This window comes from Aplidium turbinatum, chromosome 5 (assembly GCF_918807975.1).
Source record: "Aplidium turbinatum chromosome 5, kaAplTurb1.1, whole genome shotgun sequence".
NCBI lineage: Eukaryota > Metazoa > Chordata > Ascidiacea > Aplousobranchia > Polyclinidae > Aplidium > Aplidium turbinatum.
Window position 1 is genome coordinate 32,966,929 of NC_137476.1, and position 72,089 is coordinate 33,039,017.

At 35.6% G+C, this 72,089-nt stretch overlaps 3 protein-coding genes and 2 long non-coding RNA genes across 5 annotated transcripts; 2 read left to right on the forward strand and 3 right to left on the reverse strand.

The window, feature by feature from the left end:
* Positions 1–431: 431 nt before the first annotated feature.
* Positions 432–52,405, reverse strand: LOC145771158 (ficolin-1-like). The gene is made up of 5 exons (XM_082582896.1): positions 52,382–52,405; positions 50,757–50,853; positions 49,824–49,920; positions 2,057–2,124; positions 432–983 (listed from the first exon to the last, which is right to left on the reverse strand). Exons 1-5 carry the CDS (start codon positions 52,403–52,405, stop codon positions 736–738), a joined length of 534 nt encoding a protein of 177 aa, XP_082439022.1. The 3' UTR covers positions 432–735.
* On the reverse strand, positions 2,460–4,719 carry LOC145770712 (uncharacterized). Its single transcript, XR_014289161.1, has 3 exons — positions 4,590–4,719; positions 3,291–3,387; positions 2,460–2,546 (listed from the first exon to the last, which is right to left on the reverse strand). It is a non-coding gene; the product is annotated as an uncharacterized LOC145770712 (long non-coding RNA).
* LOC145770129 (microfibril-associated glycoprotein 4-like) lies at positions 12,194–25,031 on the forward strand. Its single transcript, XM_082581715.1, has 7 exons — positions 12,194–12,347; positions 16,812–16,913; positions 17,325–17,446; positions 17,762–17,858; positions 18,609–18,705; positions 19,167–19,234; positions 24,784–25,031. The coding sequence occupies exons 1-7, from the start codon at positions 12,194–12,196 to the stop codon at positions 25,029–25,031; spliced, it is 888 nt and encodes a 295-aa protein (XP_082437841.1).
* Positions 30,712–35,652, forward strand: LOC145770130 (microfibril-associated glycoprotein 4-like). Its single transcript, XM_082581716.1, has 7 exons — positions 30,712–30,892; positions 31,110–31,220; positions 31,546–31,685; positions 33,432–33,528; positions 33,615–33,711; positions 34,961–35,028; positions 35,405–35,652. The coding sequence occupies exons 1-7, from the start codon at positions 30,712–30,714 to the stop codon at positions 35,650–35,652; spliced, it is 942 nt and encodes a 313-aa protein (XP_082437842.1).
* LOC145770032 (uncharacterized) lies at positions 38,518–39,980 on the reverse strand. The gene is made up of 3 exons (XR_014289124.1): positions 39,841–39,980; positions 38,937–39,071; positions 38,518–38,671 (listed from the first exon to the last, which is right to left on the reverse strand). It is a non-coding gene; the product is annotated as an uncharacterized LOC145770032 (long non-coding RNA).
* Positions 52,406–72,089: the final 19,684 nt, after the last annotated feature.

Below are 72,089 nucleotides of genomic sequence, written 5' to 3' on the forward strand. Positions count from 1 at the left end.
ATTTAAATCAATGGGTCACAAAAATTTTAAAAGGCTTTGAATACAGGTCACGTTTAAATTAACACTTAAACTGTTTATTGATTTGACAGCAAATAGTATAAAACAGGGGTGTGTCAACTTGCCGCATTGTCCAGCTAGATACTTATAACCGGATGGACCGTGGGCCACACTTTGTCAGAAATTATTGTGACGTCATAAGTTCATCGCGACAAATGTTTATGCAACCACCTCAAGCGTTCCAGCCATTCAGTCCACGGAGGTAAGCCAACTCATCTACCTCCCTGGACTGGCAGTCAGCAGAAAAAAATAGCTGCATTGAATTCACACTCATCAACTCTATAAAAATACAAACATTATTGTTTTTGAAGCGAAAATCAAAAGTGTCGCGGCTTAAACGGCCGAATGACCCACACTTTGTTTGAAAGTAGATCTTTTAGTGGATCAAGGTTTCCACAACTTTGATGGAGAAAATATACCGTTGCATGATGGTAATGCGATGTTACATGACAGTAATGTAAAGTCGATTGTTAATTAATGTTACAATGATAATATACATATCAATGACCATGCGATGCGGAGTCATTGATGATTTTAACGCCGTTTACATTGCACCAAAAATGCTTTTTGGGCCACATGGATCACAAAGTTCAGAATTAGAAAAACACTTAAAGAAAACTTTAAACTCTTTTTTTTGGCAGATTTGTGGAGATTAACAAATTTGTTCTTTGAATTGAATCAAATTCGCTGGATCTTCATTTCTGCCTTTTTCATCGAATAGCTGTCTCCCTTCCAATGATACCAATTGATTCCTTTATAACCACTCGTACGCCCTCCATTGATGTATTCTCCGTTCAAGTTTGAATTAGAACAAGCACCATACCACCACGCTCCACGACGTTCAACGGCACAATTGCTCCCCGACGCATCATTATCATTGTCTTTTGTGGTGAATGGCCGATTATTGTTGTGGGCCAATGAATTCCCTTCAATAATTATCATAAAAGTGATTTACGTCACAATGCTATTTTCTTACGCAAACAACTTGCCTTGTCAGTAAATATTCAATTCATGTTCAAAAGCCCTCCACTGCTATAACCTATTTGAAAATATTTGAATTATTATTGAGAGAGATTAAATTTCGTTTTCAACATCATTTTGTATTATGATTGTGATTCTGATTCATTCTGATTATGCATTGTATGCAATTTTAATAGTACCCGGTCTGTAACCAAAGTTTAATAGTACCCGGTCTGTAACTAAAGTAACCAGCACAATTTTAATAGTACCCGGTCTGTAACCAAAGCGTTTGTTCCGTAAACATTCCATTGTAAAAATGAACAAACGACTTTTAAGGTTTCAAACTTTTAGAATTAGATTAAGCTTGAAAGTTGGATGGGTGTATTGTTTTATATATTTTGCTTAATTATTCACGCAATCGTTTTGTGTCTGCTTAATAATCTTGATAATAATCCACTGATTAGCGTAATAAAATTGACGGATGTTCAGGACAAAGCTCCTTTCCAAGATATTCATTTTTTACATGTAGCCAAGCGTTCGTTTGATAGTGTGTATGTTTGCATCATAGCCGATGCGGCTTTTGATGAACTAGATGCTCAGTTCGTAATTATTGTAGATACGTAAGCTACCATTTCATTTGATAGTAAGTAAGCGAAATAGATCTTAGTCAAAATCAATTTGAAATCGAAAAACACTTTTTTAAGGTGGCGCCAAGATCAAAATTTTACAAATTTATTTTATGCAAGTAGCTAGGTTTATACCCTTTCCAACGTAGAAGTAAAATTTCCAAATAATTAATGAAAATATCTATACCCTCTGGCCTCTATGTGATGTTGATGTTCGCCCTTCGTTTCCAAGGATGGATTGGATAATGTGATTTTATTCGATTATTCGAAGACGAATGAATGAATTGCCAAATTGCCAAAAAAACGGTCCTTGTCGTTACAGTATTTATGTTTAGTTTAGATGCAATCCAACTTTTTTCAAATGAAAACTTTTTTTTGTTCAAAACGATTAGTTCAACAAGTCCCTAACCCACCTTCTGTTCCACTATAACTTCCAATATTCAATCGATAATTGGATGTGGCGTCTCCCACAGTCATGGTGCTGAAAAATATTTAACGTCTGATAAACCGTTAATATTTGGGGTATACAATGAAAAAAGAAATGATAGGCCTATGTATCACAAGATACGTTGCAATTGCATTGAAATGGTATAGAAACAATACGTAAACCAACAGCCGGTTCAAAAACTCATTAACTAACTTGTAGGCGCCTAAACGAAGTTTAGTTGAATTGTTCGATGCATAAAATTTGTTAGCGGTTGTAGTTTTGGTTGTAATTATTTGCATTAAGATTGCATTAAGATTTCATTTGAAACAGCCAGGCTATACATTGAACAAACAATATGTAATGAAAATTAAATACTCGCCTGTACTCAGCATAGACAGTGTTTCCTTCCCAGTCTTCAAGATTAATGCGAAGTTTATATGAACCAGAACTGGTAATGGCATGGAGATTATCTAAACCTGAAAATACCAAAAACTCAAAATACATGACAAATCAAAGTATAAATCATAAAATATAACTGCAGATAGTGCTATACCACTTCGACGTCAAGGTCTCATCCATGCAGTGTTGCCGGGTATAAAGTTCTGTCAATTTGGAAAAATCTGAAAGTCGTTGAGTTCATAGGAAAACAAACTTGGGTTAAAAAAGTCTAAATTTCTGTAGAAGGAAAAGGTAGACAACACTTGTTTTAAAAAATCGCGACAAAATCGGAGTGATAAAAACTAAATACCTTTATTTTTAGAGATCATTTTGCCATTTGTGAAAAACACATCACTCAGTGAAGATTGATACATTTTGCTTGCGACAAAAATTGTAAAACATGTTTATTAAAATTTATTTTACACTTTTACAATTCACAAAAACAGTGGATAAGATATTGAATAATAAGAACATCTACAGGGAGTTACGAGGCTTTTTTAACTGCCGATTTTGTTTTAAACTATTGCAATTTTTCTATGTTGTCCAGGTAAGCCACATACCAAGCTACAGTAGCCGCACCAATAGGGTTCTGTCAAGATTTTGCACTACTTTGGCACTCGTGTTGCTTTTTGAGAAAACAAGTTTGCAGCCAAACATTACAAGGGTATTGATGCTTGACGAATGTGCTTGTCAACGCTGGTTTCGAAAGGTTGTGCTGTGCAAATACTTTATTCTCTTGCCAAATGATTGCTGCTTCAAGCCACCACAAAGTTTTGGCCTACCCAACCAGAATTCGCCACTTTTGTTTCCAAATCCTGTTTGATATTCCGACCAGTCCAAATAAAAATCAACTTCTCCAGAGTTTCTTCTTTGAAACACCTGAAATAGTGGAGATGGGAGCACTTGTCAATTGATCAGGTGTTTTATTTAATTGCTCAAACAACAAGCATGTTTTCAGCAAGACAAAACTAGATTTGAAAATACTGGGAACCTTTCGCTTTCGGGTATGCCTAAATAGAGTAAACCGCTTAACAGAGTAAATTGATTTGGTGGAATTTCAAAAAACGGGATATAGAGGCAGTGCTTATTAATAAACAATTGATGATTCCATAAGTATTAGACATGTTATGTACACGTTTTGCCAAGATGCAACAATGTATTTTGACCTGACTATCTAGGCTTAATATAGATGCAGCATTAAAGTATTGTCGGAATAAAAAGAATTTTATATGCTTTGTTGAATTATGTTTATAATAAGTCATGTAAAAATGGAATTTTTGATATTAGTTTGAAATATTAAACAACAAAATAGCCAAGGCATAAAACTCATTTTTTTCAAATTTTAAAAATTTGATTTCAATACATACTGTAAAAAATGATTCTTGATTGTAACGTTAATTAACTGAAGCACTCAAACACAACCAAGATATAAATCGAACGTTTTTGTTGCAGTACTATGCTTTTTTAGAAACGAAATATTTCATCTACTCATGAAGAAACAACAGTTAGAAATTTCTTTTGTTTGGCAAATGATATTTTGACTAGAACTGTACACCTCAACATTAGACACAAAGAGAGCAAATTGAAGCTAAACAACTCCAACAAAAACGGCTCATAAACATGGTCTGAAAAAAACAGCATAAAATTGATTCAATTCAATTAGAAAATACATGAAAAGAAAGACTACAGTAATTCCAAACACATTATTTTTTCTTTAAAAGGAAATTATTACGTTCGAGATGATGAGATTCAAGTACCATCATTTAAAATTCAGAATTGCTTCTTTACAATATTGTTTATACACGTCATACCAAAACAAAGAAATTTCAATCACTGTATTATATTGGACATGAGTCTTAGATCAGTGCATTAATAGAAAACAAGACCTTTAGCATAAGCTGGTTTGGGAATAGTTTATCAAACTTATGCGGCCTATCTAACATAGCATGTAGCATCGCATGTGATCCAAATACAACGTTTGCTCCGTACCATGCAACAACTACTGAGCATACAATAAGCGTCTACAAGGTAAAGCAAAGAATCAAAAATTGACTGACATAAAACATGAAAGTTTAACTTACCAACCAACTGCCATCACCAGATTCTAAATCGCAGTATACGTCAAGAATTTTTCCTTTTATGAAAATTGGATAAATTCCACTAGTGCTTTGTCCTTGTTTGGCAACATCATTGCAGTCACTTCTTTGAAGAGTTTTATTTCTGATAAAATTAAAACACACTCAACAAGAAACAAAAAATTTAAGAAATCACTTGGGTAATTCTTTAATGGTTGGTAATATTTTAACTCCGAATTTATTTTAAACAGAAAGTCAACAAATGTTTTCTTTATCACAAAGTAAATAAATAATTTACGATGTTTTTTCTGCTCATGATGCCAGAGCAAAGTGTTGATTGGGCGGAAGGTAGTTTTAAGATATGCTCAGTTGCTCACTGGTTCTAATTTTGTTGCGAATTTTGTAATTTGAAGCAAAACAAGAAGAAAGAAAGTGATAGATTTTTTTAAAAGCTTATTCGGTCTTTTTTGTACCCATGGTACAAACTATTCGATGACGTATTTATTGAACGTTTGCTTCAAATCTTGCGATTCATAAGAAGGGAAGAGAACAATTTAACAAACTCACCAAGGAGGCAAAACCTTGAAAAGTGATCTTGCCTGAATAGTAAATCATGTAGGCTGTACGTCTGTAGTTCGCATGGCCACAAAGGCCAAAAAACAAACAGCAACAAATAAAACAAAAACAAAGAGAAGCACACATGTGGTAATGAATGACAGCCTAATGAAAAGTGTTGTAGATTGAATTTGCTAGTTCCTGTATTGATTTGGATGAGCAGTCATCACAATAATAATAGGATGAAGAAAGAAAACTGGACATAAAAGAAACCCATCCTCAGGCAAAAGCCTGTTTCCATGTGGCCCAGGAGAGCAAGGCGTTGAGCTCTTTCTATGGTCAGATTGCACATCACAGAGTAGTCTACGACGATTGAGGTTCGAGATCCAGTTTAAAGTATTGTTTCTTGTCCTGGTGGGTGATGGAATGGATGAGCCAGTAGATAAGTTGATGATTTCCTGATGGTGTTGATGAAGCTCTCATCCCCTTTTACTATTAGCTGAGACTTCGCAACATTTGATAAACGCAAAAAGAGCTTTTCTCATCAAGGCCTCAAATGTAGTCATACCACAAGATATTTGAAGCACACTGATGTTGATGTGACGAGGCAGTCCATATAAAATGCGAAACGTATTGTTATACGCCACTCGAAGACGATGAATATTAGAACACAAAATTCACTCTATAGTTGGATTCTATACATGTGCATACAATGCGACCAAAATAAGACATTTTTGACCAGTTGAGAATACATTGAAAATCTAGCTCTTAATTTATTTGCAGAGTATTAAAAGAAAAGAACTTGTCTAGTGACATCGCAAGCATCTTGCAAGTCACTGCTTAGATGCATAGTTGAACAGTACACACCTAAAGTAGCCTACTTACCTCGGTCAACAAAATTAAGTTTGTAAGTATGTTTTATAAAGAACACATCAAGGAATTACCTTTGCCAAAAATAACAGCTATTTGTTATCATATTTTATTCTTGCTTGTTGAAAGAAGTTTAACATTTTGGATTCACCACTCAGTATTAACCCTACCTCAGTTTTAAAATATATTTACGGAACAAGTATGGGTCGAGCAATGCTACTTTGAGGAAATGTATTAAAAAAATGTGCTTCCTCAGTTATTCAAATGTGGAACTAGCTTAGTCAGAATTTTTCAAATAGTTTAATGTTTAATACATGCTGAATATTTCAAATCCAATTATAGAAATTTAAACCAGTTGCGTGATGCGCTATCTTTAGAATACGTTTTAAACCCAATAATTGTGATCTTATCAATATTACATGCTGCTTTTAAATCCCAACGATGAAAGTATACTTCAAAGAAAAAGCTTTCTCTAAACGTTTTGGGCAATACTAACATTGCAATGGATAAAGAATACGAACCAAAAACATTATAGCATTGAATTTCTGATTAACGCAATGGTAATTTTTACCTGCATAATTTTCTAGTTTCTGTTCCACTGCAGACAATTTGTTCAGCAGCCTTTCCAACTCAGCGCTGGTGTCATCAGCTTGTCCTTTTGCACCCTTCATACCTTGATCACCTGTATTGGTAAAAAATGCAATCGGCTTTTTTATTTTTTTAGTGAGACTATATATTTTTAAACGTAATATCATCACATCAACATTAGCAAAAACGTTATATGGTGCTGTAAGTAAAATCGGCGAATATTTAACATTATACCTACAACGGTCACTGACTTACTTTAAAAAGCATTAGACCTACTAACAACTTGTGTAGATCATCACCAAACACCAACCTTAATTTTGTTGAATGTTTGCTTGTTTATTACCAAACAGGAAAGATTCTGTAAAAGTTTAAGTTTATGTCCAGTTGTGACCAAATAACTAGTTAAAATCATCCAGATAATGGATATTTGGTTTTGGCAACAAAACTTTAATGTGACCTACCATTTCATGTGATTCTATAGAATCAGGGGTGATCAAACTGTTCTATAGTTACTTATCCTTTCGTTGAAACTACACATGTGTCGTCTCCCTTAAAAAATTCAGCATAAACTGCATGCAACTGAATACATCAACGAAAAAAGTAATCAGTGACTGTTTAAATTGTCTCTACACTTTAAATGTGATGGATTAAGTTGGCGTTACTTTGCAAGTAAACCAGTTTTGAATCAAATGTGACAAACATGTGACAAGTGACATGACAAACACTTGTGTCTTTTTTTAAAAGAGGTACACATGTTTGTCATGCTTAATTAGAAATCTGACACAAAAATATACGACTCCTCGGTTTATAACTGGCCTACCCCAGACAAGCTAAAATCCCTGAACTCCGACTTCACAGCCCTCATTCTTAGTTTCGAAATTTCATTAGTTATATTTTTCCACATATTTACTTAACCGTATCGTTTTTATCGAATTGAATTGCATTGACGTATATGCAGTCTCTTGCGTGCCAGAAGTTTTTTGAGGCAATGCTACTTCGTAAAAACGTCGAACAGTGCAGGCTTACCACTCACAGATATTCAAACAAGCTGATTGAATGGCTACAGAAAACTGCACACATCAAATAACAAACAATCAAACCTTTGACTCCCTGCAAACCTGTCACACCCCTCTTGCCAGGGGGGCCAGGCAAACCCCTTTCACTGACGTCATCAATATTAGGAGTAGCACCACAAGAACAACAAGTGATTTCACGTGAGGTGTTCGCAATCGACCATGACATGGCAAAAATGCTGAGGATGACTAAGATTATCGTTTTGTCTATGTTTGCTTTGAAATCCAACTAATAAAAACAATAAAGTTCAAATCCTGGTTTTGCTCCTGCCGTAGAATTATAACTGGTAAAAATATTGCAATTATTGTCTTGTTCAGTTAAGACTATTTATTGCTCATATGAAAAAAGAATACAAAAAACTCTAATTGAGTTTTGGCAAATTGTCTTCAAATTTATCCTGACAAGCTTCAAACAACCTTTTAAGGTCCAACTTTTTTTCCGGTATTGGTTCGGCGAGGTCCAAATTTTTTTAATAAATTTTAGTATGCTAATTCGGGTGGAATGAAAAAAAATTATTTTTAATTAAAAAAAATTATTTTTTTCATTTAAAAAAACCCAGATGTCTTAAAAGTGGCGTTTAGGCCTAAAAATATCTTTCAAAATGATTTTGGTCATCTGCCACCTGTACTGAAATGAAGTGAAATATGCATCTAGGCTATAGCTCAGCCAGCCATGGATATTGACTACCTTGACCGTATATCTATAGATGCACATTTCACTTGTGTCATAATGACAAGTACGCGATTGCCATCACTATCTGTTCTAGCAATAGTTAGCAACCACCATTAATTGACTTACACTAGACTAATTTACTTCTCCTGCACATGACCTACAACGGATCTTGCCATTAAACTTTTCACAGTGTTTATAAAGTAATTTTGTGATACTACGTATGACATCATTAAAAAACTGTAGTTTTTAAAAAAATACCCGTAAATATCTTCATGAAAAATCTGACGTTGTTGTACAAAAATTATTTACTGCCCGAAAGTAGACCATTTCTATGGTTGGAGAAAAAGCTACATAGGCAAGGTGTATTATAAACATGTTAGGCTACCGTCAGGGACTTTGATCTTGAGTAGATCTTCACATGTAGCCTATTCGCACAAAAATAATTTTGGTACAAAAGGTTTTGTAAAGGATTGATGTCCTGTAAACCCGACGTCTGAATAAGTGACATCAATTTTTACGCAAATCAAAATACGATTTAAAATCAAATCAATGAAAATAAAAAGCAAAATCACCGGCAAACTGTGTTTTTGACTTATATGTCGTCGTTCCTAAGCTTCCATCCATTTTAGGATTAAACCTTTTGACCTTAGTGATCGTAATCTTTTCTCTTTTTTTTTTAATTTTAAAGGCATAGCAAATAAAATTCAACTTTCTAAAATTATTTTTGCTTTAGTATTTTTGTGCCATGTTTTAGCACTTAGCCAGCACACAAAAAAAAAACTGCACTACTCAGTCAAACTACATCATCTCTAGATGGAGTGAACAAAAGCTGCATTAGTCAACACAATTTTATGTATATCTCGTCTGCAACCACATCTACACTTTGCGGAAAAATCATAACAACTGCCAATTTTTCACCAAGAAAATATATTGTCATACAGAAGGCGTGTCATACATGGAACCAATCTCTGAATGGAATAGAGATGATAGAAATCAGAAGTTCAAGACTAACTTCTTACTAACAACTAACTTTTCATAATTATTTACTTTGATAATAACATAGGCTACTGCATATCAATCATAGACTATGAATTCTAGATTGTTATATCACAAAAAGCATTAGCTATTCATAACAATGAAGGGATTTCTAAGTTCGTTGCATTATAAGGTGTCGATGCCACCCGTCGTTTGCAGCAAACAGTTCAAATTACTGCACTTTTGCACACCAAACAAACAATGGTCCCAGAGCGGTGTGAAGTTTATTAAACAAATGAAATTCACAAAAGGAAGCGGCTTTTACCGCAATTGGTTTTCGATTAATTTAAATTTAATTTCCAAAGGAAAGGGTGTCAAATTGACACCCTTCGTTGTAGTAGTGTTAAGAAAAACAATGCAAGCAAGCTGAAACTACGCCTCCAATAAAAGGTGTCATATTAACTAACGAAAGATTTGCTAAGGTTACAGCTTGATCATAAGAAGTTTCGTTTTAAACGCAAAACAATATTGTGATAAGCTGAGACGCGTAACTTATCTCCAAAGTTTGGCAATTCATTTGTTGGAAGGTTTGTTCTAACACGTTTTCGTGGTTGACTGGTGGACTTTTCAACAGATTCTCTGCTTTTCTTTTCATTTTTTTGTTTAATCCAAACTCAGAATAAGCTATTATAGCGCTTTTGTATTGGGAAGTTTTTTTTGTCGTATCCTGCATTACACCCGATGGTTGAAAGTTTAGATTGAGTGAATGGAAAGGCAAGGAAGCCAATCTTCGTGTCTACCTTCAGGCATGCCTTTAAGTGTCCTGCCAGAGACACAGCCACATGCTTTTGAGCGGTGTCGATATTTGGAAGTGAAGTAATTTATCACTAATAAAACGTTTTGATTGTCCTTGATTTCATAAAAGAACCACAATGATATCTCATGCAATATTTTACGCGTGGGAGGCTTTCCTGTTCCATGCAAAGTCACATCTTTGTGTTTTCATTTGGAAGTGATGTAACTGAACAAAACAGATCAAAGTTTGAATTGTTTCCTTCTACAAGACATCAATTTAAATCATCACATCCTCGTCGTAATTACCTTACAGGAATACAACGTTTTTACAACGTGATTTAACATATCCTCTGCAGAATCCGCTTACAAACATTTTAAATTGATGCTAGGAGTGCAGATATCTCAAAATTCAAGTCTGATGTATTTTAAAATAACGATCAAAATTAAACAAAAAACAATTAAAAGCAAAACAACCAGTTAAGTAACTCTGACTTGTCTGTTTTGTCACGTTCCTAAACTACCAATCAATTTTAACGGTTTTTAGACAAATTTTTAGAACTATTGGTTTTGTAATTTCTGAAAATGTTGATTCACTGATGGAGTCTTTGTCCTCCGAATGAAAAAGTTTCTTTGGGAGCTTAATCCACACTGTTTGGATACTTGTAGAGGCTTTGCACCACTGACGCAAACTTGATCATTGAGTTTATCTGAGGAAAGTTTTCGATTGTTACAGTGTTGTTGCCAAGCGTTATTCCATCTAACTTACTAATTTGATAAATAAACATGTATTTTACTTCATGCCTGGTACTCGATTTTCTTTTATCTATTGCAAATTAGTCCAAGCATAGCATGATATGCGTATATTTGATATAAGCGACATAGCAGTGTGTACTGGAAAAATGCACCTGTGCCTCAATGTGCGTCATCCTGAGATGTGTTTGTTTTTGCAACAAAAGCCGACTGAATGAAATTGTTCAGCGGGCATTTAAGAAAAAAATGGTAGGCTCTTCTGTTTTAAAAAATAAGCTAAACTATTAAGAGGCCTTGCAACTGGTAATCACTTGCAACACTTACAATCATTTGCAATGCTTTGTGATAGTTTAACCCATGGCCACGGTTTAGTTTATTCCACACAAAAATCGTGTGCCTTGTTTTTAACAAAGCACGTTTTGCAACAACAAGGAACACAAGAAACTACTACATCATCAGTACATCATCAGTACATCATCAGTGCATCGTCAGTACATCATCAGTACATCATCAGTGCATCGTCAGTGCACTTCCACATAACATGCAGGTAGAGTTTTGTTTTTACTATTGTTTCGTTGAAGTTTAGGAATTAAAAAAGTTAACAACTACTACTTATCATAAACGAAAGATAATATATTCTGATGACTGCTGCATTCGCTACTAGATAGTAAAACGCCTGTTGTATTGCTGTAACATATTTCGCAGGCAAGAAGTCATAGTAACTCTTAATGTAAGTGTGGCCATTTTCAATCTAAAATGCACAAACAGTTATTGTATAAGTTTAGTACAATGAGGCATAACTGGTGTGGGAAATTTTCCTGTTTGATGCATACTCATAGCTCTGAAATATGAGGTTTCAAGAAGCAAACAGGAAGCTTTACATTAATTATTTTATAAATTACATACAAACCCACACGACTTATAGTGAAAAGACGGTAATATAACGTATATGTATAATAGTGCTCACAGTAACTCCTTCAGTAACTATAAGGTCACAAACCCAGATCTGTTTGTTCATAAATTTTGCTTAATTTCCAGCAAAGATGTTAGTGTATTCTTGATTAGAAAAGCAATGTTTTATAATGCTTCTAAGTATGCAAGTAATAGCCTATGTTGCTTTGAGAAAACTGTTTTGAATATATTCAGGATTATTTCATTTTATCTTGGAAATATCAAAACTGATATCAGCGAGTTTATATTGAGTAAAGTGTTTGCAATATTTACATATTTTCATTTCACATCAGATATAGCCTAGCAACTTAAAAAGTTGAGTATTTTTGTTATTGCAACAATCTAAAAAAAAGATGAGCAAAATAGTAATTTTATTCGTGATGAGCGTCTTTGCCATTTTGTGGTCGATTGTTGTCACTTCTCGCGAAGTGACGTGTTCTTGTGGGGTTGGTCCAGATGGTGATGACGTCAGTGAAAGGGGTTTACCTGGACCCCCTGGCAAGAGGGGTGCAACGGGTTTGCAAGGAACTAAAGGTTTGTATTCTGGGTTTTTTTCAAGCACATTTGTTTTTTCAGATGAATTTATTCTGGGTTGCAAACGCATGTGCTCAACAATAAATATCATGAATGTGTTTTCATTTGTACATATTTTTGTACTCATTTTAACCAGTAACGGAATAAAGCTTCTTTCATATTTATTAGCGACAACGTTCCCATTACGTTGTAAGTTTTCGTGCTGTTGATCAGTTATTATTAGGGCAACCAAATTTTTGACCTAAAAACTTAAAATTTTGACTTTATAATTTACAAATTTTGACCTAATTTTGACCAATAACTTTCTGCGTTTGCAACCCAAATGCGAAATACAAAGCATGTTAGAAATCAAACCGTAAGATAAGGATATCTTCTTTTTCTAATAAAATAAAAGAAAAATGTGGAAGACTCAATGACACCACAGCTAACGAACATGTAGGCCTAATGAAAATCACTCGAAAAACTGCAAAAGATAAATATGGAGTGTCTTTAAATATCCCGAAATTACTGAGAGGGTTCTGCAGTATCATACTTCAACATCAAGTAATGTTTCACATTATCGCCTTTGAAATTCCTGTCTCTAGCCAAATTTTTTTCTAAAATGGAGAAACTTCTCAGTACTGATACAGAAGTTGCTTGGGAGTTCCTCAGCAGGCTATATAAATGTGGTGAAATATCATCTCGTCCCATTTTCCAATTTGGCAGGGCGAAACAAGACTATTACCACAGAAATTGCAACAAATAGATTATTACGTCAGAATAGCAACATAAATTGCAACAAAAAATCAGTATCTGTGTAGCTTTAATAAAATATCAATAGAGAAAAGAAAAACTACGTTAAAAGAAAATTTTGACCTAACCAAAAAATTTGACTTTTTTTTTACTTAATAACTTTAAAACCTCTCTTCATGTCAACCTGAAATTTAGTTTCTGGACGTTTTATAAACTTTGAACAAGGCAGAGAAATTTTGACTTTATTGACTTTTGGTTGCCCTAGTTATTATGAAGTCAAAAATTCCTTCACAATGCAAAGGACATAATATGATCTGATGCGTTTAAAGACTCAACTTTTATTAAATGGATATTAAGGCGACGTGAAAATCAAAAAATTTTTAAAAATCAAAAATCGAATTATCACACAGGGTGACTATTGCTATGTAGAGTATTTCTGTAAAATTTCACGCAAAAATATTCAGTAACCTTAAACATGTAGTCGATTTTGTCTTTGGCATTTGTTGCCAGCACAGAGTTGCCAGGTACAAATTTTTTGAAGAAAAAACTTTGTTTATCTTTTTTAAATTGTAAAAATTTCCAACTTTAACAACCACAACAACAATTACATATGATGCGACTGCTAGTTGCCCTTTTAGGTAAAGGCTGGCGGTGTACGGCAAGATATTAAACAATCACCTGGCAACCCTATTTTTGCTTGGTTAGCAAAAACTGATGATATTAAAGCCTTTTTCACTTCTATGGCAAGAGTAGGAATGCACTGTGCATAAGATGACACTTTGGTTTTGTTGTAGTAATATGTATTACATAATCACACAACGCACTGCATTAATATTCGATTGTTTTCGCCGATTTACATTTGTTTTATGACAGATATAGTAACCGCAACTCTCCAATGGTAGCTTACACATCAACCAACCAACTTTATATGTGCTTGTAAAACGTGCACAAACGAATGAAGAATAAAGACAATGAACAAGAAACAATGGTGAATATCAAAACATTATACTGCAGCCAATGAAAGAAAGTAAGATTTCGTGTCTGCTTTCGGCAAGACCCTACGCGAAGCAATTCTCGGCCGAATGAAACCATACCGTCGTTGATGGCCAGCAACACTTCCACAGTTGTTAGTGACTTCCCAAATGATACGCTGCCTAGCCTGAGTATGGGCAGAAAAATGAGGGCATTCAAACTTTGTGTTTATCAAACCCTTTATTTCATCTATGGTCAAGTGTGAAGTAAGGATAGACTCAGTAAGCGTGGCATGGTCCCAATCAAAGAGAACAGTGAGTTGGCATCCAAATTTGATTTTGGTTGGGTAAAAGTGCGGACAGAAACATCACAAGAGTTACTGCCTTTGCGAATATTTTCTAACATGTTCACAGAAGAAGATCGCAGAGCAGGATCATCACTGAATACCAAGGCATTGTTACATTCAGATGTACCAGGTGCAGCTGGTTCGAAAGGAGGGTCAATTTCTTCATCAATTGCTGCAGAAAACTGCTGTTTTTTTCCAGTACTCTTCCTCTATCACTTGTGACTTCTTTGCTGTCAGCGAAATCATCTCCTCGCTGTTGTTTGAGGCTCTTGAAAAACAAGTTTTTTGTGTGAATGATAAATGTAAAGAACACAAAATAATCCATGTAAATCGGTTCAGTTCGTTTTTATTTCTGACTATCACAACGAAAAACAATATATGCCAAACATAACTAATAATACTCTTTCGGACAAATGGCAGTAAAAATCAGTGATAGTCAAGAAAAATCTTCTCGCCATAGCACGACTAGCTTTAGTGAAAGCACAAGCTGCCTGCCTTTACAGACATAGAAATCAGAACATCTGAATCACTTTCCCACGAGAAAATGCTTTAGGAAAGCAAAAAATCCTTAAACCACCTACTATCTAGAGTTGGTTGCACTGCATCTGCAATGGTGAAGTGGGGTTGTAGAATTGGCAGTAACCCATTCTCCTTCTCATATGGCTCCATTCAACAAATGTTGTTAGAAGAGCCATGTCAATGACAACAACTGACCAACCTCAGTACACAACATGGGACATGTCTATGCATGACCCATTGACCCTGTTATCAAAGAATATACTTATAAAAGCCTCACATTTCATAGAAAATTACTAGACATAAAAGTTTGAAAAGATACCGTATGTAAGAGCTTACCATTTGTTAACTCTCTTTTGAAGCGTTTTCGTTGTCCTTTTGTCAAGAAGCCCAATTTGGTATAATGGTGTTTCTACTCCACGATAACGTTGGGAGAGGAGAAACCTCAATTGTTTTAGGAATGCGATCTTCATTTGAAAAGAGAATAGTTAACTTTTTTTCCAGCTTCCTGAAAAATTAATTCCTTATGAGAGCTATGTCTTTGCAAACGTGGAATTAATTATTTCAACACATTAAGGTTTTGAAAAGTGTCTGCTAGTTGGTTATTGTAGCCTACGTGTACTGTTCATTCATGCAAGCTATATGTTAGTATTTTTAACAACTACCCTTCATCCATACGAAGATATACGAGTTGGTCTATGTTTTATGTCACTACCAAGCTTAATTAAAACCGGTCAGAGAAAAAGTTGCAGTAGTAAAGTACTTGAGTATCACCTTTAACAAAGTACAGAATGCAAGAACATATCGTAGTGTTGGTAAATCAGCAGTGGGAAGCTCCTTGGAGGGTCCAATGACAGAAGAGCTTTCCATGCTTCTTACTCTCTTTTTAGAACTTTTAGGCATGATTTAACAGTTAACAATGCTACCCACAACAAGGTCAGCCTAATGAACTAAAGATAATATGTGAAGAGATTAATGTATTTTTTGAAAAATAAACATAGCCCACTTACAGTACACAGAACTAAGAATTTAAGTGCTGAAAACTTAGTTGTCTGAGCCTTCCGTAATACTATGAACTTTATTAGTGTCATTCTCAAAGCTACATATAAAAAATGCAGAACCACAAACAGCAACTTCACCTGAATAAGCAGTTCTTATTCCAGAAGACCTGATAATTACAGACACTGCCTCTTAGATAAAGTAAACAATATCACACCAAATCAGAAGAATCGGTTTATTTAAATACAGAGCTTTCGCCACACAAGTGTGGCTTCATCAGTATAAACTGCAACAATAATAAAGAATGATATACTATTAAGATGGTTATAAAATTTAATGAAAGTGTTAAAAAAGTAGATAATATAGTAAAATCAACAACTGCCTCTTAGGCCTACTTTACACAATTTGGAAAACCTAGCCTAAACTAACTTTGAACCTAAGCCTGAATGATTTTTTAACAACCAAGCATAAAATCATAGCAAACATTTCGGCTGAACACAACTTCTTATCTGAATTTTGCAGCTTTATCTTCAATAATAATCAGCAATTCAGCATCTCAAGCTATAAATCTCTCAGCAGCAGACAGCAATCGCTTGCGCGCGCGTGTGTGCGGCACACAACGCGTTTTCCCTAACTAGCCATTCAGAGTGCGCTATCTGGATCACGTGGATTGATGCGTTGTGATAGCATTTTTTGTGGAATCACCTTGCAAGAATTAGAAAATACTAACCTTAAAACGCTTACATGTTTACGGATACTGGATTTTATTGCATAAAACTTCACAAAAATACTCTACACAACAGTAGTCACCCTGTGTGATAATTCGATTTTGTCCATTCAAATTTCACATCGCCTTAATGGATATGAACAATCTATCTGTAAGCTTTCATTTTTTGCAGGTGATCGAGGTTTAAAAGGTGAAAAAGGACAAGCTGATGACACCACAGCTGCCTTAGAGAGGCTTCAGAATAAACTACAAGCACTGGAAAATAAATTGGAAAGTACGCTTTGTTTTAAAATTTTCAAAAAGTTTATATTTTTTCCCATTTAAATAAATAGCATCTTATATTTCACATATGAATCTTTAGGGAAATTTTTTTTTCCATCGATTCCTTACGAATTTTTTTTAAGAATTATTCTCAAAAATTTTTCTCAAAAAATTGGATTCATTTTCATGCTAAATATTGAAAGTTAAAATAATACTAAATTTATGATGCCACTTGCTTTGAATATTAATTTTTTGTAAGCTACAATTTACAAAATAAAACTCTTGTAATCCCTCAAGTATTTCTTCAAAATGTACGCACGTATAGCATTGGGGCTATTTTTGCTGTTTTAAATAATCGCACAACCGTATTTTGCAGCAACTGATTTGTTTTCTGGGTTTAATTATTTAAAAAAAATAATTTCAGAAAAAGAATGTGATGATGTTGCTAAGCAAGGCCATACAACCAATGGAGTCTATACGATTTTGACAAAAGGAAAGTTTATTGAACTGTACTGCGATTTGGAATCTGGAGAGGGGAATTGGCTGGTGAGGGAGTTATCAACGTTAGTTAATGTTCAGGCTACTTGTGAAGATGAAGGGAATATAAGTTTGAATAAAACAAATATATCATTTGTCAGCTCACTAATATTATTCGAAAACTAGGCTACTTTTCAAGACTGCAAATTTGAGACAAATTTATCATTAAACCTATAACAGTTATTTGCATATTTTTGCAACGCTTCTTTAAAATTATTCTTCAATTTCAATTTGATCGATATTTGGTAAAAGCATTTTCATGTATGCATAAGCTACCATTCACATCTTGTTAATAAAGTACAAAAATTAATCTACTTATCTTAGGTGTTTCAAAGACAAAATTCTGGAAAAGTAAACTTTTACTTGGATTGGTTGACATATCAAGCAGGATTTGGAAACAAGTTTGGAGAGTTTTGGCTTGGTAAGGAAAAAATGAGGTTGAGATGTTAAAACTTTTGTCTTTACTTTTGTAATTATTCAAGATATAAACCTGAACTTCACCAATTGAAATTGCACTCAAAAAATATTGTATCACATCTTAGTGAAGCAAAATGTGTCAACGAACAATTCTCAACCAAGTGCACACAAATTCTGGACTAAAACTTCTAATGTAGAAAACGACAAACTGTACAGTACTTGAATCACTAATCGACTTGTCGTCGTCGTCGTGTGAGCCTCTGGGGTCGAGGGTATATCCTTTTACCACTACCGATTCACGATGTTCCTGGACTACACTGGAAGGCTACTAGAGAGCAGCCAGTCTTTGGTTTCATCTTCCATGACACGCAAACCTTCCACTCCGTTAGGTGACTTGAAGATGGAACAGTCATTGATGATGTGGTCTGCGGTCTGTTCCTCGGCAACACACTCACTAATTGACATACATCCTACACGGAGAAGTTCAGATTGATTAATTACTTCCAATTATTTAGTCATTTTCCAATTATTCAATGATCATGATAATGCCAACGTGAAAGAAAATGAATTAACATTACAATTCTCAAAGCTTGCATACCCACTCAAGCATTTAAATTAGGTCCCGGATAATGAAGTGTGTAAATACATGATGATACACAGAGTTTCTAAAAACTGTTTACTTTAAACCTAAATTCCAGCATCAAGATAAATAAATTTACAGCGCATTTTTTTTCTTGCTTTTTTCTTTCATTAGGCTTGGATAATCTTCATGCTATCACCAGCTCTGGTTCATATAAACTTCATATTGATCTTGAAGACTGGGAAGGAAACACTGCTTATGCTGAGTATAGGTGAATATTTGATTTTTTTAATTGTCTGATATGGCCAACCTCTGTTGCATTTGGTCCACATGTGACAACCATCACTAGTTTATGGTTTCGACTGTTTTAACTCATTTTACTTGTCAAAAACCTAGTTTTAAATATTACAATGTTGGCGGCTATTCTATATAACTTTAAATGGAATATTTGCTTCAAAAAATGCCTCAGTTCGGTATTCCATCGAATAACTACATTTGATGAAATGCTAGTATCCTTTGAAAAGTAAAAACCCAAAATGTAGTTATGTGACACACATCACTTGAACTCGTTTACACTTGTTGATGTTTTTCGTAGGCCATTACATCTGGTATGATAATGTTGAAGAACTTGAAACATATAATTTGCGATTCCAAACAAAACTAAATTTTACTATTGCATAATTAAATTTATGATAGTAGAATTATACTGTGAAACTTTTCTTACTTTTTCAGCAATATAACTGTAGGGGACGCAAGCACAAACTATCGGTTGAATATTGGAAGTTATAGTGGAACTGCAGGTGAGTTGCTCTTCATTTGAGTGTAAGTGTACATCTTTTGCTTGATGAAGAATGAAACATTCATCAACCGAAAACAATACAATTGTTGTTCTCAGACCTAATGAAAGCATAGCACAAAGGTTTGAAACGTGGTTTGAAACTATTTATCGTTATGATCACTGGTGGTTACTCTATGATTTTAATGATGCTGTTGTAGCTACATGAATAAATTATATTGGAAGTCTCATTTTTGAAACTTCGGAAAAGTTAAAAAAGAAAAATTGATAAATGAATCAATACAAAAGGAAAGCTGTTAAAAATGCCAAAATTAAAGGAGTAACGATCCTACACAAAGTTACATTTTATTGATTTTCCTTGTGCTTAATTGTATTTAAATTCACGATGTTTTCAAAATTGCATATGTACAGTATATGATCAAGTAAATTGTGAATCTCTACTATACCTAATTCTAAGGCGGAGTGATAACCATTTTGTGCAGTGATAAACCAGAATTGTGCAGTGTTAAATAAGTGTTTTTAGGCCGAATAATAAACAGCGCATACAAAACCCAAAGCAGATTACTTTTATGTTGTCAGTCACCTTCTTGTTTTCTAAAAAACAATCAATGTAATATAAATGTTGTTTGAAGTTGTCTGATCTATGATGTAATAATGTCCGTCTGGGCTTTTATCAGGTCAAGCCAAGTTTATCTTGTCAGGCCAAATCGAAGTCATACAACAGATTAGATTTGTAAATTCTTATAAAAATAGAGAAATAAAACAAAGTAACTTCAGCGGGTTTAACATGATGTATTACATACACAAATATAACACAATTAAAACATGTACATGTGTCCTCATCAGGAATTACATATCTGCAATATACCTAAAATGAAAATTGTAAGGTAAATTTGACTTTGCACTATAACTGTAACTGTATAGGCTACTAACGACACTCCAGACTGAAAAGCAGAAAATGAACGAGTGACACAGGAATGATTACAAGTAAATTATATGGTGGAAAACAGATCACATGAGGTGTAAACTACAGGCATTTGACAAACAATTAGAAAACACACAAGAGGAAAGATGAGCCACAGGCGAATAACTGCTGGTTCAGAGACGGATTATTACGTTTGATTCTTAAAGGGATACTAAAGAAAAACCTGACTTGGCGATTTTCCAAGTTCTTTGTGTTTAACTTGCTACCATAAAACGATTTTCAATAATATTTTGCCCCATTGCGGTCTGATCAGCATTCTGCACCTACTTTTGTCAGAGCTTTCAAAACCAGAATGGGCCGAGCAGCGAAGCCTGCTACTGAACAGTCTACGTAACAAATGACGAGCAATCAGTTGATCACGCAACAGTTGTTACTGTCGGCGATTTAACTGTAGGCTATGTATGTATGTACATCAAAACATCAGATTTCAACGTCAAAACATCAGACAGTTTGCTCAAAACCTCAGATCTGATGTTAAAACATCAGATGTTGTAACGTGGCTTTTGTTATTGCTGTCTTTTGTGACGTATTCTTGAGCTGTGTTTGCACTTTTTGGTCATTTTGAAAAAAAAAATGAAAATAACTGAAACATTGGACTTTGGGCTTTGCCAGCGCCATTGAAAACAAATTTTTTTCGGTAATTCTTTTTGAAATGTATTCTTGAATGTTAAGTTTACGCATTTTAATGCTTAATTCCCGTTTGAAAATTTCATTTAGTATGCCTTTAAGGCTTCCATGATTTTATTCTGAAATTCAGATCTGCCTCGAGAGATGATTTTAAATTGGTCGATCGAGACATTGTCAGTGCACGTTTCACAAGAGGCGATGTGCTCTTTAATTGCACTTTTGGTTGTTAAGTTTGGGTTTAAGTGCTCCCCGGCCCTTGTCAACAAATGTCTGGTTGACATACCAATGTATGTCTGGTTTGCATCACGCAAACAATTAAATTTATACACAACATTCGAAGAAAGAGCAAAGGGAGTAGGCGATTTCAGTTGAAAATGTTGGTGCACTTTAAATGTTTTATATACAGAATGAATGTCACATGAACATTTTTTTTTTTATAAGTTTAGCTAGTTTTTTTGCGAAACTTGTTAAATCTTTTCCTAGAAAGGGTATACTAATAAAATAACTAAAATGTACTTCTTCAGGCGTGTCTTTTGGTTCATCAGCCATGAAGGTGTTTAAAACTTTATTGAAAACGTGGGAAGGATATCTACATGTTTTTCAATTTCTTGATTTCTTTCTGAAACAACTGATTATCAGAACACACCAAACGAGCACGAGACAACAAACACAAAATTAAACCAGATTTCCATTTCTTAGGGCATAGAGCGTTATAATTTAAAAGCAAGCCAGTGTTGGTAGGTTTTCGCCAAACCCAGGTGTCAAACGAATTGTGTTTAATTTCAATTTCAACATCTAGAAAAGCGATGGTATCATTAGATTTTTCAACTGTAAATTCGATATTTTCATGCCGCGAGTTTAAGAGGTTTAAAAATTTTGAGCACGATTCATCATCATCAAAAATGGCAAAAACATCATCGACATAACGTAAATACAGTTTGGAATAAAAATCACGATAGAATTCAAATATTTTGGTTTCGATGTGTGCCAAGAAGAAGTTTGCCAGTGTTGGGTCCAATGGGGAACCCATGGTGACACCATCTATCTGTTGAAACAAACTATTGTTGTACAAGAACATGCCTTCTGTGGCTATATGTAATAATTTTAAGAAGTATTTTTTCTCAATGGGCGGTCGGTTAGGTTGGTTTTCATTAAAAATATTGGTTATAAAATTGGTTATCTTTTCATTGGTTATCTTATAAAAATGAATAAGTAAGTTCTGGTGCTACTTCTAAGCTTCAACTAATCGCTGCTTAGCGACTTTACTAAACTTCCAATTGTTGCTGACTGAACCCAAAATGAACCAGGAGAGACACAATGTTGCTTTTGCAAAGTCACAATTCCATTGTTTAACAATGGGTACAGTAAAAGAGAGATTACTTTTTGATCTTTGTACCGTATTGACCGCAAATTAGATTTTGAAGAAAGTCACAAATTTTAATTTTTTACCAACCGATTTTGCGCCCCTATCAATGTGGCGCCCATGGCTCGAGCCATGCCTGCCATACCGTAGGTACGCCACAGCAGTTTGGTATCATTGTCTATATCAGTGGTTCTCAACCGCCGGTCCGCGGACCGGTGCCGGTCCGTATAATTATTTTGCCGGTCCGCAGAAAGATCTTACTTTCTGCAAAGCTTATTTTAATGTGAAGTCATTAGCATATTGTAAAATTGTGATTGCACTGTGAAATATGCACAGCTGTAAAACTAACATATCTCCACGTAAAATTGTTTGATAATAAAGGTGAACTTTTTGATGACCTAATTCTGTGCCGTTGATATTTTTTTTGTGACAAATTGCGCGTAGTTTTCAAAAAGTTTTGAAACACAGAAATACATAACCAAATGGGGCATTTTGTTCTTGTTTTTGAAAAATTTTAAAGTCGTTGGAGACAAAAATTTGGAATTAGATAAATTTGAAGTTCCGGGACAGTCAGGCCTGCAATGAAAATTTGCCAAAACCGGAGTTTGAGAAAGCAAAAATCTTGTTTTTCAAAGACTATGCGGAAAATTGCGCTTCGGAATACTGTAAAATGAAGACAAGCCGATTTGCTGTGGAAAATGCTGGTAAAATCGAGTGGTGAAAAAAGTAAAAACAGGTGCTGAGCATTGTGAGTCAACACTTGAAAGAGTTGGCTAACAATTTTGACGATCATTTTGCGTAACATGAAGATCCTCGACATGAAAACTTTTGGATAAACAATCCATGAATGATGATGAATGATGTCAACACATGCGACCTTAATCTTCATGAAAAAGAAAGTCTGATTGAATTACAATATGTTGTGCTTTTACTTTGCAGTCAAGATTTGAAAAACATCATTGTAACACTTTTGGATATCTCTTGCAAACGAATTCGTGCCATCGAATTGATGGTAATTGTTTCAACTACGACAATTCTTTTTCATCTCTAGCTTTAATTACAAAGCAAAGAAATCGCCTGGATGCCGAAACAGAGCTACGTGTTTTAGAAACTTCTTTGATATCTCGTCTTCCTCACATAGGCTACTGGCAGCGTAACAGTAGGAAATTTTCCACTGACATTAATTTTGTATGCAAATGGATTGATATTTTTCTGTTTGAGTTGATTTGATTGCCGTTTTATTCCAATTTGTGTCCTGAATACAAATCATATGCTAAAACCTTGTATTATGGTGCGCAACAACAACTTTGGATAACTAAACGTTACAAATATTCATTCTATTCACTACGATCTTTGGTTGCCGGTCCGCGAAAAATTTTTTTTAATTTGGCCGGTCCCCCACTGTTAGGTTAAGAACCACTGCTCCATATTTTTACAAAAGGGGAAAATGATTAAAGTTTTTTGAATTGAAAGCTCTGGTAAAGTTTCCTTTAACGAGCTAACTGAAAAAATATGAATTGTATTTCTAACAGGTGTTAGAGTAACGTTTTCAAAAAAAAATTAAAATTAAATGATTAATTAGGTGTGGCAGACTTGATGAACAGTTCGGTCCTTCTGCCACTCCTATCATCATCAGCACACAACCTAGCTCACTTTGTAATCTTGTATTGTTTTTCGTTTTGTTTTTTTTCGCATATGCTGGTGATGCAAAAATAAAAGAACTTCTTCTTTTAATTTGCCTTTAAGTGGAGATCAAACGGGTCAGTTTTGTTAGTCCTTTATCAAACAAAGTTATATTTACAAATAAAAAATTAAACAAATTTGTTAAAATAGTCTTGAATCATGAAATGTAAACGTACAAGACAAATCCGTTTTCCATAGTGACAGCATTCATTATTGTACGTACCAGGGTATGTTGTACTACGCCTAAATTTAAAGATCCTACTTTTAACTTTAGTAAGCTGATTCTTGCTTGTTTTGAATAATTTAATCTATTTAACTTGTTGAGAAAAATGGTTAGTATTTTACAGCTATTTAGTCTTTGACTGATCTGTCTTGGTCTAACCAAACCAGCAAGAACTCAAAAAAATTAGTACCCAATACAAACAATTCAAAAAAAAGCAGCATAATAAATACTTTGGAAATAATGTATAAAAAAATTCTACATAAATTATGTTAGAGAATGTTTAAACTCATTAACAAATATTACAACAATTTATCACTTACTGTGTTGAAGCTAAATTCATTCTGATTTCAAAAGATTTTAATTCCTACAAGTAAAGGTAATTAGATGAAGGGCCAAATTAATAATCAACAATTTCTGTGTGGGCGAGCAATTCTGCTGTGGAGTGTGGAGCATCATGAAGCGTTGTGGTTCGAGTCTTGCTTTCATTCAAACTTAAATGGAAAATACGTCGATGGAGCGCTTACGAATACTTGGAAAAGATTTTATTGGTATCATTGGAAAGAAGGCGACTATTTGATCAAATAAAAATTACTTATTATTTAATGATTAATAAATAAAAATTAAAAATAATTTTCTTTTGATTTCAAACTATTGTTATTCTTACCGTTGAAGGTAATTCATTGGCCTACCACAATAATCAGCCATTCAGCACAAAAGACAACGATAATGACAGCCATGGGAGCAATTGTGCTGTGATATTTCCTGGTGCGTGGTGGTTTCGTTCTTGCTTATATTCAGACTTGAATGGAAAATACATCGATGGAGGGCGTACGAGTGGTCATAAAGGAATCAATTGGCGCCATTGGAAGGGAGACAGCTATTCAATGAAAAAATCAGAAATGAAGATTCAATTAATTTGATGCTTCAATAAAAAAACTTCATTTTCAGTAAATTCACAAACAAAGCATGTGAAATAAATTTGCTTTTATTGTTGATCTAGTTAGAAATAGGCCCATATTGCTGTCAACATTTGTAGTCTACCTTTTCTGTATATATTTGACAACAAAGCTTCCATGTTTATACAATACAGACTTTCGAGGGTTTTGATGCTTTGGCTTTTTAATCACAGAAAACTGTATTTATAAAATGTTTACTCTATTAAAATAGCAGAAAGTATCACACTAAATTGATAAATTAATTGCACCTTTTTGCAGCTTACTTCTATTTTACATGCAATTTTTTTCTGCAACTTTTATCAAGTATTGCGCAAAATGTAAAGGTGTGATTTAAAAAACATGCTATAAAACTGTTTCTAGAATGGTTCTATTCTCTTTGATTCGTATAACAAAGAGCTATGTGATGAATGAATGGAACGAAGTTGTAGCATGCTACGCAAACTGTTGGCAAACGATTGCCATTTCTCCCCAGACAATGTGTGGAAATATTTAGCAGTATAAGTAAATAGATCGTTTGAGTAAATCACTGTCGTTTAAATTTGACAGCTCTGCAGCAGCTGACAGCGAAATGCTGTGATGTAGGTTTCAAATCTCAAGAATATAAAAATGTATGCAAAAAGCAGACATCCTGCAAGTCTTAAGTTGTTGGGTTATACAACAGAACATTTCGAGTATCTCATACCCTAATAATTTTAAAATACTTGTGCATAAATGCAAATTGTTAGTGCGACTTTTGTTAAAATTAAGTGCAAATTTCTCACAATTTAAATGCAATAAAAACTTGCCCTAGCAATTATGCAACTTTGATATTAGATACTCTTTCTTGGAGTGCCTCCTTTGCATGCTCTGTGATCAAAGGCCCTTGCTCCAACAATCATCGCAAAATTAAACCATTTTAAACTGTTCAAACTGACATTGTAAAACTGTCAAACCAGTAATCACTTTCGCATGTAAACATATTCAGAATAAGCATATTAAATAATATCTCCCAAGACACGTGCTTGCATAAATTGTCAGAAATACATTATGATCGTGATATGTTCAGTATTTTAGTTCAAATCATATACATTGCAATTTAGCTTTGTTGTTAGACATACAGTACATAAAATCAGGAAAATTTAGACAGAGAACTGGTGAGCGAAAAAAAATATGCTTATAAGATTTAAATTGTTTTTTGTGCAATCTCTGCAAAAGTAACCAATATGTAGCCAAGAAAAGTAATAAAATATTCAATTCGCATATATTCGGTCTTTTATAGTTCCTTCAGAGCTTTCTAGCAAGAAGAAGTCACGCAAGATAACTTGGTATGCAAGTTTTATCATGATAAAGCTTTTGTAGAGAGTTCGCTTTGTTTAACCATAGACAGACAAAACAAAGTAACTTCAACGGGTTTAACACTGAGCTAACGTCCGCCCGTTAGCTCAGTGGTTAATCGCCCGGCTCAAGAACACGCTGCGCGGGTTCGACTCTCAGGGTATGCGCTTGAGCAACGCATTTCACGATTGCTCTCCATTCCACGTCGCCTAATGAATGGAATAATTCCTGGGCAACAACACTTCAATAATCGCAAAACTTCACTCTGCCAAAAGTTCGAGGATAAAGATTCAAAACCAAACCAACCAAAATATTTATTACACAAAGAAATATAACATAAACACTTCGGACTGAAATGCACAAACTCAACAAGTCATACAAGAATGATTACGAGTAAATATAACGGCGGGAAACAGATCACAGGAGGTGTAAAATACAAGCATGAGACAACAAGGAAAGACGAGCCACAGGCAAATAAGTGCCTGTTGAAAGACAGATTATTACGCTTGATTCTTCGGACTTCCATGATCTTAGTCGGAAACCCATTTATGCCTAGCGTCCTATATGTAGGACACCTACTCAAATTAAAATTTTTCTTTGCAGGTTCAGTTTTTAGATTTAGACGAAGTCAAAATACATTTATGAGTATTTTTGCAGCATAAATCACCACTTTTTTCAAAAATTGCTTTTTTGGTTGAGGCTTGACATCATTTTCAATTTTCCCAATTTTGCTAAGTCTGAAATTTTGAAGGTGCATGTCGAATTATGATAATAAATCCGCATGGGCAAATAAGTTTCCAAAAATATTTGTCATTGTCTTTATTCGTTATGTACCAACATACTTTACAGCAAATGTTTAAATTTAATTGGCAATAAAGTTTGGGAGAAAATTGGTTCAAAAGATGGGTGTCCTATATACAGGTCGCTAGGCACACGTGTTAGAAAAAGCGGCAATCAATTCCCACGCATCAAGCGGTATCAAACAGCGATTCCCTACGACTTCTACGCTGTATAACAAAGTAGTTGTGTTTATTTATAGAACAATAACATTGTAATTTACTGAAATTTTTTGATAAATTTTTAGTTTTCTCTTGGCGTTTTTACAAGCGCATCGTGACGTAAGCGAAGTAAGTAAGGGTCTGGTAAGTACGAAGTAGTTTAACGTTGGAGGAAACCTTGTCAACAATTTTGCTGATGTCCTCGCCAGCTGCGGCAGAAAGTTTTTCCACTTGTGCTACAACTTTTTCAGTAATGTGAAATTGGCTACGACGCTGGAGGATAAAATTAGTAAAAGCAACAGCTAAAATTTGTGAAAACAGCACCGAAAAATGTCCGCTGATCGCTAAAGATGCTCTGAAAAAACAAGGAAGAGACAAGTGCGATTTTAGAACCGATACCGACAACGGCGTGCTGTTTTGCAAATGGAATGACAACAGTGTGGTAAATTTATGCTCGAATACGGTTAGAGTTTACTCAACTTCTAAAGCCTCTCGATATTCATCCTCTGAAAAGAAGCGTTTGCAAATTGAACAACCTTGATTGATCAAGCTCTATAACGAACATATGGGGAGGGAACGTTGATAGAATGGACAAGAACATTTCGAACTATCGCATCGCAATGAGAGGTAAAAAATGTTATTCGTGCTTGATTTCATACATGCTCGATATTTCTGTCAACAATGCATGGCAACTGCAAGAAACTTGCAATAGAGGCAATTCAATGGATTTGCTTTCTTTTCAAACATAGGCTATATTGCCAGAATATATTTGTCACAACATCGAAAGCCACCTCAACAAGGAAAGCGGGGCAGATCACAAAAGGTTTTATCCGATGTACGTTACCATGCCTAGCAGTGGTGCCAAAGTTAGTTGAGAATTGGGAGGATAAATCAACATTTTATCAAATTTTAGACGATTTTGAACATTGGGGGATGCATATTTTTATACACAATTTTAGGTACCCAGACATTTTGCCGAATGGACATTTTACCGAATGGACAAAATGCCGATTGGACAAAATACGAAATTATACAAATGTATTTTTTATAACTTATGTATTATCATAACCTAATAACACATAAATATCATTCACAAACAGATTTCACTACTTAGTCCTTTCGGCAAAATGTCCGCGCACGCAATTTTAGTGGTACCAGTATTAACTTAAGTTTATTAAACAATCACCGGACCTCGGCAAATTAGCTGCTAACAGCATATTATACAATTAAGAAATCATGGAGATAAAAGTGCTACCAGTGCTCTTGTGAATGACTGCTGCAAGATGAAGAAACGAGCAAAGAAAAATTGATACCTCCAGCGGGATTCGAACCTAAGACTTTTCAATAAATACTTAGTTTTTCCAAACAAAAAAGTTATACTTTTCTTCTTGTCCTCTCCTTTACTTGAATCACTACCGTACACTTGGTGCACTATAGGACAAGGTCACTAGTCAGGAGACTGAAAACAATCGAAGATACAAAAGAACATCAGCAAATTTATGACAAAAATAATAACTTTGCAACACATCATAAGAACTTGTTGCAACCGACCATATTGCGTCTTACGGTAGTGCGAATTGAAAACTCATTAGAGTCATTAGCACTGTCACTTAGCCTATGCTTATGTTATTAAGAATATTTTGGCAAATGTTGCAAAAAATGCTAGCATTCAACCTTTCCTGTCCGAAAGTATTTCTCAGCCAGGTTTTCAATCTACGAAGATTGGAAAACGACCTCTCACAAGCAGAAGAGCTTACCGGGCAAACTAAGAGGATCTTAATCAGCTGGAGTATTTGAGAATAGAGAGCCTTTTCCAATTCGGATAATGCCTTGTAAGCTCTTTTAGCATCGTACAGAGATTTTGTACGAAAAAACTAAACTATTAAAATTATTCCAGCTTACATTGTAAAACTGTCAAGCTAGCAATCACTTTCGCATGCAAACATATTCTGTAGAAGCATATTAAATTACATCTCCCAAGAAACGTGCTTGCATAAATTGGCAGAAATACATTATGATCGTGATATGTTCAGCATTGTTTTTCAAGCCATACACATTGCAGTTTAGCTTTGTTGTTAGATATAACTAAAATCAGGAAAATCTCGACAGAAGATGTTGTGAGCGTGAAAAACATCTGCAGAAAAAGCGGAATTGTTTTTGTGGCATCTCTGCAAAAGAAACCAATGTCTAGATAACAAAATAAAATAATAATAATAAATAAAAAAATAATAATGAAATATTTATGTCACATTGCTCATTGATCTTTTTTTATTTAATTTTCAGATCTTTCCAAAACGAGTTCACAAAAGATGCTTTGGTGTAGATGTAGGATATTAGTTAGGTTTATACAAGAAGTGAAAAGATATAGAGAGAAACAATAGGTTGTGTGAAAAAAATCTAAGCTGCAAAAATAGAAATTTCTATCAGCTATGAAACCTTCCTATTATCATTTCAAAAACGCATACAGCTTCTGAGAAATGTTTTTAAGTAATACAAATATCAATATAGCTTTTTGTAACAAAAGTAATTGTGGGTGTATTTTTAACATGATAAAAAACGGCTCAAGGGAAAACTATTCAGACCAAAACACTAAAGAGATCAAAAACATAATAAATAGATTACAATTACAATCATTGGTACAATCCAGTTCGTGTCAAATATTTCCTTCCTGTTATGCGCAAAGCAAAAAAATTATGACGCAAACGATTGAGCTTCGTTTTTAGTAGCATGATCCTTGTTTACTTCACAAATGTAGATACAAACGATCTGCATTAGCCTGAAACTTATTACTACCAGGGATGTGAAGTCGGAGTCGGAGTCGTGGAGTCGGTGAAATTTTGGCGTGTTTGAAGACGGTGAGATTTTGCGTATCCGGATGCGTTAAAAAAACGGTTTGAAATAATTTTTTTCAAGACATTGTTTCTTGTTTTCTGTTTTGTGCTTCAAACCTTTACCCAAAAATAAAAGTGTTGGTACTTGTTAGTTTTCTGAAAGTAGCCGTTTCAAACTTTGGTTATAAATTTAATGAAATTAATTTTTTAAAAAGTAAAAAAGAATATATATTTATAAAAAACTGTCAATCCTCTGGAATCTGGCAACACTGAAGTCAGAGTCGGCCGGTTATAAACAGAGGAGTTGGAGTCGTATAATTTTTACCCGACTCCATAGCCCTGGTTACAACCACAGTGAACCCGCAGCATTAGGTTAAAACAGGCCGTTTGTATTAACATATGTGAAGTAAACTGTTATTACTATTCTTGTTGATTAGTATGAAAAGCTGTTTTATTGAACTGTACGTCGTTTCTAATATTTCTACTGCATCTCCAAAAAAGATGAAGATAATAAAAGTGTTCTTGGTCGTAGTTGTTTTGGTTATTTGTTGGCAAGTTGTCGAGGCCACGCCTGAAGTTACATGTTCCTGTGGAGTTAAACCAGATGATAGCTCCAATGCGGAAAGGGGATTATCCGGACCCCCAGGCAAGAGGGGTCCAATGGGTTTAAAGGGTTCGAAAGGTATGTTTCATGTTATTTCTTTCGTTTAGGCAAAACACGTCGTTTTATGATTTATAACGACTAAGAATTGCGACCTATAACAAGTTTTTGCTTTTTAAATACGATCAATAAATTACAATTGTTTTGTAAATTCAACGTTGTTTTATGGTAGGTATATTATACCGTAATTTTAAGGATGCGTTATTGATGAGACAATGAAACGATTGTTTTGACATAGGTGATCAAGGTATGAAAGGTGAAAAGGGACAAGCTGATGACACCAGTGTTAAAGTAGAGAGGCTGCAGAAGAAATTGCTTGAACTGGAAAACAGAATGACAATTTTTGAAAGTTTGAATTAATAGTTACTGTATAATAAATTTTGCATTAACACTTTTTAAGCGAATTCTACGATCATAAATTTATACCAACTAAGCGACTTCAGTTTAAAAAATACACAAACTAAACAGTATAGTATACATTCTATTTAGACAATCATTCATCAACAAAGAAGTGCTGCTTGTATTTGAACTAGCTGTTTCAAACAATTTTCAAACGCTTGAAACGCTTTTGTTCTGGTCATGTACTGAAAGAATAACTAACAAAGACTCACTAGCTTTTTCCTTTTTGAAAATTTTTAATTGTTTATTACTTTATTCTATTCATCTTACTCTAGAAAAGAATCCACTTCAGCAAAACGACTGCAATGATGTTGCAAAGCAAGGACATGTTACAAATGGGATCTACACAATCTTCGTTAAGACACAATTCATCGAAGTGTACTGTGATTTAGAGTCGGATGAAAAAAAATGGTTGGTGAGTTAATTCCTGGAAGGGTTGTTTGCACTTTAATGTAGGTAGATTACTGGTATTGCTATAGCAGTATTTTTCAACTGGGAGTAGTGGCAGCTCTAATGGTGCTGGAATCGACTGAGAAGGTGATGAAAAGGTGCTGAGGAGTGACAAAACCGTGGCAGCATAGCCACATTTCCACTATAAGTCCACTTCATAAAAGCAACAGGTGGTCTATTATTGTAGTTGCATATCAACTACAATAATTATTAACATCATTAAAGGTTAGGTGCCTATAGACTGTCCAGGTACAGTCAGAAAACGTTACGAAAGGCTGATATATAGTATAAAAATGGTTAGTGTGCTTTCTGTGTAATGTGTATGAAAATAAATAAATTTTTCATATGAGTTAGTGATAACAAGTGGAGAAAAGCAAATGATTTACAATGTCTCTGGGCTCTCAATCTAGTTTTTGCAAGATGCCCAATGCACATACGTTAAAGCTGGGACATAATATTTAGCGACAAACTTTATAGATGTTCCTAGACCAAGTTCAGTGTATAATAACAATATCAGTGTATTGCTTGAAGAAAACATATCGTCTTGGTTTGTAGATTTTTATATCCACTATGCTCTATTGTTCACATCTTCCTTCAATCCCACAATTTCCATATTCTCTCGGATGCAGTCTCTTCATCTTTTTTCAAGCTTTCTTTTTTCTCATCTTCATTACCAATTAAAGATATCTAATATTTTGAATTAATTGCTTAGTAGCTACACAGCATTACGTTGTCGAAGTTTTGAGTTTGGAGTAGTTTACTTTCAAATTCTCGTTCACTTTTCACAGCCGAATAAACGTCATTATATTTAGTTTTGTTCGTTACGGCTTATCGTGGTGGCGATATTTGCACTGTCTGTTCATTAACACAGAATATTTTTACATATACTCCACGATGTACTGATATAAATTGTCTTAAATTATCTTGTAGCAATACGCAAGAAAGCAGAAAAAAAAAGTTCTGTACACAAAACATAATTGGTATTAGTTTTTAATTCTTGAATATAAAACTCAGCTATTCTAAAAGTTCTTCTCAAGTCGGAGACTAAATGTATTTGTATCTATTAGCAACTGCAGAAGCATTTTATTTCTAAACTGCATTACTGTATTAACTGAAGTGCTGTAAATTTTGTTATGCTGATTGTAAAGATGCACCGAAGAGAGTGAAATACTCGAAATCGCGATATGTAACATGACAATTTGGACTTGGACTTTGTCTTACATTTACTTTAGAATTTCCAGGCATCTTTGGATCCATAATTGGGTTGCTCTCTAGCACAGGCTTGACTGGGCGTGCAGTTATTCTCTAATACGTTACATTGCCTACTCCATTTTTTTCTATTCTGAAAGCTCTAGTGACAATGCTAACCAAAGTACTAATGTCATGACTAAGGAATTAATAATAAAACCAATATCTTAACATCTTTGCTCTGCTGGACTTGGTGAAAATAAAAGTATTGTTGAGCCTGCGTAGTGACCAGCTATCCTCAGAAATTCTAAATTGCAACAAAGCACAAGGACGATGATAAAAACCGCAGAATCATATCTGCTCAGCCAGCTAACATAATTTGAATAAACTTCAAAGTTACTACAATACAACAGATCTAAAACATCATGTAGCCTATAATATTGTATATATGTGAATAACTTCAACATAAATATCGCCATTCAGATATTTTCAATATTTTTACTTTTAATTTCAACGGTTTCAGGTATTTCAAAGAAGAAACTCAGGAGAAGTTGATTTTTATTTGGGTTGGTCTGAATATCAAGCTGGGTTTGGAAACAAAAGTGGTGAATTCTGGCTTGGTAGGTTACACAACAATAATGAAATACAGGCTAGTCTGCAAAATACACAAACGCATATTTCATTTTTTTATATTTATACGCTTTAGGGTTGGATAATCTTCATGCCATCACTAGTTCTGGTTCATATAAACTTCGCATTGATCTTGAAGACTGGGAAGGCAACACTGCTTATGCTGAGTATAGGTGAGTATTTGATTTTTTCTCAATTCTCTGATATAGCAAACCTCTGTTACATTTGGTCCACATGTCACAACCATTACTACTTTATGTTTTCGACTGGGGCTTGTATATAATTGTGCGAGTTTCTAAGCTTGTTGAGGTTTTGCTAATCTGTTAAAGGTGAAGGAGTTCCATCTATCATATAACTTAGTTTATCATACTGCAATGATGTTTACTGATCGTGAAATTTTAGCAGTGGCAGGTCGTGGCTATTTTTATTGGATAAGCTGCAAAAATCTTTCAATGAAACAGTTTCAAAACCTACTACTAAGGATTAGCATCATTGGTCACTGGATTGCGCACTGTTATCATGATGGTATACAAGGCTACGCCGGGACAAAAGACATTGATTTAATTCTCAACTCCTAACCCAAATTTAACCAAGCTATTTTAAGCTGCCGCTAAGGCAATTCATCGAATTCTTGTGTATAATTAAGTCGCATAAGAACCAATATTGCTGCTGCGCTTTTGTACTTCCTAGAAAAATAAAAAATTAAAACAAATACTCGTTTTCGTTTTGTGAAACCGCGCTTAATTAAAATAAACAACTTGGAACAAAAATGTCTTGCTTGTAATAGCATTTAATTTAATATAAAGCCCATGTTTCGGTTCTTGCTTCAATTAAAGCGTTTAATGACTTTTTCATTAAAATCTTTTATTTTAGCTGAATCATCTCATTTTCAATAAATAAACTTAAAATATACTTAAGCCATTTTAATAATCTTTGTTTATTGGCTGTGGAAGCCGAACACTTCATTACAAAGATATTTTGGTAGCCTACTGTTTGACATAAACTTTTTCTCTTATTTACAACAACTTTGCTGTAGGTGCCCACGCATGCAGCCTAAATCTAACTTCAAATTTGCGAGAGAGTGAGAGTGAAGGAAAGATAACAATTCCTGTTGTAAAGTCATGAAAGCTGAAACAAAGCATTTCTCAACAGTTCAAGACAAAGAAAAAACGTCTTGAAGCGGTGTCGCCAAAACATGTTGAAAAGATAATGCAAAACTATAAACAGAATGTTTAGGATTTTGATATATTTTTTTTTTGTTGACCTGAAAATTTAACCCCAATTACCAATAATTTGCAAGGGCAGGCTTCAGCCTTTGCAGCTTATTAGAACGAGCCGCCCCTGAATTCAAGCAAAGCAATATTCTACTCTTCACGTATTCTGTTGGTATGCTTGACCATGAGAGTTTTTACATTTGTTCAGCTTCATAAACGTTGGAGACGCTACCACTAACTACAGGCTGAATATCGGTAATTACAATGGAACAGCAGGTGAGATGTTTGACCCAGTGTTGACTACTGATTTAAAAGGTAGTTGAAACATTTCAATGGCAGAGCACCAGGTTGTGAATCAATCTGTTGTCATGGAAATATTAGTCTTCATGGCTACAGCAGTGAATTGTTTGATTTTTGGCAAAGTGAAAATAGATCAGGTCAATGAGGTGTTGTCGAAGTAAAAAAAGGCTTATTGGTACGAAAACTTACTTCACGTTAGCGTTTCAAGCGTTTTCACTTGTTAAAAACAGGCTACCCACCAATTATTGCAAACAACTGACAATATCCAGAAACTTTTTTATGACAAACAACTTCATTTTTATCAATTCATTTCCAACACCTATGATTAATATTATTAACATTTTCACTTAAGGTGATGCGTTTACTGCTCTCAATAACCAAGCATTTACAACAAAAGATAATGATCATGACGTACATAGAAGAAATTGTGCTACGGATTTTCTTGGAGCATGGTGGTATAGAGATTGTTCTAATTCTAATCTAAATGGTCAATATGTCAATGGCGGGAGAGCAACTGCTTGGAGAGGACTGTTTTGGTATGAATGGAAAGGAAAGAGATATTCAATGAAGACGACAAAAATGAAACTTCAACGGATGTGATGCAACAATTGAAGTTAAAACTTTCTGGGATACAATGCAACAATTTTATCTTGTTCTTGGCAAAACTACAAACTAATCACGCTTTTGTATATTTGACAATCGCCAAGCTTCCCAGTCATCGTGTTATGTATTTTTATAAGAAGAGGTAGCGTAGCTAACCAATAGTGCCGACATCGAAAACAACAAATAGGCTTACAATGATATTAAAATTTTTAGATCTATGGTAGTTGGAGCCCTATAATTAATTCTGTTCCTCGTACCATGCTTGTACCTAGCACAATCAAAAGGAAATAGTATAATAGGCTACTTCTTTATTTCTTTATGTGAAATTTAATTTAGCCTAAACTGGTACATGTTACAAGCTTTCCTATCTGCTTGAGAATACTATTGTTTGAGCAAAACATGGTAGCGATTCCAGTGGTTTTCAATTTTTTTTCCTTATGTTGCACTCGAAAATATATTTGGTCTGGTGACGCATTAAAAATGAACTTTTTGAAACTCATGCATTAACCAGTGTAACTTTGCAACAACTAAGCACATTGAAGAGATGTGATGTGTAAGCTTCCTGAGCTATAATAAAATTGATCAGATCTTATTAGAAGTTCCGAGACTGCTACTCACATATTCGTTTGAGATACAATTCTAATCGATATTTCGTTTCAATCACAGCCAAGACATAAAATCTTACTTTGCATAAATTAGACAACAAAGAAAGTATTTTGAGCGCTGTTTTAACCAGAGAAATTTTAGAGAGTAGCTATTATTGAGTGTAGCTTGTTATCGAATGTTGAATTTTTTTAATTCTACCTCTTTTGAAACAGCTATAAGGTGAATATTCTATAACAAAATACTCAAGAAAAAGCCACATCATTGTTCAAGAAAGCAACAAACTTCTATGATTTGCAAAATGCAACACATTCTATAATCGTGCATGATGTCGCTGATCTGGCGCTTTATTATTAAGGAAAAGAAGGAAATATTATCCCTGCATCTAAATCGTCGAATTATTTCAAAGTGATGTCATTTAACACAACTCTTTTAGTTTTTCTTTAGTATCAGTTAATAATATTGGACGCCCCTTGAAGTTTGAAACCATGCACAAAGGCGTAGCGACGCGCAATATGAGAATCACCGGATTAAACTATTGAAAAGATTTTGTATTTAACTACACAGCCGGTACTGTTGTTGATAACAACTGTCAACTAGGCCTGCTAAACCAACTGTGCATACTGTGCATTGAAGAAGCGCTGAAAATGCTTGACCCTTATCTGTAGCGACACGGGGTTTTATGCTCTTTTTATTAAGACTGTCGTCTATTTGGTTGGTTTTGAATCTTTTTCCTCGGACTGACAAAGCCTTGATAGCTGATGGTAATTTCATACTTGTAGAGGCTCAGCCCCACAATTTTTCTTGTAGTTTAATATCACGTAGGTGAGATTTCCACTCAGATCGGTGAAGTCTACAATTCCTATCAAGTTAGAAGTTCGATTCCCGCTTAAGACACATGGATATCCACCACTCGTCGTCGTCACTGATGATCACAAACAAAGGTGAAACTCGAGTATGGTTTCTTCCATTTTCGTTCGATCGGGGTCTTAGTGACTTAACAAATCCTCACATCCCTTAATTAATCTGATATCACGTCAGTTTCACTTAGCAATTTTTATCTATGAGTCTATGTTTTGGACTTGGGGCTGTTACTCCGTCAGCCTCCGCCCTAATCCGGACCTATACATCAATAACTAGGGTAGATTTTAGCAACTTGAAATTTTTATAGCTTCAAACAGATTCTTAAACAAACTACACTTATTTTGAGTTATGTTCAAGAGTTTTATTATGTGACTTTTTTTGGTATTTTTACCTGCAACTTTTCTAGGAATTGTGCACAAACGAAAAGCAATAAAGAAAAGGTAGGGACTTTATATTACGGGACGCGAAACTCCGCTTATCCGCCAACACTAGAAGGGTCACTGCACAATTTAAGTAGACACGCAGTCACATCGAACAGCACCATCAATTTTGAACATATGAATGTATTGTCACTAAAGAATGGCAACAACGTTCTAATAAAGTAATAAATGTATCAAAACGCTTATATGACATTTATTAATAAACTGACATAGGCCTATGCATATTGTATGCTACAGGCTATATAAAGCTATGTTGCATACATTTCACATACCAGAGCATTATAAACAATATTCACATATCAAACATTGTCATGTACATAACATAAGTAAACAATTACACAATGTATAATAAATATGGTTCTTCTATAACCAAGCAACCTCTTCTCAATATATATTTAATGATTGCTTACAGTTAGTTTTTTGAAGGTAGTTTTTGAATTTTTCGCGATGAACTGGCAACCAAATCTTTTTTAATGTCTTCAAAACGTTAAGTTCATTCTTTGCGACACAATTGAAAGCAGTTTCTACAATCATTTTAAAGCTTGCATGACCAGAATCACACTTTAAAGATACGATGACAAGAAGGTAATTAAACTGAGACACTGCGCATTCCGTGAGAGCGGAAACAAAAATATTACGTTGATTTCCAATAGTGAACAGTCCTCCTTTTAAATTCCTTTTAATTTTCCACTCTAACACTCTAATAACACAGCATAATAATGGTGCACTGCAAGAGAGGTTACAATAAAACATAGTTCTGTTGGCTTGCATAAACCACCACGATCAGCTAAAGCAAGAAGCTTGCAACACTCATTGCTTTCTTCCACTAAAGTGTCATCTTGACCGGCAACAAGAAGTTCCTTGCAAACATTACATTTCCTACGAGGACAAATGCTTCTGTCAATATACCCACCAACATAGTATGCCACATTCATGTCAGATGTGGATAGGTCATCTAATGTCACAATCCTAAAAAAATCAACCAGCCAAGTTACTGACAATGCAACTTTTGTTGCTGTAATTGCTGGGAAATTTAAGGATGACAATTTGGCTCCAGCTAGCAAAGCTTCTTGTTGAAGTAAAGACAGCATCATCTTGTATTTTATTACCTGAAACATTGAGTAAATGTAGTATCTATCTAAGAAGCTTCAACTAATTTCGGCATAAGCATAATCGTTGGGTAATGACAGTACTTTATGAAGATAATGTGTTCTAATATGTATATTTTTTCTTTGTAATCAGTCATACAAATTTTGGAGGTAACATGCCAGAAAGCTTCAGTCTCCACAAATAATTAAGAATAAACAAATATACTTCTTCATGTGTGCCTTTGCAGCAAAATGTTATATAATATTTATGTGAAGTTGCTCTAACCTTTAAACTGATGTTTCACAAACATCACTTTCCACAAATTCTCCACCATTTTGATAAATCGAGCGGTTTCAAGAAAAGATGGGTGATCCTCAGCATAAAATTCCAATCCTCGACTAGTTGATTCATGGAAAATGTCTTAAAATGTGCCATATGTTTAAGAGTTAATACATTGCAACTTTCAAGAACACTGAAGTTAATGTAAATGACAGTCATGCAAAATTGATAAGCAAGCATATTTCTTTATATTGCAAACAAGCATATTAGATTACAATATAAAATAGACAAAACCGGATAATTGCATAGTCCAATTGTCAATTTTTTTATGATACATGCGATTATCCAATTGTGTTATGGTTTAGTATTCAAGAATCTCATGCGATAAAACGGTTTGTGTATTTAACCAAGATATATATTGAACCATAGGCATACGAAGCCGAGCAACGTTATCAAGTTTAGCATATTTAAAGATGATTATATTTACAAAAACACAAAACTACGCAACAATTAAATATCGAACGTTTTCGACATCACAAGATGTCCTCTTCAGGAATAACATACATACAACTTCAGGAATAACATACATAAAGTTGTATGTATGTTATTCCTGAAGAGGACATCTTGTGATGTCGAAAACGTTCGATATTTAATTGTTGCGTAGTTTTGTGTTTTTGTAAATATAATAATCTTTAAATATGCTAAACTTGATAACGTTGCTCGGCTTCGTATGCCTATGGTTTAACAAGACAAACTCTCTACCGAAGCTGTATCAAGATATATATGTGATAAATCAATTTTATCTGCACAAGTCAAAATTTTAGTTTACGATTAACAAAACGAAATAAAACAAAGTAACTTCAGTTACTTAGATTAACAAAAAATACTGTAAACATACTTTTTGACTTACTGAGAGCATGTGTCAGAAAAACATGGCTTGCATGAGTGTTCCAAAATGTGTTCAAAGCAAGAAGTTGGAATATCAAAATCAATCAATCAACTTCCAATTTTTTCATGGTATTGCTCGCACCCATTTTTCCTCAGTTCAACATCATTGGGAAATTTGAACAGAGAAGTTTTATCCTCGCTACTTGATTTATATCCAGTTGTACATCCGGGTACATAGCAAGTGTTAACCATTTTATGAATTAATGGTCAAATGCATTATATAGTTATACATAAATAGTACTAAAAGTATAAGAATGATTAGTACGTTAAAACTACAGAATTACCTATGACATCAATACCTTGCCTAGGTTTTAAGTGTGAAGCATTTTCTGGTATAAAAACTGTTTTATTTGAGACAAGTGACAGATTTTACATAAATAAAACAATTAAAAAGTATATGGGTAATCCACTTAGTTTTCATTCTGCCAATAACAGGATTTCTGCTTTATTTAGAATTTTACACAATTTTAGAATTTGACACTTTTACAATTTTTACACAATAGAATTTAGAATTTTACACAATTTGCCTTAACATTATAGCGTACGTGAACAATGAACATCAAGTCTTGTGCAACATCATAACATTTGATGCATTCCTTCGAAAATATGTTTTTTCTTTTGTTGGAAGATGTGAAGTATCGTCTAACTCTATTGTTGCCTCCTTGATGAGGTCCGACTGCCATCGTAAATCAAATTACCGTCTTCAGTATAAAGTTCTATGTATTCTATTATTTAGTTTTGATGGCTGCCATGTCATCTGATTGTTTTTATCGTTCTGAATACTTTCAGTTCTTCTAACTTGTAACACTACCGTACCATTGTCTGTAAACTTGTAACAGTTGATAGCATATTTAGTGAGATTTTGTGCATTTGCAGTTTGTGTATTATTTGTTGTTTTTCGTTGTTGTTGTTCGATGTTTGCAGTTTGTTTATTATTTCGTTGTTTTGGATATGGACAGCTTTGTCTGATGCAAATAAATATTATTATTATTTGAACAAATGAATAATATTTATTACCTACATTACATGACATCTAATAATATTTATTACCTACATGACATGGCATCTAAGGTTTAACAAATACCAACATACCTTCAATGTCATCATTATTATAAACTAATTGACTACTGTCACTGACTGACTAAAATATAGAGCAGACTATAAGACTAAAGAAAAGTTTGAAAATAGTCTCCACTGCTAAACTGTGAACTGGTTTGAAGTGCAATAGTCACACCAACAAATTGTTGCCACAGTTGATACCTATATGATATATCCCACACCAAATTAACGTGTTAGGCTTTACTAGTGAATGCTACAGTCCATAAGCAAAAGGTGGCCATAGATTCAATGCAGACATTATAACTTGTTTTAGCAAAGTCCAAAGCCAACCAAACTATAAGCCTGCCTTGGGCTAACGTACTTCTCAAAAGCACTTTAACAAATTTGTATAGTTAACAACTTATTTCCTTTAACTTCTCCAAATTGAAGTACCACAGCAACAATCTTTTGGTTACTTCTCACTTGCAGATACGCTGCACGGTGCACGCTAGCTTACTGCTAATCACTAAAAAGAAGTATCCTGAAACTAGCCCTTCTAGTGTTCGGATAAGGAAAAAAACGAATGAGGCTTCGTATCCCGTAATATAAAATCCCTAAGAAAAGGTTTTGTTTTGAATTTTACAAAATCAAGTTGGGATAAGATTACATCAGGATCATCTGTTTGAGCTAAATAAAGACGTAATAGCAGTCGCAGAAATGTCTCAATCAAACATCTTTCCAGACGTTTTTCAAGGCAGAACGTTCAGATACATTATAAGTGTATGTGGATAAACCAAATAAACAAAGTGGCCAACTGTGGTTTGAAATGCTTGTGCATAAATGCAACATTTATCCTCAGTATTAGGATATTGTTCTTTCTTTCTGGTAACAGCTATGCATTAACTGTTACCCAACCTGTCTTCTTCCTAACTTTCGACTCAAGTTCCACATGTGTTGAGTGAAGATTGATGGTATATTGTTAACAAGAGACGGGTTCAATTGTGATGTGGAATAGTCACTTCACACTCTTAATTACGTCCGTCCGTTAGATTCACACATCGTAAAAGGAAGACGAAGCACGTTTGGAAAACACAAGTTAGAAAATTAGAAAAAGAATGACGAGAGATTGTCGCTCAAGCGTGACAGTGCATCGCAATGATGACGTCACGATTGCGCGACAATCCATGTCACAATACGGAGACAGATAACTTGGCCATAATTTCGTGAACATAGCAGCCTCCAAGATGAATATTACAATATCCATCTTCCAGAAGATTATTTTTGCCTAAACGAAATTACTCATCATTGGCCATACCTAACACGCATTAAACATAATAGCAATACCGCATAATATTGTCGTATAAATAACATACATAGTCATGTAGATGAACCTGTAGTCCCATACTGCTGTCTGAAGGTATTTAAAACGGACCATGCTCACACGACATTACAGTACTAACACACCATACACCTAAAGTTATACAAAACAAAGTTGTCATATGAAGATACTAAATTAAATGTGAAAGAATGAATAAGATGCTCAGCTTAGTCACAGGTATCACAAGCAAATTTGCTGTAAGCGATATTGGCGTAACTCAAAGTGACAATATGTACTTGATAAATACATACGGTTCCAGCCAGACTGTATCTATTTAATTTGTAAACAGCCAACATAAGCATCATACATCACACAAGTCATAAACAATTAAACATTAATAAAAAAAGTGAACACATTTTCTATGAGTGACGTCCCTTAACGTCCATCTGGGGGGCCCGAACCAACTGGAGCGAGCACAGCAGTGCGTGCCCGCGCGCCCTCTACCGGAGCAACGCAAGAAATATCACGAAGCACGGTTTCAACGTGCGACTTCTTTGTGTTAGTGTCCCATGTTACCACAGCCACCCTCACCCTTCTCACAAACTCTTTACCCTTTCGATGCTGCGGTAAAATTTCAACCACTCTGCCGACTCGGTAGTCCCCTCGTTTGGGTCGGTCGTTCATATCCCATACGAGGACCAAGTCTCCGGGTTCTAAATTGCGACAGATGTCTCTCCATTTTCTTCGACCCCGCAACTTAGGTAGGTAGAAATCTGTCCAGTGACCCCAAAACTTATCAGCGAGTGACATGCTACGCCGCGAATCTGCCAGCGTGGCCTCTTTTAACTCCTGCCTTAATTCATCCGCAATGCAGTCGCGCGTCAAATTTTTACGTTTTAACCAGTTCACGTTCTCAAGATCATCGCGAACCTGCACTTTCCTGACTGTGACACGACTGTCCGAACAGAGAGGAGACCGCCCTCCACCGGCTAGCCATCCCAACGGTGTATTGATCGCGTGCGGCTCATACAACGTTTTACCAACTCGCTCTTCAAGCACAGTTAACAAGAATGGACAGTCATCGCCTATCAAAATGTCCACAGTCTGACGATTTTCTAATTCAAACACACTAATGTCATCAAAATGTCTGTAGCCACTCAATTCTTGCTTATGGGGCAAGGTTTCAATGTCATCGCTCCATGGCGTCGAACAAACAACATTATCTATATTAAAACTCTCACCAGTCGACAACGATTTTACCACAAATTTGACCAAACCAGCATCAACTTTCGTCTCACCGTTTAATGTTTTCATGGTAAAGGAAATGTTTTCATAGGGCTGTAAACCCAACTCTGCACACAATGATTTTGATACCAGCGTTATCTGGGATCCATAATCAAGCTGACAGTACACCAACTTTTCTAAGCCAGTTGCCGGGTTTATGACCTTCACAGCAACTGTTCGGTTTAAAACTTTACAAGGTGTCACTTTCACATTTCTCAAAGAGACTGATTTTTCTCTACCTTGAACTCCAGTTTTATTAACCGCAGACTTGTCAACTTTGTCCACAGCGGACTCGCGTACCTTCTTTGGAACTGGTTTGTTTGCTGGCCTATCATTAACGACCCATTCATGCAACATAGCGAAATGCTTCGGTGTTTTATAGTTAGCATCCTGACACTGATCACAGTTCATGGCACAGCGACAATCTCTAGCCCGATGCTTTCCTCCACAATTATAACAGAGCCAATGTTTGTAGAAAAACTCTTCACGCTTTGCCACAGTCATACCCTGCAAACGATGACATACCTCCAAACCATGATCCACATTCACACCAAACGAAAGGCAACACTCACACAACGAGACACTCGTTTTTGACGTTGCGGAATTTATATTACCATAGCCGTCAACCTTGGCCGCCGTATGTTTCACTTGAAATGCACCCGCGTCCCTTTTACTCTCCGACTTACCAAAAGAATGGTTATTGCTCGACTTATGGTCCTCACTCATTAACCAAACGCCAAAGTCGGTTGATTTCGCATTTTCTTCCGCAATAACAAACTGCAACAAACTATCAAAGGAAGGGTCCGCCGTACAACCAAATTTATCACCTAAGAAATCAATGAAGCGTTGACGCGCATAAACGGGCAAACGTTTAGCTAGATCACAGACAAATTTCCCTTCAAGGTAGTCCAACCGCTTGTATGCTGCCGCATATATTTGGCAATCTAGTAATTCTGCCCGAAACTTGCGCCAACCAGTAATGTCAGCCCCTGACACACGCGGCCCAAATCGGATACTTTTAACGCAAGCCTCAGAATTAAAACCGCCGCGAACAGAAAATCTTAAAGACAAACGCTCCAATGCCATATTAGCACGCATTGCTTCGTTGTAACCTGGGGTGCTACTGATCACCAAGCTTATGTCTTGAGCAGCAGTTTTAATACATGCTGCTCTAATCAAGCTCAGTCTCATATCCTCATATGGGCATTTTTCTAACAAAGCATTTATCTCGTTTTTAAAAACAATAAAGGGCATAGAAAACCCGTTATATTTTATGAGCGAGGCCATGTCAAGATAGTCCTTCCTTGACGCCTTTTCGCACGCTCCGTCGTAGGCTAGGGGCGGTTGCTGTTCTCTCCTTGCCATCACGTCACTTTCATGCAGGGGTAAGCCATAATACCCGTCATGGACTGCACTACCCTTAGGGATATACCTAGTAGTATCAGTAAATCCTGGCGGAGGTCTAATAGGTCTCTCATAAACAGGTACATTTAAGCTAGGGGCCATTAACTTGTCTGCTTTGTTAGCAGCCTCCATATGGGCACAGAATTTAGACAACACTGAGTGAGGGGCTTTTTTTGGTTTCTCGCTTTCCTTGAGATGGGGACCATCTTTCACCTGGGCGCTCGTCTTGGAATCCCGCGTGCGATAACTCCTCAAGCTATGTGTCTTCTCTGTATAGCATTCCGACATGGCCATCTGCTTCTGCAAGCTTGCACGTACTTGTAACTCCCTAAGCTCTCTGGCCAGCTTACGCTCTTCTCGGGCTTCCTGTTCCCGGGCCTCCTTAAGCTCTCTGGCCAGCTTACGCTCTTCTCGGGCTTCCTGTTCTCGGGCCTCCTTCAATTTCCTTGTCTCTCGCGCCTCATCTAAGCGGTTCTCAATTTGAATCTGTTCTAATTGAGTTTCCAGATCAATCTGAGCTAAAATATGCGCAGACCTTCTGCTTTTCCCTGCAGATGAAGGAGGGACCCCAATGGTTATGTTTGGCAGGGAAGCTGAATTTACTGGGGGCGAGTCTGTTAGCTCCTCCCATCGTTCTTTACATCTCCTCACCAACATTTCAAACTCGGGGGCGACTCGAGGTTCGGAGTCCTCTTTCTGCGTAATGGCACAAAAGTCTCTAACCCTCCAATCTAGAGCCTTGACATGCTGTGATTCAAATTCTATCACTTCGTCTCTGCTTCTTAGTTCCCCAAGCTGTCTCGTGGCCGCACTGATGTCACTAAGTAGCTGACGCCTTCGTTGACGGGCTTCCCTGTCATTCTGTAGCCCTAACACTTCCTGGTGAACCTCCTCTCTACCGACCTCTGAGGGCAGTTGTGATTGTACTACTGGTCCACTCACCGGAAGCCGCGCTACGGTGGCCCCACTCTCCACGACAGATCCACCCCGCCCCACCAAAGAGCGACGGACCGGCTTCTGTACACTCCCCAGCCCGCCCGAGACCCACAGACAGTCCTCAAGGGAAGCGGCACTCATAGTTATTTCAGTAACTTATTAAATGGAATATGTAGCCTACGGTAATCAACAAATTAACTTTTACTACTAAATTGCAGTAGGCTACACAAGTTTGCTATAAAAGCTCGATAACATACACAATCAAATAAGTAACACACTGACCAGAGGCAGGAAATAGTCCTCGCACCACTGCCCTTACAAGAAGCGTCGCACTCTTTGTCCACGTGATCCAGTTTCAAAATGGCGTCGCGCGCTTCGTCTTGTGGTCGGTGGAATAACACAGTTTCTTGCTCTCATCGGACAGTTCGATCGTCGACGGATTGTTGGTCTGGTGACCGTTCCCCAGCCGCTTCAGGCAGTATAAAGTAACCGTGCTTATACTGCCCCACAGTAGAATTAGTGACTTCTCTAGCTGGAGATCTGGTTTCGCTTTTTCGATTGCTGTTCTTTGGCCGCTTCGGTTGGCCAGCAATATGCGTTTTACAGCACCAGCAAAAAACAATTCTTGTAGCTTCACGATTGAAGTGACCAGAACCACACAATTGAAGATGGGTACGGTAACTACAGACTCACGATTGAAGTGACATCCCGTTTAACACAATTGAAGATGTTCTTTCTTTCTGGTAACAGCTATGCATTAACTGTTACCCAACCTGTCTTCTTCCTAACTTTCGACTCAAGTTCCACATGTGTTGAGTGAAGATTGATGGTATATTGTTAACAAGAGACGGGTTCAATTGTGATGTGGAATAGTCACTTCACACTCTTAATTACGTCCGTCCGTTAGATTCACACATCGTAAAAGGAAGACGAAGCACGTTTGGAAAACACAAGTTAGAAAATTAGAAAAAGAATGACGAGAGATTGTCGCTCAAGCGTGACAGTGCATCGCAATGATGACGTCACGATTGCGCGACAATCCATGTCACAATACGGAGACAGATAACTTGGCCATAATTTCGTGAACAGATATAACACTTTAACTGATATTTTAAAAAGCAAAGCAAAATCTAATTTTCTGCAAGAAGCTACTAATACATCTGTTATAAATAATAGGGTTAAACAGTTCATCCCAATCAAACGCCCTTGATAGCAATCAAGATACTTCCACTGCTCTCTCTCAACAAACTATTATCTAGTCCTGTTGGGCCTATTTTTTTGTACTTGCGATGCTTTTTTATGTAAAACCTACCAGCTAACTGCGAAATCGGAAAACAAAAAAATTGCCTTATTGCATGCAACTGTTTATATACACAAAAAGAAATTTCAGCGAATATGTACAACCATTTATTCCTCAGTATTTAAATCAATGAGTCACGAAATTTTTAAAAGGCTTTGAATGCGGTTGTGTTCATGCAGTGACATACAGTCCACTTTAAATTAACAACGATTTTCTATTAAAACATCAATTTTCTCTAAACGTTACACAATAGTTATAGAGTGTAACCTACTTATCTTTCTTAAAAGTTTTCCAAACTCTAAAGACCGTGCTTTCAGTATATCGTAATTCATAATGTACTTAAATTGTTTATTGATTTGATAGAGAGTTGTTTAAAACAGGAGTGTGCCAACTTGCCGCACTGTCCAGTTAATTACTTATAACCGGATGGACCGGGGGCACACTTTGTCAGAAAATATTGTGATGCCGTATGTTCACCACGTCAAATGTTCATGCAGCCACCTCAAGCTTCCCAGTCATTCAGTCCAGGGAGGTAAGCCAATTCAGCTACCTCCTTGGACTGGCAGTCAGCAGGAAAAATAGCTGCATTGAATTCACATTCATCAACTTTATAAAAATACAAACGTTATTGCTTTTGAAGCGAAAATCAAAACTGTCGCGGCTTAAACGGCCGAATGACCCACACTTTATTTGAAAGTAGATCTTTTAGTGGATCAAGGTTTCCACAATTTTGATGTAGAAAATATACCGTTGCATGATGGTAATGCGATGTTGCGTGATAGTAATGCAAAGTCGATTGTTAATGATGTTACAATAATATACATATCAATGACCATGCGATACGGTGTCATTGATGATTTTAAAGCAGTTTGCATTCCACCAAAAAGCTTTTGGGGCCACATGGATCACAAAGTTCAGAATTAAAAAAAACACTTAAAGAAAATTTCAAACTCTTTTTCGTTTTGCAGATTTGCGGAGATTACCAAATTTGTTCTTTGAGTTGAATCAAATCCGTTGGATCTTCATTTCTGCTTTTTTCATCGAATAACGGTCTCCTTTCCAAGAATACCAAATGATTCCTTGATTAAGACCACTCGTATGCCCTCCATCGATGTATTCTCCATTCAAGTTTGAAAGAGAGCATTCGCCATACCACCACGCTCCACGACGATCAACAGCACAATTGCTCACCGACGCGTCATTATCATTGTCTTTTGTGCTGAATGGTCGATTATTGTGGTAGGTCAATGAATCACCTTCAATCATGAGAGTAATTTACGTCACAATGCTATTTTCTTACGCAAACAACTTGCCTTATCAGTAAATAATCAGTTCATGTTCAAAAGTGCTCAACTGCTATAACCTATTTGAAAATATTTTAATTATTATTGAGAGAGATTAAATTTCGTTTTCAACATTATTTTCGTAAATACTGATTTTCTGCATTGTATACAATATTAATAGTACCCGGTTTGTGACCAAAAATGTTTTTCTGTGAGCGTTCCGCCGTAAAAATGGACAAATAACTTTTAAGCTTGCAAATTTTAGGAATAGATTGAGCTTGAAAGTTGGATGGATGGTTTGTTTTATATACTTTGCTTAATTATTCACGCAATCGTTATGTGTTTACTTTAAAGTATTGATAATAATCCACTGATTAGCTTAATGAAATTGACAGATGTTTAGGACAATAAGCTCCTTTCCAAAATGTTTATTTTTTACATGTAGCCAAGTGTTCGTTTGATAGTATGTATGTTTGTATCATAGCCGATGCGGCCTTTGATGAACTAGATGCTCAGTTCGTGATTAGTGTAGATACGTAAGCTATCATATAATTTGATTATAAGTAAGCGAAATAGATCTTAGTCAAAACCAATTTGAAATCGAAAAACACAGTTTTTTCAAAAAATAAGTGGCGCCAAGTTTCAAACACAAGTGGCGCCAAGATCTAAATTTTACAAATTTATTTTATGAAAATAGCTAGGCTTGTATACTTTCCAACGTAGAAGTAAAATCTCACATAATTAATGAAAATATCTACACCCCCTATGTGATGTTGATGTTCGTCCTTCGTTTCCTAAGATGGAATAGATAATGTGATTTTATTCGATTGTTCAAAGATAAATGAATGATTTGCCAAAAAACGGTTCTTGTGGTTATTTTGGTTTAGTTTAGATACAATCCAAGTTTTATCAAACGAAAACTTGTTTCTGTTCAAAACCATTAGTTCAGCCAGTCACTAACCCACCTGCTGTTCCACTATAATTTCCAATATTCAATGGATAATTGGATGTGGCATCTCCTACAGTCATGGTGCTGAAAAATATTTAACGTCGGATAAACCGTAGTTGGGGTAGATAAGTTAATGAAGAAAAAATGATATGTATCATAAGATAAATTTCCATTGCATTAAAATGGTAGAGTATAGAAACAATACGTAAACCAGCAGCCGGTTCAAAAACTTATTAACTAACTTGTAGGCGCCAAAACGAAATATAATTGAATTGTTTGATGCATAAAATTTGTTAGCGGTTGTATAGTTTTGATTGTAATTATTTGATAAACCTCATATTAGATTTTCAAAACAGAATGCATAAAGACTTCATTTGAAACAGCCAGGCTATACATTGAACAAACAACATGTAATGAAAAGTTAAATACTCACCTGTACTCAGCATATGCAGTGTTTCCTTCCCAGTCTTCAAGATCAATGCGAAGTTTATATGAACCAGAACTGGTAATGGCATGGAGATTTTCTAAGCCTGAAAATACCAACCACTCAAAATACATGACAAATCGATGTATAAATCATAAACTATAACTGCAGATACTGCTACACTGCATCGACGTCAAAGTCTCATCCATGCAGTGTTGCCGAGTATAAAATTCTGTCAATTTGGAAGAAATCTAAAGGTCGTTGAGTTCATGGGAAAACCAATTTGGGTTAAAAAAAATCTAAATTTCCTTTTAGACAACGCTTCTTTTAAAAAATCGCGCCAACACTGTGATAAAAATCAAATACTTTTATTTTCAGAGATCATTTTGCAATTAGCGAAAAACACATCAATCAGTGAAGATCGAGACTTTTTGCTTGCGATAAAAATTGTAAAAGATGTTTTTTTTAAAAATGCCACAATTTTTTTACACTTGTACAATTCAAAAAAACAGTGGATAAGATATTGAATAATAGGAACATCTACAGGGGGTTACGAGGCTTTTTTTAACTACAGATTTGGTTTTAAACTATTGTAATTTTCCTGTGTTGTCCTGGTAAGCCACATAGCAAGCTACAGTATAGCCGGGCCAATAGGTTGCTGTTAAGACTTTACACTAGGTAGGCACTTGTGTTGCTTTTGAATTTTCGAGAAAACAAGTTTGCAGCCAAATATTGCAAGGGTATTGATGCATGACGAATCTGTTTATCAACGCTGGTTTTAAAAGGTTGTGACGTGGAAATACTTTATTTTTATGCCAAATGATTGCTGCTTTAAGCCACCACAATGTTTTGGTATGGTGTGAAGGGCCTAACACGTAAACTGGTGAATCACAATTTAAAAGTAACTCATGCTTATGTCATATTTATGTGACATAGGCCTACCCAACCAGAATTCTCCACTTTTGTTTCCAAACCCAGCTTGATATTCAGACCAACCTAAATAAAAATCAACTTCTCCTGAGTTTCTTCTTTGAAACACCTGAAAATAGTGGAGATGTGAGCACTTGTCTATTGTTTATATATTTTATTTAATTGCTCAAACAACAAGAATATCTTCAGCACCACAAAACTAGATTTGAAAATACTGGGAAACTTTCGGGCTTGCCTAAATAGAATAAATCCGCTGCATTGGTGGAATTTCCAAAAACGGGATATAGAGGCAGTGCTTATCAATAAACAATTTGGCGATTTCATTGGTATTAGATATATTATGTACACGTTTTGCCAAGATGTAACAGCTTATCTTGACCTGTCTATCTGGGCTTTATATAAATGCAAAATTTAAGTATTGACAAAATAAAAAGAATTTTGTAGGCTCTGTTGATTTATGTTTATAATATAAGTCATATTAAAATTGAATTTTTGATATTCAATTGTAATATTGAACAATAAAATAGCCAAGGTATAAAAATTAATTTTTTCAAATTTTAGAAATTTGAGCTCAAAAATACTGTAGAAAATTAATTAACAAACTTGAATGTAACGTTAATTTGCTGAAACACACAAACATAACCAAGATATAAATCGAACGTTTTTGTTGCAATACTACGCTTTCGTTAGAACAAAATATTTCAACTACACATAAAGAAGAAACAGTTAGAAATTTCTTTTGTTTGACAAATGATATTTTGACTAAAACTGCACATCACAACATGAAACAGAGAGAAAATTGAAGCTAAACAATTTCGACAAAGCATATCATAAACATGTTTTGAAAGACTAGCATAAAAGTGATTCAATTCAATTAGAAAATGCACAACAAAAAGACTAATTGCAAACACATTATTTCTTCTTTATGTTGGCACTCTAAGACAACTGAAATAACATCTAGACATAACACGTCACAACACTGTTTGTATACGTCATACCAAAAAGAAGAAATTTCAATCACCGCATTATGTTGGACATGGGTATTAGATCAGTGCATTAATAGAAAACATGACCTTTGGCATAAGCTAGTTTGGGAACAACAAGTCATTTCACGTGAGGTGTCCGCAATCGACCATGACATGGCAAAAATGCTCACGATGACTAAGATTACTGCTTTGTCCATGTTTGTTTTGAAATCAAAGTAATGAAAACAATAAAATTTAAATCCTGCTTTTGCTCCTGCCGTAGAATTATAATTGTTAAAAATATTGCAATTATTTGTCTAAATCATTTAAGACTATTTATTGCTCATATGAAAGAAAAAAAAAATACAAAAAACCTCTTATTGAGTTTGGCAAATTGTCTTCAACTTTATCATGATAAACTTCAAACAATCTTTTAAAGTTCAACTTTTTTTCCAGTTTTGGTTCGGAGAGGTCCAAATTTTTTATTAATCAATTTTAGTAAAATTCAGGTGGAATGAAAAAATGTTTATTTTTTCAAAAACCCAGACGTCTTAAAAGTGGCGTTTAGGCCTAAAAACAACTTTCAAAGTGATTTTTGTCATCTGCCACCTCCACCTGTACCCAGGTAGTTAAATGCCTCGAAAAGTCATGTTGAATGCCCCGAAAAGTCACCTTCGAATCGGCAAAAAATGTCATAACTTGAGAACCGGTTATGCTGGAAATCCCACTTGTAAGACATTTGCTTTTTTGATTTAAAAAAAAAATTCTCACTTCACCTTAATGCCTATTACCGATTCAAACTTCTTTCCAAAAAAATTTGCTTGCGGCTGAGCAGAAAATAAATGTTTTTACTTCAGGCAACGCGCGTTTGAAACGGTCTTTGCCACTTTAGGGGAAGGGAATTTAATTGGCTTTTTTTAAATCTAACTTTAGCCCTGGTTTTACAATACAACAGAACTTTCTACGACCTCTGGAAAGAAAATTGAAATTTTCGTCCAACCCCCCTCTTATCCTGAAAATTGCTTTTTGTGTTTAACTGTCTAATATTGTATGAACGTCACTTTTTTGTTTTTAGCATTTAAGTTCAAGTATTATTTGCTACTGTACCAACACATGTTAAATATATTCAAGACTGCCATAAACATTCTTCTGGTCTAGGTTTCATCGAAAACACGGGAAAGTGGTTACTTCAATTTGTGCGCGTGACTACGCGCATGCGCAAAAGTGTAACATTAATGTAAAAGTTTGTATCAAGATGGTTGTATTTGAATCGCTGTAATTTCACCAAAACTACTTTTCAAGAAATAAAGTGGCGTTTAGCTTGTTTTTTTTTTATAATAACTGATTTAACTGATAAAACGTAATTGGCTTCTGTCTGCAAAAATTTACTTTGCATTTTCGATTCAAGCCCTCATTTTGAGATTCTTCGGTTAATCCCTTTCCATCTACCTCTCTATTTTATCTGCTAGTTTCAGTTTAATCATGTAGATTTATTTGCCTTTGGTGTGCTTCTGTTGCAACAACCAGTTGAAAATTCAGGCTGATAACTGCTGCTCAAGATGCTTCTCAACAGCAAGTTGATATAACGGATGTTTGTCCTCTCGAGGTAGTTGTTGAGAAATTTCTATCAAAAGGCCACTAAGCAATGCAGTAGTTGTGTTCAGAAGGTCTTTCCTTAAATTTCCTAATAATGCATATGGCATTGCACTACGGGCAAGAAAAGGCAACATTAATGAACGAACTGTTTCTTGAAACCAACCGTGTTTTCTCGATTGGTTTTTGACCCACAATAATAATCATGCTTTTATTTACGCCAATTGCGATAACATACATAACTCTGCGATCACAGATGCCACACAACAGACGACAGGAAGCAGCGAAGTGACATATAGTCTTCGAATCAGCTGCTCCCCATATTTTGGCTTGCCATTAAGTGTCTTTCGCCAAGACACAGCTGCGTGCTCTGGAGCGGTGTCGATCCAACGTCCTTTCGAACGTCGCTCAGACGTTCTCACCACTCGGCTACGCAGCACAAGCCCAACATGGAGAGCTTTGGCACCTCGAATTTTCGTTAACCTGTACATCGGTTGAAGCCCGGCCAGCTTGACTCTATATCTATAGCTCAGCCAGCCATGGATATTGACTACCTTGACCCTATATCTATAGATGCACATTTCACTTGTTTCATAATGACAAGTAGGCGATTGTCACCACTATGTGTCCTAGCAACAGTTAGCAACAATCACTAATTTACAAACAATAAGCTAATTTACTTCTCCTGGACATGACCTACAACGGATCTTGCTATTAAACTTTTAACAGTGTCTATAAAGTAATTTTACAACATATAACATAATCAAAGGACTGTAGTTTTTAAAAAAATCCCTCATATATATTTTCATGGAAAATCTGACGTCGTTGTACGAAAATTTATTTACGGGCCGAAAGTAGGCCTTTTCTATGGTTGGAGAAAAAGCTACCTAGACTAGGCCTATTTATAAACATGTTAGGTTACCGTCAGGGACAGTGATCTGGAGTAGATCTTTACATGTAGCTGTTATGAATCCATACTCATTCATCACAAATCCTCAAATTAAAGTTTAATAAACAAAACACACGATATAGCTGAACATAACATAGCGGTTAATATCAACATAATAAGGTAGTAGGTATTAACTTAAATAAAGAAATTATACACTACGGCTTACAAACTAAAGACTGCATGCAACTGAAATGTCTTCACTACTAAACAATCTGCTGTATGAAGAAGCTATACGCTTCAAGTAAAATGTCGCGGCAGGTATATTTTATTGTTTAAACGAGCAATTACCTACGTCATAGTATCGCAAGGAGAAGCAATAGAAATGATTAGGCACGAGGCAAAATACGAATGGTCAGTTGTAATCTACAACATTCTCCCCTACCAAGAAATCGAGTTCAAACGGGTATTTGCATCATTCATACATCAAACGATCAGGAGGGCGCCTTATGCGGGAAGAACGCCTCAGCATTGATTCTTCTCTTGTGTTAGGCTCTTCATTGACTTCAGAATAACGATCAACTTCGTTGTTTGTTTCAGCACCTCTCACGTTGCTGTGATGCATTTTATCAACGGGTGAATCGCTTGCAACGGTTTCATCATTGTACGATTGATCATTAATGAAAACAGAAGTGTCAGAATCAGTTGCGCTATTTTCGAAAGCATTTCTTTCTCCCACAGGAGCAACATCACGCAATGATACAGTAGTCTGGCGACCATTCGGTAATCTCACAAAAGCATACGTTGGAGTAGCATGAATTAATTCTACTTCATCTACAGCAGGTTCATATTTGCTCGTGCGAACGTGACGCTTCAATAGAACTGGACCAGGAGTACTGAGCCATGTGGGACTTGATGATCCCAGCATAGAACGCCGACTAAACTTCATAAAGCGCTCGTGGGGAGATACATTGATCGCAGTACAGAGCAGTGAACGTACGGAATGTAATACGTCAGGCAAAACACTTTCCCATTTTGAAATGGGCAAATTGCGCGTTCTTAATGCAAGTTGCACTGCGGTCCAAATACTATTATTATATTTTTCACATTGACCATTACATCGAGGGTTATAATTATATTGAAGCTTTGCTGAGAGCTATTCCTTAGCTGTGCGCAAATGATATAAATTCGTTTGACATAAATGCAGGCCCTCTGTCAGAATGAATATATGAGCAAAGGCCAAACAAAGAAAACAATTGCGATAAACATGAAATAACAGTTCCGGCATTCATATTTGCACAAAGAAACGCAAATGGAAACCTCGAATACTCGTCGATTACAGTCAATATATATTTGTTTTTTGTGGCTGAAGGCAATGGGCCTTTGAAATCAATATTTAGGCGTTCCATAGCTTGAGTAGTTTTTATAAGCAGAGTTTGAATCGGCTTGTGGAAACGAGGTTTAATTTCAGCACAAACATTACAATCTGAGATCATTTTACATATCTCGCCGAGCGAATAAGGTAGATTCTTTGTTTTGATATAATGGTGCATTCTTGTTACCCCCAGGGTGGCAAAGACTCGCATGAATCTCGTACAAATAATTGCTAGACAAACTTGCACAATACGCTCTTGATAAGTTATCGGGTGCCACGTTAAGTTTTCCTGGTCGATAAACTATGTCATATTGATACTGTGAAAGTTCAACACGCCATCTCAAAATTTTACTGTTTTTCAACTTACTATGACTTTTGCAATCATACATAAACACGATTGATCGCTAATCAGTTATAAGTTTGAAACGCCGCGCGGCAAGCAAATGGCTCCATTTCCGCACTGCTTCAACAATAGCAGCGGCCTCTTTTTCTATCGAAGAGTGATGCTTTTCGGTTTTTGTCAACGATCGGGAAAAAATGCAACTGGACTATCTCGTTGATTTAACGTTGCTGACAAGGCAACATCTGAAGCATCAGTTTCGACTACAAACATGGCTTCTTCATCGATTACTCCAAGTGTCACAGTGGCCAATTCTGATTTAAGCTCTTCAAACGCTTTTAAAGTATCACCATTTAAAGAAAAGTCTCTGTTTTCTATTAACGGTTTAATTTTGTCAGAATAATGAGACACCCATTTGGCATAATATGCGAAAAGTCCGATAACACGCTGCTGCTCTTTGTTATTTGTTGGAGAAGGGAGCTCTAAAAGAGCTTTCACTCGGTCAGGATCTGGTTTTGAATAACCTTTAGAAATTTGATAACCCAACAACCAGTGGCGGCTCGTTAAAGGGAGCTGTGGAGCTGCAGCTCCCTCTGCGATCTGACATCCAAATAGAACTTGTTGAAAATACCCTTACAAAAATTTTCCTCGACGTCCTCGTGATGATTCAACTTATTACTTACCTTCGCTGTTCTTGCATATTCACTCTTTAGCATTTTTTTTTTAAATTTGAATGGAAACTCTGTGGAGCTGAGCACCAAGAAGCTCCACGAAGGGTGTTCTTTCTATTATGACGATTTGGGAAAACCCCAATGACGCGAACACAAACGCAGGCAAAAGCATAGCCTCTGGGAGCTGTGCTCCCAACAGTTTGACTGTGTTCCAATGTTGCTCAGGTCAGCACATACACTGCTGGTTTCGTTAGACAGCTTACCGGTCATTGACGATAGACTATGAAACGCAGAAAAGTTTTATTATTTGACATAACTTAGCCTATAATTAGCTGTTTATTGGCTAGATTTGCCTTATAGCATATCAGGACTTTGTTATACCAGTCTACAGTGAGCAATTTTTAGCATACATGATTGCAAAAGCAATAGGCAGGTAGGGCACTTAAGACTAACCTGTGGGATGTTGAACCACTCTGAAGTGTTATAGCCTGAGTATTGATATATTCCTAGTTCCTACTGTCTTATCCCTTTCGAATTGTTAATTGTGTAGCCTACTGTAGACAGGTAAAACAAATAAGTACCGGTATCGGCAACTCATGTTGTATTAACTAAGCTGCTAAATTGGCTACACTGCCTGACTATCTTTCATTTTACCTACACATAGCTTATGTAAGATTATTGTTTCAAATTGTGCTATCATCATTATACTGAATGTTAAAGCTTTTTTGATCTGATCATAGACAACTCTGTTCAATATTTGCAAAGTACAACTTTCAATAGGTTATCATTACAAGAAAAGATCAATACGGTATTAAACTTGAAGGTAGACCAACACCTCCCCTTGAAATTTCACAAAGAGCACCATCCAGCAGTATAGGCTAAAGGTTATACCCGGCATTTTAATCAACATTTATATATTCAAAACTAACTTGTGGCTGCAGTGCAAAAAATGCATTATTTTGCTTTCCATGCTTACTGTTTGGTGGTGATGCATCATGGACAAAGTCTAGAATTAAACATTTAAATCATATCAATCAAAACATTGCAAGACATGATATATAAATCACAACTTCATTTAAACAACATGGCAAATTTACCTCTTTTAGGTACAGCTAATATTGCTTTCCAGCTTGATTCTGGATACAGATAATCAATTGCTCGCCACAATGAGAAAGTAAAAGAAAATCGGCAAATTTTATCAAAAATTATCAACTGCATCAAACTGTGTGAGAAATTTGAGTTGCCACTCAGAGGTCATGATGAGGTAGCGATCCATTATTGCAAAGAAGTTTCTTGCATAGTGATAGCTACACTAAGATTTAGATTTTAGTTTTTTTTTTCTTGTTAGGTTTCTAAGCACCTTTTCATTATATGTTCAGAGCCATTCTTAAGCTAATTTTTATTGCTACATACCATCTAACACTCATCCTTACAACGCTGTGATTTTACTTCTGTGAGAGTTCATGCCTGCTGTATTAACTGTTTTTAATTTCTCTGAAATCGCTTCATTCGCATGATGACTACTATGAGTGGTGCAACGATCAATGCATTCCAGTTGAGGTTAGTTGCAATTTTTGAAGTTTTGTACCATTAAATATACAACTTGTAGTAAATGCTATATCTCATAGTTTTATGCTGGAAGTTTCATTTGGACTTATACGGGCAAAATTTATCTGATATCAATCAATCTGCTTATCGTCAACATCATTCCACAGAAACAGCTTTACTAAGAATCCATAATGATATTGCTACTGTACTTGACTGTAATCATAGCATTGTTCTACTTTCTCTTGATCTTTCAGCTGCTTTTGATAGGCTATCATTGATCACAAACTTCGGAGCTGGTATACAAGTCCCCCCCCCCCTTTGGTAACTCATGACAAAGACAGGACTCGACCAAACATATACTATAGGGTGAAACTACTTTACCTTTGCTTTACTGTTCACACACTTCAATCCACATGTTTTGGTCAATTCCTCTTTGTCATGAGTTACCAAGAGGTGGGGACTTGTATACCGGCTCCCAAGCTTCTTATAAATCGTCTCAGATCAGATTTTGACATTACAGGAATGGCGGAATGGCACTTGACTGGTTCTCTCCATATCTTTTTGACCGAACTCAGTCTGTAGCAATTGAAAACTCAATGTCTTCTGCAACATTCCTTTCTTCTGGAGTTTCTCAGGGTTCTGTTCTCGGCCCTGTCTGGTTTTGCTTCTACAAACCTCTGTTTGACATCATGAAGCGACATGGGCTTTCATACATAGAGTTTTACAACACCACTCATATACTGATGGTATACAATTGTATTTGCATGTTACTGATGAAGATTCATTGTGTTGTATTAAAAATCAAAAATGTTTGGTTGATATTTCAAATTGGGTGTACAATACTGTAATATGTTAAAACTGAATCAAGAAAAATATGAGTTTATTGTATTTTCTCCAAAACGGTGTATTTCAAAGTTTAACGACATGACCCTTACCCTGAGTAATATTATTCCTTCTTCTAATTCAATTAAATTGCTTGGTGTATCATTAAATTAACATTTGTGTTTGGAAAAATTTGTCAGTGACACTGTTAAATCTGCTTTTTTCATCTCAGAAATATTGGTTCCATCAGACAGTTCATTAATATTGATGCTTGTAAAACTTTAACTCATGCACATCCAGGCTTGATTATTCAAATTCATTGTTAAATAACATTGTGCTATTTTGCGTCTTCAAAGAGTTCAGAATACTGCCGCTCGACTAATTACTTTAACACGTAAACATGAGCATATTACTCCTATACTAAAATCCCTGCATTGGCTTCCAGTAATGTATCGTATTCGTTTCAGAATATGTCTATTAATTTATAAAGTTTTCCATGGTTTTGCTCAGAACTATCTGGACACTTTGCTTGTTCATTATAAACCTGCCAGAACATTGCGTTCTCAACATTGCTCTTTTGCAACCCTTCATGTAAGACTCAATATGGAAATAGCACTTTCCCAGCTGTTGCTGCCAGTTGCTGGAATTGTTTGCTTATTTTATGTAAAAGAAGCTGAAATTTTAAATGAATTCAAAACTCGCTTGAAAACGTTCTACTTCACTGAACATTATGACTGAAAGTACCGTATTATTTATCACCATTGTCATGCACAGTGCCCAGGTGCATAGTTTGCACTGTGGATGTGGTGCTATGTAAATGTTAGTATTATTATGTGTGAAAATTATTTGTACTTAGCCCTCGTAACAACATGGTTCACGGCACCGGACCGACTGTAGACACTATCGTCTAAATGTGTAAGTCATCACACATCTAAATGTGTTATGTGGTTTGTTATCTGTCTGAGTTAGCTGTGTGTCATTGCCATGTTGTTCTCTCAATTTTGTTGCTGCAATGCCCTCGCCTTCCTTCGTACGCCAAAAAGGTTGCATCGAAAAACACGGTCAAACGATAATATTCAAGACAAAATTTACGAGAACTATGTCAGTATATTATCTGAACTTGGTCTCTTCATTCATCGTCTTCATTCAAGCATCATTCACTTCGACATTACTGTTTGATTACATCTTCCAAACTATTATAGTCTATGGTTGGCTGCTCAGCAAAATAAACTAAATACAAGTGACTTTACCCCAATAAACAAAGAAAAATTGTTTATTTTAAATATCACCGTATGTGATGTAGTCCTGGTCCTTGGGTACTTACTATAAACTGCAACCAGCAGCAGAAATTTCACTTTGAGGCAGAATGGTGTTATCTCTTAATTATCGTTGCTCCTTGGGGCAAGGTGTAGTAGCCTACCAGATAGTATCCCTGGCTGAAGTTACAGCTGTCCGAGCTGTGTATATGTTTTGTAAAGGCCTTTGTTTCATTTCAGGTGCAGTAGCCATGCATTTTATTTCGCTGCAGTAATACACACTTTCCTATGCGTGTTTCAACGATCATCGTTTGACTGCTGTTTCTAGTGCTATTTTCGTGTGTTTACACTTTGTCGTTGTTTGTATGCGCTGGAAGAAATTTAATAAACCTCCGTCATAACACCCAGCACCCCATAACACCATGGACTGGAGTTTTTCAAAGAACAGTAGGGTTACTCCACCTGTATTTGAGATTTCTTGTTAGCCTATATAAAATCTACTTATTGCACCTTAATTATGGAAATTTATGTCTGTGAAAACTCTTTGTAAAGGTAATCAATACATTAATCTCGATTATTTTGATTGCAATTTTTGCTGGAAATACGCTCAGAACGCACCAAATTCAATGTAATTTGTCAAAATTTTCTGGGGAAGGCCCCCCAGACCCCCCGCCGGAACGTTCGCCTTTGGCGAACTCTGCAGGGACATGTCACTTGTAGCACCCTCACTTCTACAGGTCACGAGCCGCCACTGCCAACAACTGTATGCAGTCAGTCGAATATTCACATTTCGACTCATTAAATGTCAAATTACACTCTTTAGCTACTTGCAAAACTTCGACAAATTTTCGTCATGTTCTTGCTGCGTTTTACCACCGATTATAATATCATCAAGATAAGCGAACGTACCTTTGCAATCATTAGAATTGATAATATCGTCAACAATTCGCTGGAAACATGGCACTGCATTTGTCAGCCCAAATGGTATTCTTTTCTACTGCCAAAGTGAACCGTCAGCTTGAAACGCAGTAAATATCCTGTCGCATTTGGGTAGTTCTACTTGATGGTATGCACTTGTCATATCGATTGTCGAATACACATTAAACTTTGCAACATTTTGCACCACGGCCTGCATCCATGGCAGCGGATACGCATCAATTCTAGTGAATTTATTTATAGTCTGGCTATAGTCAATGACCATTCGTCTTTTATGGTTATCTTGGGTAACCACAAGAGGCTGCGCACGCCATGGAGAGTTACTTGGCTCGATGAGTCCTTCCTTCAGCAGTCGTTTTACTTCAGATCCTATGAACTCTTTATCTTGCATTGAATAACGCCGTTCTTTGGTTGCCATTGGATGGCAATCCTCCGTTAGTGACTGGAATAAATTGACAGGAGTTGACGTCTTTACAGCTTGCAACAATCCGAGGCGTAACGTGGGCTTCGAACCTCTGAAGTAAATGCTGACTCTTTTATGTTGTTCCATAAAGTCTTGACCGAGTATGACATCAGTTAGCAAATTTTCCAGCACCATTACATCCACTTTTTGGTATAGTTGGCCACCAAGGTTCACGTCAACTTTACATATGCCTACACCTTTAGAGCTGCATCCTTTTACTGCTAAACCAATCCGCTGATCAGTCTCTTTAAGGTTTAGTTGCAATTGTTGACTAATCGACTTCCTTGTGTGCGATAACGACGATCCTGTGTCCATTAAAGCATTGACAGAAATACCATTAATCGTGACAGGAATGATGACTTTCGTATCAATAAATTTTGAAATCTTTTGAGGGGTTATGTGCATCAAAGAGGTTGAAGAACAATGACTTTTATTCATAGAAAGTTTAGGTGATCGACACATTTTGGAGAAATGTCCTTTCTTAGCACAATGATAGCACTCAACTTCCTTAGCTGGGCAAAATTGTCGAGAATGCCGTTTATTTCCACAATATGGACATCTTACTGAAACGGTAGCTGCAACAGTATCTTGCTTTCTTTCAAGGTTATCTTTAGGTTCGGATATAACAGCAACTTGATGCGAATGCAGTGTCGAAGGTTCTGCAACTACTCATCCAGCGTTTTTTTGAGCATCTTCCAACGACCGAGCTTTCTCGAAAGCAGCTTGTAGAACAAGGTTTGGTTCTTCCAATAAACGTTGCTTGATTTCTTGTGATGTCAATCCGCCGATAAAGGCATCAAGAATAGATTCCTCTCTGTGCTGAACGGTCGACACAGCTTCGAAATTGCAGTCACTACTCAAGCGCTTGAGCTTTTGATAATATTCATCAAGTGTCTGGTTGACCTCTTGCTTGCAAGCTTTAAGCAAATAACGCGCATAAATTCGATGAGGAGCTTTGTCATATGCACTTTGAAGTTGAGTAATTGCAGCTTCATACGTGCCAACTTCTGAAATGACCTCATAAGCTGCACTATCAAGATGAACCCTATTCGGACTAACGGGTGGATGGGTTCCGTCCATACCTAAAACTTTCATCGATTACTTAAAAGTAACTGGCTCAAATTAGCTGAAGTTTTATGACTTTTCCTAAAAATTATTCATCTTTGTTTTAGTAATAAAATGACATTTTTATGTGGTATAGTTTTTTTAGTTATCAGCAGTTTTTGACACCCTACTCCTAAAATTGCCAGGTCATCTGAAAAACTTTATCATCTTGTACAAGCAAGTTAGCAAACATTTGTATTGTTTTGTGCCTTCCAAGATTTACTGCGTGACCTACATGACTACTGACCATTTCGGATTACATGCATGACTGGACCGTGTGCCTTTTACGAAGATATTAACAATTTCAGGAGATTATGACGGAGACATCAGAAAAATTAAAAAAAATAAATGACTACTTTTAGCAAAAAAGCAATAGCAAATAACTGGTAGAGCAGTGGTTCTCAACCTGGGGTCCGCGGACCCCAAGGGGTCCGTGAAGCGATTTCCGGGGGTCCGCGAAAGTTTCCGAGTTTTCAACATGACAGATAAATTAAGAAATTTAAAAATTGTTTGTGCTTTGTTTATGTATTAGCCTACAGTGATTCTTAAACTGTAAGTCGCAACGCATTGGTGCGTCGTTTGAAATTGCAAAGGACATTGCACAAAGGTTTGGTTTCTTAACTAAAATATCATATAAATTACTTAAACCTTTTAATAAGGCTATGTTGGCTATGTTCAACTAAATTCTTTTAAGACAACAGATTTATTATCAATGATTAATTTAGAAATACAAACGTTAGTCAGCAGTCTATCACCACTCACAGTTTTGCAATGACTGTGATTATAACGAATTAATATTGATTTCAAATGAAAAAATGGGAGAAATTCTTTGTAACAGTCGCAAGTATTCTATTAACTTTTGATAAAAGTTATAGAAAAACATCAAATGAGCATATAGCTTACCGATGTTTGATCCTGTGTGCCAACATATAGCTCATAAGTCATAACATAATTTCGTCAATCTCATCGATCGTCAAGTGTGTTGCGAATTCAGCAAATTCTTTTAAGTGTGTTGCTTTGAAACTTATGTAACATATGATTCCATAAGGAAACGCGATATACCAAAATGTCAAATTGAAATTTTTAGGGGTCCGCGACCGCTTCGAAGACACCAAAAGTGGTCCACCAAGACAAAAAGGTTGACAACCACTGTGGTAGAGTATGTGTGTCCACTTAAAATTTTAACCAGTTTGTCAATAATTTTGCTTTAACTTTGCGAAAAAAGCAACCTCGTAACGTTTTTATATCAAAAGTTATTAGCAAATGAAAGTGTGGATGGAATAAGTCCACACGTCAGGCCATTATCTCACAAAAATAGCTTAGTCCGAATAGGGTTAACAAGAATACCGAGTTTATCTGCATCCGAAATACCTTCGTACTTCTGAATATACAGTAATAGGTAAATGACCTATTTCATCACAAATCCTCAAATTAAGGTTTAATAAACAAAACACACGATATACCTGAACATAACATAGCGGTTAATATCAACATAATAAGGTAGTAGGTATTAACTTGAATAAAAAAATTATACACTACGGCTTACAAACTAAAGATTGCATGCAACTGAAATGTCTTCACTACTAAACAATCTGCTGTATGAAGCTACCCTGCTAGAACACAAGTAAAATGTCGCGGCAGGTATTTGATTGTTTAAACGAGCAATTACCTACGTCATAGTATCGCAAGGAGAAGCAATAGAAATGATTAGGCACGAGGCAAAATACGAATGGTCAGTTGTAATCTACAACAGTAGCCAGAGATGTACGTATACGCCGCAGACTTGCGGCGTGGACTTTTTGTTTACGCTAACGCTTACGGCCAAATTTTTTTTTGATAGTTTGCGCTTGAGGCTATAGCCTACCGTAAATTTTTCGCTTTTTTTAGCGCATAGCGTCAACGCATATTTTTTAATGTATTTTTTTTCGCTACAACACACCAATACCTTCCAGCGCTGCAGTTGAAAGAATGTTTTCAATGGGCAAAGACATATTGGAACCAAAACACAGCAAAATGTCAGATAAACACTTTCAGATGCTTGTGTTTCTTCGTGGAAATTCAAAATAAAACTTGTTTGTTTCGAGTGGTTTATACCGTGTAAATGTTTAGCACCTAGCAAACAAAATGAGTTTACGCTAGTGTATGCGCTGACGCTAACGCCGCCAACTTTTTTTACAAGTTACGTTAACGCATACGGCCTATGGTTTTTCGAACGTTTGCGTTTACGCTGACGGCGTCAATATTTTTTGTATGCGCGTACATCACTGCATGTAGCCTATTCGCACAAAAATAATTAAGAAATACGAAATATAGAAATAAGAAGCCTACAGAAATATTCCTGCACCATGTGACTATACGAAAGAGCAAAAAGCCTGTAGAAGTTTCGAAATGGATTTTAAGTGGATATGGTTACATTTATTTTATTTGTTTAGCCAGCACAATAAAAAATTTGAAACTAAAACTTCGTAAATCAACTTTTCAATCTTCTTTTAAATTTACCAATGATCCAAATGGATACGCACTGCGATCAATACTAATCAAAGAAATAGAGAGCAGGCTACCGCACTGAATTGATAAATTCAAGTGTATTGCAAAGCTTTCACCACAAAATTGTGGCTTCGTTAGTGCCTACATATCTATTTCATGAAAGAAGGTTTAAAGTTCTACTTTTGTAAGAATGATGGTTGTGCTAGAAAAGCCAAACTTGTAATTGTGTGATAAAAGTTGTACAATACCATTGAATCAATTTAATGTGGTAGCTTATTCTCTATTTTATAACTTGAGTAAAGAGGTTATTTTTTTCATAAAAAATTATTTGAAATTAAAAAGTATTTAAATAAAAATTCAGCTTGTTTAACGCAGGAAATTTTTCTCTCGGCCAAACGGTTATCTCCATGCGAAATTCTAAAACCTCTTTTAGTGGAAGCAACTTAAGCAGTGATAGGCTACATAACCGCCGCCCATTGGGCTGCATGCGGCACTCAACTATTCTTCCTGCGGCCTTCAGAATAGCTGCCCCAAACAGCGAGGAAACGAGGTCATTCCATAACGTACATGTTAGCAAAAAGTACCTCATAATAACGTTTCCCTACACTACGGATACAGAGCAATTAATTGTGTTTACCAGGAGAGTTACGCCAGACTTTAACATTTACAAGCAATTTCTCACTTTGCGCTTCATTCCCAGCACATCAAAAGGAATATGTATGTTTCGTAAATTACGTTCAAATCTTCTTGAAGCACGTTCTTCAAAGCTGTGTTCAATTGCAACGAATGGGTTTCTGTTTTATTCGTTAGACGTTTTCTTCATGCTTAAATCGTGCTCTGACGCTTTTAGGATAGGCCAACTATGTCGGTGACTGATCGAAACGTTTCAGCGCTTACCACAATAATTGTATGGCTGGAAGTATTCTTGACCAATGCCGAGGTCACACAAGTAAACACTATAGTTAGTGAAAGGCAAAATTGTCGCTATGCTAAAGAATGCTTTGACATTTACAACTTGAATATTACAAAACTTATACACCACAGTTTTGAAACACCCACCTTTATTTCATAGGCCTGCATCAATATAATCTGCCACAAACGTTTTTCATCTTTTTTATTCCTTATTTTAACTACAATGAATACTAAGTAAAATTTTTATTTTCTGTGAAACGGTGTTTGCGATGTTTTGTTGCTGTTTGTGCAAAACTTTTGATGTCGTAAAGTATTAAATCAAACGGATTCAAGCTTTTAATTCGTGGAGATTCAGATATTCAAACGATATTTTATGCAAGTTCAATGATATTCCAGTTTGTTCAAATACTTATGTTTTGGCACGTTATATATTTTCCAATCCCAGGCTTCAATTGTATGAAGAGAAAAGGTCACAAACGGTGAATTGAAGTAGAATTGTGTGTGTGGCCGTTATCCCTTATTGGTACATCTGCATCCATTTTGTAAACGCAACGTAAATTGAATGTAAATTGCAACGTAAATTTATACGAACTTACATGTAAGTAAGTAACCGAATAACGAAGTAACCGATAATAACATTTCGTGGGAATTACGGAATTAAAACATTAAGCTTGGTCGAGACACATAATGTAGCCTGTCGTGAGACTTTGCATCTTGATTGTGACACTGCATAATATACATTATAAATACGTAAACCGACAGTTTTCGTTTACTAACGTTATCCGCAAAAATGTTTTGTGAAGCGGTTACAAACCACGGTTTGTGAAATGAATTATCGTTATTTTGTTTTTACTTCTCAGATGCTGCAAAATGTCATCAGGAAAAATCGCAAATAATCATGTTTATTTTACTATATCTCTGCAATATTTTTTGCTAGAAATTGTGAAACTTCGTCATAATCATCATCTTTACTTTATCCACTAATCTTTGTAAAAATTTTCAGATGTCTTGGTCTAAAGAAGTTCAATTAGATGAGGATCAAATGATTCGTACTGCACAAACACTGCCTACTTGTATATAAGCTAACCTTAATTTCTTTCTTTCATTTTATGAAAATATACAATAAAAATTGCCATTACTTAATTGCAAGCAGTAATTATGACTTCATTCAAGGATTCTCCAAAACTAATCTGCTTCTCGCCTGGCATCTGTGCTTAGCAGCACATTACAAGAATTATACAATCGTCGCTTCAATTTGACGCTTCCTTTTTTTCATCTTTGGAGATGGACAATAGTTGACAAGAATAATATTGTTAATTTTGCACTGAATTTTAGTTGCATTCATTATGAAAAGTAAAACAACATAGCATTTATTATATAGTAGCTACTGACCATTTATATCAAAATAAAATATAATTCTGTTTTTCGAAACCTATTCTTCCTATCTGGATTTTTTCACATTTCATACAAATCAAACTAATGCACCAACATAAGGCTTACAATACATGTCAAAGCATCTTTCGTGAACTCATCTTATTAAAAATCTCTGAAAATTAAATTTAAATACTTTTTGACAATGACTGGTTTCTTTTGCAAGTATGCAGCAAAGAAAAGTTGAATTCTTATATGCAGATTTTCTTCTGCTTTAAAATTCCATCGTCTAGGACTCTTTCCAAGTTTGATTGATATCTAACGACCAAACGACCGAGTTAGACTGCAACGTTTAAAACTAAAATGCCAAACATATCACGATCATATACTGCATATATACTTTTTAACTCGTACAGCAAAATCTTTTAAGTTTACATTGATTCAACGTCTGCAGACATTTAATTATTGTAAAATTGACGGATTTTGCAGTCCAGAAATTCACACACGTTTTTTCTTGGAATTCGTCATAATTTCATGTGTTCATTAAGAATAGTTTTCATGCCAAGGTGATTAGGCTACTGGTTCGGACAGTTTCGCATCATCATTAGCTTAAATAATTTATTGGAATAGCTTTGTGATGTTTGTTGGTACACCGATGATTGCCTTTAGTACTAGTTGTTGGTTCAAAATATCATTTCACAATTTGGAGTAAATTTACATCAGGATAAACTTGTTTGTTCATGGGTGTGAATTTTTGCAGGCTTGACTTCTTTGGTTAATGTTAATGCTGCTGATTTTAACAAGAGGCCAGAACTATTCTGGACCCAGGGCAATATAGGCTCAACACAACACTGCCATGTCACCACGGCCCACTTTCGAACCGGCCCTTAGTTTATGAAACGCCATATAAACTTTTTATCGCCGTTACCAGAAATTAGGATCGACCATTGACTTTCGCAGTAAGTGAACGAAATGGTGCGCACACGGCACTGACTACAACGTTTGTTTCTCACGTTCTAAAAGTATAGGCTACGTCTTTCAGCTTCTAAAAGTGTAATTTACTCAATTTATACGATATCTGTTTTTGCAATTGAACAGTCGTTTATTTATTCAGTATATTCAATTTCTAGAGATCTGTGGTCATTGTTATAAGGTGGTAACTTTTAGGAAACATATTTTTCAAATAGCTTTGTTTCAGCTCTCATTGAATATCCATAGCTTTCAGAGAATTGCTGCTAATGCGTTGACAGAATCGTCACCGGTGCATTGTGGGTAGAACTGGAATAACACGAGAAATCGCTTTCAATAATAACTCGTTTTTTTATTATGTTTTACGGCAGTCGATTGTACCAAGAATCGAAAGCGATAGACACTGTGTATCGCCCATGAGCCTGGGCTCGTCAGTATCACACCACCAATTCATGCCACTAGGGTTTTCAACCACCGCCATTCGATGCGTTTTTGCTCACACTGGAGCTGATTTCACTTTCCAGAGTTTGCGCTTGTATTGATTTTCGAATTATAAATTGTTTTTATTTGTCACATTAGCAAACAAAACGCTTAGCCTTCAAAGAAACCATGTTTCAATGCAAACGTTTGAAGTAGCTTTCAATTTAAATAGCGGGAACATTCTATCCCAAACCGCGACTTAGTAGCCTACTTTAATTAACCCGGCTGAGCATAAGAGTATTAATTCGAGATATGGAATTGAATTAATCACTGTTACAACAATTGAAGAGTCCAGGTGCAAAACGATCAAACTACCAAAACCAACTTTTCGAGGAAACTGCAAATGAAAGTTTGAGATTGCTCGTTTTGTGGCTGAACCTTGTTATTTTAAAGCCTTATTTTGAGAGATATTGATCCTTTTGCCGCAAAAAAGGTTGCTACATAAAACTTTCGATGCTAACACAACGGGGGATGATAAAATCTAAAAAATCTCAAATAATGGAGTTTGATCGTTATGCACCTGAGCTCTTCAATTATAATAAAGGTATTGATTACGTACTGCGACATGATGGTAATATTATAACATTAAGGCCATTATTGACGTTGTCCTGTTGGTACTCGGGTATGATTATGACGTCACCTTTCATTACACCAATTAGATTTCTATAACTCGTCACCGAATGCGATGTAACTTTAGAGGGTTTTACTGGCATGGAATAGTCGAATAGAAGTCATTTATTGAAGGAACGAATGCTTTGTTCACTTTTATTTTCTACTTCCATGCTTCTACCTATTCTTTTGCTTCCAAAACCTTTCGGATGCAAATATGAGTCCCAATAATTGGGCATGGATATTAGCAGGTTGGAACATGCTATATCTACTGATGCCAAATATGTATTTGTCAATTTGAGAATAATTTAAAACAAATCTGTGTAACGTAATTTTGATTTTCCAATAAGTCTTTTTCTTAATTGGATACCGGAGTTGTAGAATTACTTAAGTCACATTTTGTGGAAATTAAGTTATCCACAACATCAACATGTTGCTTGATGGTCAGTGCCTGTCCTGGCGCAAAATTTAATTTAAAAAAAAACTGCTTAATTTTGTTACAACACACGCTAGTGTTTGCATAGAAAAAAAAAAGGGTTAAACAACGATGAAAGAACTTTAATTTCCTTTATCTCAAAAGTTGTATTTTGGACTTAAGTAATTCTTCCACTCAAGTCTTCAATTCAAGAATTAAACAGCTTTTGTTGAAAAAAAAAACAATAGAACTGCAAAACATTTATTTTACAAGTTTTTATACCACCAATTAAACTATTCAACATTCCGACGTTATTTGCGTTGTTTTCTGTGCAATAGAAAACCATGTTGTGGTAAGTTGCGAAAATATAAATTTCCATGAGCTATGGAACCTTGCTATTATCATTGCAAAAACGCAAAGAGCTTAATCCTCAGAAATATTCTAAGCAGTAAAAATGCCAATATAGCTTTTTGTAACAAAAGCAATTATTGTGGGTGGTTTTTCAACATGACAAAAAACGGGCTCAAGGGAAAACTAATCAGACCAAAACACTGAAGAGATCAAAAACATAATAAATAGATTAGAATCATTGCTACAATCCAGTTTGTGTCAAATATTTCGTTCCTTTTATGAGCAAGCAAAAAAACTATTATGACGCAAAGGATTGAGTTTCCTTTTTAGTAACTTGATCGTTGTTTACTTCACAAATATAGATACAAACCATTTGTTTTAGCCCGGAACCTATTACTACCAGGGCTGTGGAGTCGGAGTCGTAGAGTCTGTGAGATTTTAGCGTGTCCAAAGGCGGTGAGATGTTGGCGTATCGGGAGTCGGAGTCGTTAAAAAACATTTTGCCACAATTTTTTTTCAAAATATTGTTTTTTGTTTTCTGTATTGTGCTCCAAACCTTTACCTTGTTAGTTTTGTGAAAGTCGTCCTTTCAAACTTTGATTACAAATTTAATGAAATTAATTTTTGTAAATGAAAAAAGGATATATATTTATAAAAATCTGGCAACCCTCTAAAATCAGGCAACACTGAAGTCGGAGTCGGCCCTTTACAAGTCGGTGTTGCCTGGTTTTAGAGTGAGGTAATTCCTGGAAAAAGTTGTTTGAGCAGGGCACTTTAATATAGGTAGATTACTGGTGTTTCTATAGCAGCGTTTTTCAGTTGGGAATACTGGCACCTCTAAGGGTGCTGGAATCGACTGAGAAGGTGCTGAGAAGTGACAAAACCTTGGCAGCATAGCCACATTTCCACCACCAATCAACTTCATAAAAGCAACAAGTGGCCTATTGTGGTAGTTGCATATCAACTAGAATAATTATTAACATCACTAAGATTGGGTGCCGGACTGTTCAGGTCTGTTTATAGAGGTGCTACAGTGACAAAACGTTACGAAACGCTGATATATGATACAAAAAATGGTTAGTGGGTTTGCTGCGTGATGTGTATGAAAATAAATAAATTTTTCGTTTGAGTTAGTGATAACAAGTCAAGAAAAGCAAATGAATCACAATGCCTTGAATATAATGAATAATAACTCAACCAAAATAGATCAGGTCAACGAAATGTTGTCGAAGTAAAAGAAGGCTTACTGGCGCGAAACTTTACGTTACGTTAGCGTTTGAAGCGTTTTCACTTGCTACAAAAAGGCTACCAACCAACTATTGCAAGCAACTGACAATATCAGCTAACTTTTTTATGATAAACAACCTCATTTTTATCAACTCATTTCCAACAACACCTATGAATATGTTTATTAACTTTTTCAAACCCTTTGAGGACCATAAACTTTTGAGACATGTTTTATTGAAGTATTGATGATTTTTATTACAAGTTTATCACTTTAAAGAGGTATTTGAAAAAAAATTAAGTTTTTTTTATTTCAAATAGAAGTTACGCTGTGGTACATATGTGTACCATTGGTCCTTAAGGGTAATGAGTTTAGTATCATTGCTGGTATGGTTTTATACAGTGGCGGCTGGTGCTGTTTTTGAGCAGTGGGGCTGCAATGAATAGTTGGGGGGGGCGAAGCCTGCCGCTGAGTTCGCCGAAGGCGAACGACTTCGCGGAGGGTCTGGGGGGTCTTCTCCCAAAAAAAATTTGAAAAATCTTATTAAATTTGGTGCGTTCTGAGCAT

Excerpts from the sequence above, each read along its gene's own strand:
- LOC145770129 (XM_082581715.1), top strand. The coding sequence starts at position 12,194 with ATGAGCGTCTTTGCCATTTTGTGGTCGATTGTTGTCACTTCTCGCGAA. Across the intron at positions 16,914-17,324 it reads ACTGGAAAATAAATTGGAAA|AAAAAGAATGTGATGATGTT; the intron begins GTACGCTTTGTT and ends AAATAATTTCAG. Across the intron at positions 17,447-17,761 it reads CTGGAGAGGGGAATTGGCTG|GTGTTTCAAAGACAAAATTC; the intron begins GTGAGGGAGTTA and ends TACTTATCTTAG.
- LOC145770130 (XM_082581716.1), top strand. The coding sequence starts at position 30,712 with ATGAAGATAATAAAAGTGTTCTTGGTCGTAGTTGTTTTGGTTATTTGT. Across the intron at positions 31,221-31,545 it reads CAGAATGACAATTTTTGAAA|AAAAGAATCCACTTCAGCAA; the intron begins GTTTGAATTAAT and ends ATCTTACTCTAG. Across the intron at positions 35,029-35,404 it reads TAATTACAATGGAACAGCAG|GTGATGCGTTTACTGCTCTC; the intron begins GTGAGATGTTTG and ends TTTTCACTTAAG.
- LOC145771158 (XM_082582896.1), bottom strand. The coding sequence starts at position 52,405 with ATGACATTTTTTGCCGATTCGAAG. Across the intron at positions 49,921-50,756 it reads AAGTGGAGAATTCTGGTTGG|GCTTAGAAAATCTCCATGCC; the intron begins GTAGGCCTATGT and ends TGGTATTTTCAG. Across the intron at positions 2,125-49,823 it reads ACTGCATATGCTGAGTACAG|CACCATGACTGTGGGAGACG; the intron begins GTGAGTATTTAA and ends AATATTTTTCAG.